Genomic DNA, 67981 nt, shown 5'->3' with positions numbered 1-67981 from the left:
GCTTCTACTGCGGCGGCCGCCTTATGCTATCCGGCCACGGCGGCGTCTTCGCCCTCACGCTGCTGCTCATCCTCACCACCACCGTCCTCTTCTTCGTCTTCGAGTGAGTTCGGCGGCGTCCCCGCCCCCTGAGGCGCCCCATACCCTCCGATCCCCTTTGCCGCCTGCCGCTCACCCCACCTTCCCCAGCCCTTGATGGACACTCCAGCCCCTCTGGTCCCCTGCTGGGCACCCCGTCCTCTCCCACCTCCTGGGCCCTCCACCTTTCCCAGCACCTGCCAGGCACCCTCCCTTCCCAGCTTCTCCTTGGCGCCTTTCAGAATCTGCCCTCAGGCCTCTCCAGTCTCCTTGCTTATCTCCCACCTGTCCTTTCTGGTCCCCTCCCAGACTCGCCATCCTTCCGTGACAATTGGGATCACCATCTAAGCGGGTCCCCTCCATCCCTGCCAGCCATCCCATCCCCTCTGGCCCCTCCCTAGCACCCCCATCCTTCCCTGGCACCCTGCCTTTGCCAACCTCTGCCAGGATCACTGCCCTCCCATGTCCCTCCAAGACCCCTATCCTCTCTGCCCTCTCAGAATCTGCCCCAGGCCTCCCCAGCTCCTTAGATAGATTCCCCTCTCCTCACCTATCCCCTGGACCATCTCTTGTTCCCAGCTTCTTTCTGACTCCTTGAGGCATCTTTTCTTTATATCCTTTCCAGACAACTTCTGAATTTCTTCCTTGTCCTTTGGCTATATACCACCTCAGATTTCCCGGCCATCTTCCCTGTTCCCTCCAGGGCCCCTCTAGGGTCCCCTAGTCATCTCTCTACTCTCAGACCCTCCCCCCTTGCTTTCCCTTCAGTCTTTCTTACCCTAGGCCTTCAAATATCTTTGGGCCTCTCAGACCTCCCCTTTTCTCTCCAGCACCTTCCTTAGTTTCTCCAGAGCTTCCTGTCCTTCCCTCCTCCTCCTCTGGTCCCCCCAGACATGTCCCAGGCCCCTGCCCCCCACCTCCTGACCTCCTGGCTTTCTTTCCCTTCCCAACACTCCAGAGTACCTTCTGGCCTGTTCCACGGCAGGGACAGTTGCAGTGCCTTGTTATTTTTCAAGAGTCGAGAGGATTTTCGTGTGACAGGTCATATTTGCCCCCATGGCTTTTTGACCTCTTCGTATCCCCAGTGACTCAGGATTGGCCCACACAGCGGTCACCATTTCATGGATGGAGGAAGGGATGCCTGTCACTTTACCAGGGTCACATATTTGTATCAGAAGGTTTCCACTCTACCATTGATCTCTAGCTTGAGCCACCTGCTTCCTGATTCCTTTCACACACACTCACACATACACACAAACGCACCCCTACCCATGCTGCATGAGCCCCACCTTTCCCTCCTGGTTCTACCCATCCTTTGTGGTCTTACTCAATTTTACAGGTGGTTCAGAACTCCATCTCTGCAGCCAGCAGAGCTGGTTCACGTCTCAGCTCCACCACGCACCAAGTGTGTGACTTCGGGGCAGCCACTTCACTACTCAGAACCCCAGTTTCCTCATCTATAAAATGCGGTGTATAATAGTACCCCCTCCCCAAGTTGTCACGAGGGTGGCAGGAATCCATGCACATAAGCTTTTAGCTGGTGATAAGCATTGAAAGCTGGCTGCTGCTGTTACTTGTCATCACCAAAAAGTCCTTCCCAAGGGCCTCGATAAGGCTTCCACCAAGACACTGGCCCCCAGGTACCCCTTCCAGCTGCCAGATCATGTATCTGCAACCTTGGGTTTCCCCTTGAAGCAAGGTGAGGGCTTCCTACCAATTAGCTTCTCCCTTTCACCCTTTCCTTTCTGACTCAGGGTGGATAAAAAGTTCCAGAATAATTAACAAGCAGAAACTCTGGGGAGCCTCCAGCCTCCAGCATGGCCCTTGGGCTAAGTTTCAGATTCACCCCGCTGGGCCGGCCCACGTGGGTGTTTTGGAAGTTCCTTTTCCAGCATCCCTCAGGCTCCACCAGATCCTCCCAGCCAGGGATGCAGCTGAGGCAGGAGGAAGTGGTGCTTGGCAGGGCCGGCCCCTGTGACCCTGCAGTGTGGGATTTGGTCAATTCAGAACCTCTGGGCTGAGGGGATATCTTCACTGGTGACAGATTTGTCCCCAGAGAGGGAGGAAGCGAGGACTTCTGGGTTCCAGGAAGAGCTTGTGAATCATCTCGTCTTTGTTGCTGCTTCTCCTCACTTGGGCTGGTGGTGTTGGCAGGAGGGTTTGGGTTTGGGCTGAGAGCTCGCCTGGGCCTGGACTGGGGTGGAACCTCAGGAGGGACCTGGCGTATGGGAACGCTGTTGGCGAGGGCCTGGAGGGCGAGAGGTGCTCACTCTCTCCCAAGGCTCTGGGGAGAGGTAAACGTGGCTCTAGGGCCTTTCTTGCTGTGAATGATTTTCTCTAATGTGTGATTTGGTGCTTTCTTGCACAGGCCTCCCAGCTTCTGCCCTGCTTCCCATCCCCACACAGCAGCCAGAGTGCTGCTCAGATCTGAATATTCCCTGCCTCTCTGGGTAAGAGCCAGAGCCCTCGTGGTGACTTCCTCTCTGTCCCCATCTCCTCCCACTGCCCCCTGTGCATTCCCTCCCAGGCACATCGGCCTCCTTGCATACTCCGACCTCAGGGCCTTTGCATGGTTTGGAATATCCTTCCTTTAGATAGCTTCCTGGCCCACTCCCTCACTTTCTCCTGTCCTTCCCTGACCATGCCTGTAATATAGGAAACTGGCCCCCTCCCTCCTGTCCCCTCTGCCCTGACTTATTCTCCAAAACACTCGCCACTATCTGACATACTACACTTATGCTTCTGGTTAGCTTCTTGCCTGTCTCTCTCCATGAGAACAGGTATTTATTCTCACTGTTGTATTCACAGTGCCTAGAACAGGGCCTGGTATGTAGTAGGCACTCAATACAGTAAATACATTGCAATACAATATAGCAAATACGTTTATTTGTTGAATGAAATGGACAGAGCATTTGCTGGGGGCTTGGAGACCCCAATCCTGCCATCGCCTGGCTGGGTGACCTGGGATCTGGCTGTGGGCTTTGGAGTCCCGTCTGTAAAGCCAGGGGCCAGGACTTGGTGTTCCTGAGGGCTCTGCAAATCTTCTCCATCTCCCAAGAAGTCTGGTTGTACATGAACTGGTTGAGTTGTCATGTGGGTGACACAGAGGGTGCAGCACAGTTTGAGGCTCAGACCTGGGGACCACTGAGATGTTTGGAGCAGAACGTGGCCCACTTGGAGCCCTTGGTTTTGGCAGTCTCTGCTCCTCAAGGGAAGGGCCTCTCTGGAGGCCAGAGCCTCCAACAATGGAGGCTCCAGAAACAGCATGTAGATGCCCACGGGTTTGCTCCTGTGACTGTGCCAGCTCCTGGGACGTTGGCTGATTCAGGCCTCCCAGCGGTCAGTCATCCCCAAATAGCAGTTCCTCACCCCATCAGGTGCCACTCTGGCTCTGGGAGGGAAGGCCACATAGGATGGTGGTTAATAGTATGGGCGGGCCTCAACATCAGACCCGTGCACAGGCTGTTGGAGCCCACTAGGGTCAGGGGGCCTGATAGAACTGACTCCGGATGCCAGCCCTTGGGTGACAGTGGCAGTGGCTGGACCATGCTCTTCCCCCTACACCCTTTACCTGGCTGACCCTACTCATTCAGGTTCTAGCTTAGGAAGTCTCTCCTTCATCCAGTCTTTCCTAACTGTTCTACTACTTTCCCCTTCCCCATTATAACATGCCAAGCCCTGCGTGGCAGTTCTCTGTTTACATGTCTGTTTTCCTCACTGGGCCATAAGCCTCATTGAGGGAGCAGGGGGCCTCTTGTCTTATTCACTGCCGTTATCCCTGCTGCTTGTTGAAGTCATTGCCTTTAACACAGAGAAGACCTCAGTAAATATTTGTGGAGAGACCGAATAAATGAGTGCACACTGTCCTGGATTATTCATCTCAAGTGACAATCCAGTTCATTGGTAGTGGCTGCCTGAAGCTCTGTGTTTAGAAGGAATCTGAGGCTGCAGCCAAGTGCAGGGGTTGAGTGCTGGGATCTGTTGATCACATCTGCCAGGGGCTCAGGGAGAAAGTACAAGGATCAATTAGTGATGTCTGCTCTAGGCACGGACGGGTGCGGGGCTGCACTCATCCAGGGACCATACATCTGCCTCTGTTCAGGACCGTGGTGGTGTTTGATGGGATGACAGCGCCTGCCTGGTGCCGTAGCCCTGAGCCCCAGGCAGCCCTTGGAGTGTCTGCTTATCTCTCTCTCCCTCTCTTTTTCTAGCTGTCCCTTCTTGGCCCGCCAGCTGACCCTCGCCATCCCCATCATTGCTGCCATCCTGTTTTTCTTCGTCATGAGCTGCCTGCTACAGACAAGTTTCACCGACCCCGGAATCCTGCCCCGGGCCACCGTCTGTGAGGCAGCGGCCCTGGAGAAACAGATCGGTGAGGCTCCTACTCCAGCTGTGGCTGTGTCTCCCAGCTCCGCATTTCTTGATTTGAGAGGAGGCCTGATTTTCTCTTCCCACACTGTGCTAGGCACTGGGGGTACCGTGGTGAGCAGGGCAAGCTGGAGCCGATGCTAGAGTGGAGGAAGCAGAGGATAAGCACATGAGCAAATAAGCGAGAAACACTACCACGTGAGGGCCGGTGTTGAGAGCCACACGGTACTGGGTGCTCACTGGAGCCCAGGCACTGTGTTCGCCTCTTTATATGCATGATCATATTTAATCCCCCAGTAATCCTGTGAGACAGGTACTGTTGTTATTCTCCTTTTACTGATTAATTAAATTGAGTCTCAGAGAGGTTAAGTAAATGGTCGAAGGTCACACAGTCAGTGGAAGAGCGCGGATGAGACCCCGGGCACTCTGACCAGAGTCCCTGCTCTTAAACACACTTATTCATTCACTCATCAAACATTTATTGAGCCCCTACTATGTGCCAGGCACTTTTCTAGATACAGCAGTGAACAAATCTGACGATAATCCCTGTCTTCTTGGAGCTGACATTCCGGTGGGAGGGGAAAGACAGTTAACAATTAAATATCTAGTCTGTGACACAGAGAAGAGGGAAGCTGGGGGAAGGAGGGTGAGAGCTGGGGGAGGGTGTACAATTTTAAATAGGGGGAAAACAGGGGGGTGGGGAAGGCCTTGTGAAGGAGGTGACATCCGAGCAAAGACACAAAGACCTGCAGAGATGAGGAGTTGAGCTGCGTGGGTGTCTGGGGGAGAGCACGGTGGTGTGGGGAGTGGGCTGGTCCAGATGAGTCGGTCAGGGGGAGCCCTTTGGAGAAGGTGGCACTTGAGATGAGCCAGTAATGTGCGTTCTGGACGTAGTAAAAGCAAAAGCCGGGAGTGGCGACCGGACTGATGTGTTTGAGAAGCGGCAGGAAGGGCAGCGTGGCCAGGAGGGACCTGTGTTCCCAGCACCCAGGTGGCCCTTGGTGCCTCCCTGAGTGCTGAGTGGGTGTCCTGGGTGGCTGGGCGCCACGGCCACGGCCTTAATCTCAGCTTGCTCCACCTCAGCTCCTTCCTGCTGAGAAGTGACGTGGGGATTCGCACACCTCAGGGGTTTCCGGTCTGTGGTTGGCTCCTTCCCCTAACAGGGTGGCTTTCAAACAGACTTAAATAAATACCCAGCTGCCTCTGAAGAGCCCTGGCAGCCTGTGAGTGGCAGAGCCCTGCTGCATCCGTCCTGGAAGTCATTCCACCGATGGTCTGGAGCAGCTCAGGAGGGCGGGCGGGAGAGGAGAGGATGTTCTCCCACGCTTGTCTGTTCTTTGTCTCTCTCCTCTGCCCTGGCCTGTCTTCAGCCACGCCCTCGGTTGTCGTCTTCCTCTGCCTGCATCCAGCTTCCTTCCCCCTCACACCCCTGGGCCACTCGCCACCCAGCCTCCTGGTCTCTGCTGCTTCAGTTTCCTGCGGTCTGACCCAGCGGCCGGCCGCTGGCAGCAGGGGAGGCTCGGGGCAGCCCTGTTTCTCCTCTCTCCAGGTCGGGGCTAATCGTGAGGCAGGATTATTGTCCAGCTCAGCCCAGGCTCAGAGGTCTGGCTGCCTGGAGTCCTCTGGCCTCCTGTGAGCTGTTTGGGTCATACTGACAACAGTAATCCCCTGTGTTTGGGGAGAGCTTGACTGTGCTGGGTGCTCCCCGGCCATTATCCCCACAGATCCTCGCAACAGCCCGGCTGTGCTGGTGCAGAAACTGAGGGAGGGGATCCCATGGCCGGGATCGGGGGCGCAGAGACAGAGCCTCGACCCCCAAGCTGTATGCGTTCTCTTCTGAGATGGCGGCAGGGAGACATCCCAGTCTTCCGTGGCCACACGCTCTTTTTTCTGAGGTCTCAGTTCAATTGACTGGGAAGCCTCTGTGACCCCAGGTGGGCTACACCTTCGTGACACCTTCCCAGAGCACCTTGTCCTTCCACCATGACCCTGGGCTGCATGGTGGTCATTACAGAATTGTCAGGCAAACCCAGCGGACTTTCCTGGGTGGTAAGTGTCTTGTTCACCTTGTCCGCCACGTGGAGGGCTCAGCGATGTTGGCTGAATGGACCGGCCTCTACAGAGGCGCTCCTTGCTGTCCCCTGGTGACTGGTGGAGAGACAGTTGGAATTTCTCCTAACCAGGCTTTATAGGTTTCCTCGTTTATGTGTTAATTCTGTATGCCGACTCCTGACTGCAGGGAGAGGAGGCAGGGAGGTTGGAGGGGAGGGGATATGAATCTGATGTGAACCCTCCCTCTGGTGGTTTCCAGCTTAGCCCAGTCCAAGGTGGAAGGCCTGACTGGCCGCCACAGGTTAGAGGAGGCTTGGGAAGAGGATTGAAGAAACCAGGGTGTCTTCTGCCTGGAGGTCATGTGGAGGCTTCCTGGAGAGGTGCCCGGAGCCAAACCATAAAGTTTGGGTGGAGTTCAAGCACAGGAAGGTGTGTGAAGGGAGCCCCCCATGCAAATGGAACAGGAAGAGGGGAGGACAGAGTGGGAAGGAGGGGGGCAGGCGTGGGCGCTGAGCAGCCCATGTTGGCTGGACGCAGGAGTGCTTCAGAGAATCTGGAGGGTGCGTAGAGTCAGTCTTGAGGGCCCCTGAGTGTCAGGGTCAGAAACGTCCCTTTGAGAACAGTTCCCAAGCCTGGAAAATGGCATCTTTGGGGTCTTTGAATCTAAACTTGAACTGGAGGCTTCTAATCAGGGTGAAGCATACCTTCTTAAAAAGGAGTAAAGTCACCGAGTGTTTTCGAGAAGGTCGGGGGCCGGCTCTGAGGTGGGTGGTGCTGTCCATATAAACGTGTGCTGGTTACTGGGGCCCGGGCCCGTGCAGACAGTGTGACCTTCTCATTTTGGCCCCACAGGCCAGCAGCTCCAGCCCCATGGGATCTGGTTCTAGGGCTCCCACCGTGCGAGGACCGTCCCAGCTGGGGTGGCCAGCGCTTCACAGTTTGCCCAGAACTGTCCCTGTTTTAGCACTGAAAGCCTCATATCTTGGGGAACCCCAGAGTTGCAGGCAGAAGGGCTGGTTGGCTACCCTGGCCTGAGCTCCTGACTTGTCAGCTGGTGAGCCGTGCAGCTAGACTCCCCCGTGGGCTCTGGGCAGTTGGAAAAGAGGTAGGAGGAGGCGGCAACATTGCCCCCAAGAAGCTCCTGGTCTGATGGGAAGTCATAGGAACACCTGAATCTTGAGTGACAGACACTCACCTAGCCACGGTTACAGCTCACACGACAGACACAGAAGCCGCCTCTCCCTCCGTCACCACACAGCAGGTCACAAACTGCGTCCTGTCTGCCCCCAGAATGTCTCCCCTCTGCTCCTTCTGAAGCCCACTGCCCCGGGCAGACACACCTCATTTTCTGCCTGGATTGGCTCGGGACTCTGCTGACCAGGCCCTGTCCTCTCTCCCTTCGGTCATAGTTGTCTCTCCAAGGTCCAGATGTGACCTGGCCCTCCCTGGCTCAGAATTTGGGTGACACCCTACTACCCTCAGCAGCGTTTCCTGAGGATCGGCCATTGGAGTACAGCCTCGGTGATTTTTGCGCTTCTGCGTCTCCCCTTGTACCCTCCTTTCTTTAGTATTTTCCTTTACATGGCTTGCTTTTAAACGATTTTTACAAGGAAAATTTGTATCAGCCCTGTTAGCAGAAGCCACTTGCTCTAAATAGAAGATAATCATAAGAACAAAAGCATGACAATGTTACAGAATTCTTGGTGGTTACATCGCCTGTGGAAAGCAGTCACCTTGAGGCCTGTAAGGGTCACAGGTATTCGGTGTTAAAAGTTGACACTTTCCCCTGGATGGAGTCGAGACTCGAAAGAGAATTGAAAAGGGAGTGACTTTCTCATCATGTGATTCAGTGCTGCTTAGTGTCATGGCCAGGAAACAACCCATTTCCCACCCTCCTGAAAGCTCATCCTTGGAGGCGCACTCACCTGCAGGATGAAGGAGGCTCCGGCCCACCTTTCCCTCGTCGTCTCACTCCACTCCCCGGTGCCCACCTTTCCCTCGTCGTCTCACTCCACTCCCTGGTGCCCACCCTTCCCTCATCATCTCACTCCACTCCCCGGTGCCCCAGCCACACTGCATGCGGATGCCTTGACCCACGGGGCCCCCTCTGCTACCATGCCCCGCCCCGGCCCCCATGAGCCCAAGGTCTCAGTCTCTCCCACCCAGCTGCAGCGCTGCTTCATCTCGTTGCTTTCTTGAATGCTGCCTCTTGCCCGCTCCCGACATATTCCACTCTGTCTTCTCAAGGTGGGTTGAGTACAGACACCGGTAACACCATTCATTGACCAGCTGTGGGTTACACCTTTACATCTCTCATTGGCGTCATCATCTTACAGGGTTGACGCTGTTATTACCCAGTGAAGAAACTGAGGCTCAGAGAGGTGGAGCAACTTCCTCAAAATCACAAGCTAACAAGTGGCCAGGCCGAGTTTCTCAATGAGATCACACTGGCCCCAGAGTCACCACACTTGACTCACCGTGCCTCCTGTGCTGACTCTGTAACTATCCACCTCTCCTGCTCACTCTGCCCCCAGGCCGAGCTCTTCCTGTACCCCCAGGCCTGCCAGGAAGCCTGTGTGCGGCAGGGGCTCCATAAACCTCCCGAATGAACAGAAATGGTCTGGTGGGGGTCACAGTGACCCGGTATTCACAGCCTGGCCACTGAGGCTGACCTCAAGCCTGGAAGCTGGGCAACTGCAGCCCTGCAGCTGATTCCTCCACAGGTGGGAACAACAGAAGGGCAGGTAGAGGTCCCCGGCCTCCCCTCACTAACGCCTCCTCGCTAGCTCATGGCCAGCCGCAGGGGCCTCCCCGCCAGCCCTGGGTTTCAGTCACAGTCCCAGCCATTCGGGGCCTGGCTGCGCCTCTTCGGGGCTGGAGTTGGGGTGAAGATACCCAAAGCAGGTCCCCTGGTCAAGAGGAAGGCGTGGGAGATTCATTTCCTTCTCCCAGCCATTCAGCGAGAAGGAGCCTCCCCTCCTTACCACGTCCCTGGGGGCTCTAGTTTCCCACCTGGAGGTGCTTTTTACTTCTTGGGGAAGAGCCTGAACCAGAAAGAGCTCTGGAGGGCAGGGAGAGCATCTCTTATTACCACTCCTTCATTCGTTTCTTCAAGGAGTATTTTCTGAACTGAGTAACCAAGCAACCGCACTCGACTCATTTCTGTGTACTTACCCACTACTTCCCTCACCCGCCACCCCGGGCCTTGTACAATATCTTGACGTCACAGATGCTAGTGTCTGAAAGAATGGACAAATGAATGCCCTGGAGGACAAGGGTTCTAATTTCAACCCCACCTTGTACTGTTGGAGTGAAGTCTGTAAAACGCGGGCACATGTCCCGTCGTTGCCCAGCCCAGGGCGTTTTTTGTCCGAGTGAGATGGGGAATGTCAGTGCACTTTGAAAATGGTTTTTCTCTACTGAAACTTAAGAGGCTTGAGACTTGTGGTCAGGAATGGCAAGTGGTCTTGCTCTGGGCACTAACAAGCTACCACTGGTAATGGCTGCTGGGAGGAGCGGGTTGAGGAGGGTTCTGAGGCCGAGTCCAGGGCAGTTATTGGTCAGCACTGTCTGGCCTGAGAAAAAGCAGTGGGACACCTGCTTGTCTTCCCCTACCCCGTGCGGGGCTCAGCCCTGAAGCAGCATCGCTGCACAGCCTGCTTTGACCCATCTCATCCGGGGCCCTGCAGTTGGTGACGTTGCTGAGTCTGGCTGGCACCCTTGCACTGGGCCCTTTTTCCTCTTCTTTACCTCCAGCTCCTGGCAGCCCGAGGAAGCTGGGTGTGCAGAGCCTCACTTCCTCTTTCTCAGGGTTCTAGAGAGGAGGAGGCCTGGCTGCCAGGGGCCAGAACATACCGGTAGGAGTTCTCTCCCTGCCTTGGGGGAGAGGCATGGGCACCCCTCTGCCCTGGGAGGGCCTCTGGGAATCCAGTGAGGGTTCCAGTAACTTTTCTCTTAGTCCGGAAGAGGGTCTGTGGCTGTCCTTTGCTCACAGATGAGTTGTGTTCTCAAGTCTCTTCTACAGATCAGTTGTTGGAATATAGTGTTTCGTAGAGACAACAATAATAATAATGGCTAATATTTATTAAGCTCTTGCCGGATACTAGGCACTTTGCTAAACCCACTTGATGAATTCTTGCCTGACCCTCCTAACAGCACTAGGAGGTAGATTTGATTATGTCCCATTTTATTTGCTTAGCAGATGAGGGCACAGAGAAGTTATCCGACTTGACACACATCACACAGCTAGTAAGTGACTGGGCCAAGATTCGCACCCAAGTGTCTGTCTGGCTCCAAAGCCTGTATCCAAGCCGGGAGACCACAGTGGGCAGGGGCAGGCACTGGGACCTAGGGCCCGAGGGGCAGGATTAGGGGTTGGGTTTGGGGTAGCATCAACAGCTTTGGGAAGAGCTGGGGAGTTCTGCACACTGGGGTGTCACAGCCTGAGCCGTTTGTCAGGACTAAGGCTCCTGTGAACCCAGCACTGTGCCTTGCAGCCTCTCACTCAGCCCTCACCACAGCTCTGTGAGAGTGAGATGGTCTTGTCTCCATTTTATGGATGAGGAAACTGAGGCTCAGAGAGGTGAAGAGACTTCCTGAATTAGCAAGTGGGTAGCAAAACCAGGATTCGAACCCAGTGTTTCAGACTCCAGAGCCTGTGCCTTGCTGCCCCTCATGAAAACATCTACTAGTAAGTACTCACCAAGTGTCAGTTCCCTTATGTGTACTATTTCTTTTCTTTTTTTCTTGTTCAATTAAGTTCCACTTTTTAAAAAAATCATTTATTTATTTTTGGCTGCGTTGGGTCTTCCTTGCTGCGTGTGGGCTTTCTCTAGTTGCAGCGAGCAGGGGCTACTCTTCGTTGCGGTGCACAGGCTTCTCATTGCGGTGGCTTCTGTTGTTGCGGAGCACAGGCTGTAGGCACGCGGACTTCAGTAGTTGTGGCTTGTGGGCTCAGTAGTTGTAGCTCACAGGCTCTAGAGTGCAGCCTCAGTAGTTGTGGCGCAACGGCTTAGTTGCTCCGCGGCGTGTGGGATCTTCCTGGACCAGGGCTCAAACCCATGTCCCCTTCATTGGCAGGCGGATTCTTAACAGCGCCACCAGGGAAGTCTCAAGAGTCAGGATTCGAACTCCAGGCCTGCCTGTATCTCTCCTCTTTGCCTGCTGCCTCGTAGTTGATAGGCCCAGGACTGCCTGTTTATCCCACTGTCCTTGCCCTCAAGCAGTGTAGGGTCTAGTTGGAGAGACAGTGTACACACACAGCAGTCCTGTCCCAGCTCGGCATGGAGCAGAGAGTGTGTTCTGTGCTGTGTGTGAGGTCCGACAGCCCCGAGGCTCCTGTGGTCAGGGAGGCTGCTGACAAGGCCCGGTGAGTCCTGGTGTGCAGAGAGAAGGGAGGCTGGGCTCAGGAACAGGGGCAGGAAGCTGGGGCAGAGTAGTGGGAGAAAAGCTGGGAATGGAGGTTGAGCCCAACTGTGGAGGGTCCTAACATCAGGACAAGAAGTTTGCCTTTATCCTGTTTTTTAGGGGAGGCCAGTGAAGGGTTTCTGAGCTGGGAAGTGACTCACGAGGGGTTATTTAGAGGAATGTGACAGTGTGTACAAGGCGGGTGGAAAGGCAGAGGGTCTGGGAGCAGGTAGTCTTCTGGGGAAGCTGTTTGGTGATACGGGCCTGGCCTGTGTTAGGGTGTTGGGAGTGGAGAGAGTGACAGGTGATGAAGGAAAAATCTTACCAGACCTAGCAACTGGCCAGGCATGGATGAGGGAGAAGGAAGGGTCTGCGAGGAGCCTTCAAACTGGGTTCCCCTGCCTCTGCCACTTACTGGCTGCGTGACCTCGGACAAATCCCCTGACCTCTCTGGCCCTCTTTTCTCATTTGTAAACTGAAGGAGTTAGAACAGAGGCAGTCAGTGAAGGGACATTTGTCAGCTATCTGCTGTGTGCCAGGGGCTGTGTTATATGCTCTTTGAGGTTCCTTTCGGCCCTTGGGTTGTGCCATCCGCAGAAATAAGGAACTAGACAGGGAAAAATAACACTCATGACACTTCAAAATTTACAAGAAGACCTCAAGCCCAAGCCTTGGGAGCTTGGGTTCACGTCCTGATTCTGCCACTGTGTGGCCTTGAACAAGTCACTAGCCTCACTGAAAAGGCTCCTTAACTGTAACCTGGAGATGATGACGATCACTTTACCTCCTGGGGTGTTATCAGGACTGAAGAGGAGACTCTACGCCACATGCCAGCATACAGTGGCACGCAGTGACCTGTTCCCTTTCCCTTCTTCCTCTCAGTAGTTCTGTGAGCTGGCAGTAACAGTGCATACTTCCTAAGCATTTGCTTTGTGCCACTTCACACGTATTAACTCATTTAACCCTCGCAGCATCTTTATGAGGTGAGTACTCTTCTTATCCCCACTTCGGTGATCGAGGAAACAGGCACAGAGAGGTTAAATGATTTGCCTTGTCACACATCTAGCAAATGGCATCATCAAGAGAAACCCAGCTGGTAAAAGGTAGAGCTAGGACTCGTGTCCCATTCTACCTGCTACACACATTTTACAGATGAGAAAACTGAGGCTCAGAAAAGTTCATTGGACTGCAACCTCGCACACAGTCAGTGGCAAAACCAGGTTTCAGAGTCTGTCCATTGGCCTCAAACCCCCTGCCTTGACCGTGCTGCCATTGCTAAGGAAGAGATGCTTAGATGCTTAGTTCCATTTTAAACGTGCTGCCGTCGAAGTGGTGGTGAAACAGCCTAGCAAAAGTCTCTGGGAGCTGATAGGACGTGAGACAGAATCCGCTTCACTGATGCATGCCAAGCGCCTAGAATAGTGCCTGGCACACGCTAGGCACTCAGTAAGTAATCGTCGGGGGCAAGTGGCCAAACTGGAGATGTTATCTGGGACTCAATCCAGTGGAAATGATGTCTGGGAACATAGCCGAGGGCTGGGGATCCCAGGCAGCCCTGTGTGACTCTCGGGATTCTGTCTGCGGAGAAGCCACTGTTCTGGGGAACGCTGGTCTTCCGTGGCCTGGGGGACCAAGAGGCTCTGTGGGTAGAACTGTGGGTTTTGCATATGGCAGATCTAAGTTCAGCTTCCTGCTCTGCCGGCCTACCCACCTTGTGACGTCGGACAAGTTACTTTCTTTTTCCTTTTTCTCAGATTTTTACTGAAGTATAACAGGCTTGCTAAAAGTGTACAACTCGTAAGTGTTCTGTTTGTTGAGGGTTCACGGTTGGAACACACACGTAATTAGCACCCAGATCAAGAAACAGTGGTGTCCCAGGAGCCCCCCTTGTGCCCCTTTCCGGCCTCTGTCAGCCCCCGCCCCCAAGGATAACCACGATCCTGACTTTTAACACCATAGATTACTTTTATCTGTTTGTGAACATTTTGTGCTCTTACGTCTATGGGTATTTTTCACTTTACACAACGTTTGTGAGATTCATTCATATTGCCGTGTGTAATTAAGGATCATTCATTCTCATTGCTGTATAGAATGCCATTGTATGAATATACTGCAATTTCTTTTTTTTTTAATCCATTCTACTATTGATGGGTGTTTGGGTAGTTCCAGATTTTGGCTATTTTGAGAATTGTTTTTGGAACAGTCTTGTACTTGTCTTTGGTGCACGTCAGTTCATGCGCATTTCTGCTGGGAAAACACCTACGAGTGGGATTGCTGGGTTGCGTGTGCTGAGCTTTGGTAGTTAGTGCAAAACAGTTGTCCAGAGTGGTCATATGAGATTTCTAGCTGCTTTACATTTCTGCCAACACTTGAGAGATGTGTGTGTGTGTGTGTGTGGTTTTTTGTTTCTTTTTTTCAATTTTAGCCATTCTGGTGCATATGTGCTGGTAATATATTGTGGTTTTAATTTCCATTTCCCCGATGACTTAACAAGTATGAGCACTTTTTCATGTGTCTGTTAGCCATTTGACCACCTTCTTTTATGAAATGCCTCTTTGAATCTTTTGTCCACGTTCGAATTCAGTTGTCTGACTTTTTCTTACTGACTCATAGGAATTCTTTACATATTCTGGATACGCATCCTTTGTCCTTTGTCAGATAAATGTACTGCAAATACAACTCTGAAGGTCATCTTTTCATTCTCTTGATGATCTCTTTAGATGAACAGAAGTTCTTAATTTTGATAAAATGCTGTTTATCATACTGCTCTTTTATGAGTAGTCCCTTTGTGTCTTGTTGAAGAAATCTTTGTCTACTCCAGAGTCATGAGGTTGCTCTATTTTTCTTTTTCTTTTTTTTTAATCCAGAACGTTCGTATTGCGAGCTGCAGTCCATCTGGAATTGAATTTGTATTTAGTGGGAGGCAGGGGCACAGATATGTTTTTTTCCCCCCATTTGTGTATCCAGTGGACCCCACACTGTTTACTGGGAGGAGACCATCTTCCTTCCTTTTTTTTTAAAGTAAATTTATTTATTTATTTATTTATTTATTTATGGCTGCTCTGGGTCTTTGTTGCTGCGCGCGGGCTTTTCTCTAGTTGTGGCGAGTGGGGGCTACTCTTCATTGCGGTGCGTGGGCTTCTCATTGCGGTGTCTTCTCTTGTTGGCGGAGCGTGGGCTCTAGACACGCGGGCTTCAGTAGTTGTGGCACGTGGGCTTCAGTAGTTGTGGCTCGCGGGCTCTAGAGCGCAGGCTCAGTAGTTGTGGCGCACGGGCTTAGTTGCTCCGCGGCATGTGGGATCTTCCTGGACCAGGGCTCGAACCCGTGTCCCCTGCATTGGCAGGCGGATTCTCAACCACTGCACCACCAGGGAAGCCCCCATCCTCCCTCTTGGCACTGCAATGTTACCTTTGTCGTGAACCACACGAACATGTACATGTTCCTATCTGGAGTCTCTGTTCTGTTCCATTGGTCAGCGTTTCTACCCTTGTACCCAAACCAGGATGTCTTACGTGCTAAGGCTTTATCATAAGTGTTGATGTCCTGTGGTATAAGACCTTTAGCTTTGTTCTTCAAGAGTGCCTTGGCTATTCTTGGCCCTTTGATTGCCATGTGAATTTTAGAATGAGTTTGTCAATTTCCACACACCAAAAATATCCTGACTGGGATTCTGTTGAATCTACAGATTAATTTAGGGAGAATAAATCCTTTTTTAATATTGAGTCTCTGCCAATCCATGAATATCATATAGCTCTGTATTTCTTTTTTCTCTTAAAATTTTTATTATGAAAAATTTCTAACATTCAGAAAAGTTGGAAGAATTAATACAACAAATTCCTATACATTCACTGTCTAGATTAGTTATTTGTGTGATACACACACCCACACACCCACACACATAATTCTTATTAAGCCATTTCATAATAAATTATATACATCATAGACACCTAACCCATCAATACTTCAATATGTATCTCCAAGATTTAAGGATAGCCTCCTCATAATGACAATTCCATTATCACATCTAGGAAAATTAATAGTTCCCAAATTTCTAATCTATAGTCATTTGTCCCCCATCACCCTCCAAATCTCTTTTGTTGCTGTGTTTTGTTTTTGGAAACAGGATCCAGTCTAGGACCAAGCATTGTATTGGTTTATATCTCTTAAATCTCTTTTAATTTAGAACCATCTCCCTTCTCCTTTTGTAAGTGACATCGACTTAAAAAAATTTTTTTTTAATTGAACTATAGTTGATGTACAGTATTGACATTGACTTCTGTTAGAGAGCAGGCCAGTGGTCTCGTAGATGTCCCCCATTCTGGATCTGATTGTTTCTTCATAGCTTTACTCTCACTGTGTCCTCTGTCCCTCTGTCTCCTGAACCTCCTGGAAACCAGAACTTAGATCCAGGCTTGTTTAGATGCAGATAAACCTCACGAAGGCTCCCCTGGTCTCCCTTTCTGGTAGCCCTCCTTAGAGTGGCACGCGAGCAGGTGTGTGAAGCTTCAGCGCGGCGCTTGGCGCATAGCAAGTTTCGGTAGGTGGCAGCAGCTCTTGAGATTTGTCCCCCACTTAGGGATTTTGCCCTAATGTTTGTTCCCCAGAAACAGCTTCCCTAAAGCTTCTCTTGTCCCGGCCAGGCAGCACTGGCTTCCCCCCGTGCTGCGGCTCCCGGCTCTGGGCTTGGCCATCCCCCATCTGTCTCTTGTCCCCGTCTCAGACAACACAGGCAGTTCCACGTACCGGCCACCCCCTCGGACCCGGGAGGTGATGATCAATGGGCAGGTGGTGAAGCTGAAGTACTGCTTCACCTGCAAGATGTTTCGGCCGCCCCGGACCTCACACTGCAGTGTCTGCGACAACTGTGTGGGTAAGTGGGAGCCCTGAGAGGGATGGAGCCTTGCAGACAGGGGAGTCGCTCGTGGGGGCCGGGGGGTATCTGAAGTATCCAGGGCTGGGCAAGAAGTCTGGTTCACCCAGATTTGCTGTGACTGAGGAGGGGCTATGGAGCGGGGGCTCTGAATGTGACCAGTGGTACCTTGGCTTCAGCGAAGGATTAGTGGATTCCTTCCCCCAGCTCTGAAGTGTGGGGCAGACACAGAGATGCCCTGAACCCTTCTTCCAGGCCTTGGCCTGGTCCTCAGTAGGTCCAGGTTCCAAGGAGCCAGAGACTAGAGCAATGACATTCTAGATATGTGGCCCAGGGCCAGCTATACCGAAAGACTTTGACCTGATTCCCAGAATTTAGAGGGACAAGAATCTGGGAACAGAGGAGTTTAAGCTGGTGGGGTGGAGAGGACATAGCCAGGCTTGGAAGCTAAGCTCCTGACCCACAACTGCAGTGGTTGCTGGGGAGCCAGAGGCTGTTTTGTCCCCTTTCCCTGCTCTCCAGAGGTCTGGCAGCTCTGATGGGGACCCAGGGTGCGCCCCTGGGAGGGTGTTGTAAGGGAAAGGCTATGCAGAGGACCCAGGCGAGCTGAGCCACGTTGACTGTGCCCGGTCCCCAGGGCGGAGAGCTCATCACGCTAGCTCAGTACTCCCTGAGCGAGAGAACAGTGGGGAACACCCAGACAGCAGGAAGTGAAGTGGGTGACTCAGTGGGCGTCATTCATCCCTGAGAATCTGTCCCACCCCCCCCCACACCGTGAAGGGCCCTGGCCTGGGTGTGAGGCCTGCGACAGGCTTGTGACCCACATTCCCACAGGGGACTTTCCTCACTGGTCTGGGTGTGACCCCACCCCCAGGGACATAGTACTGGTGTGAGCTCAGCCCTCTGACTAGGCCTCCGATGCCGGTTCTCCACAAGTTACGTCGCGGCCCAGCCCCTCATTGGTCCTCTATTCTAGAGCAAGGGACAGGGGTCATTGGTTGTTGGCATGGGGCTGGGATCGGAGGCCAGGTGACAGGTACTTTTTGTGGCTCTTCTTTGTGCCAGACACTGCCAGACCCTGGGATGCAGCTCAGGCCCTCTCATGGGGCTCACAATCGAATAGGGGTTACAGGCCAGCCCACCAATTGTAAATAAATATATAAACACACGTGGGCAAAGTGCAGCAAAGGATAAATGCCGTAGCAACAAGGCAGATAACAGGGGCCTCACCTTGTCTGGGGTTGGGGGAGACTTTCTCAAGGAAGTGGCCTTGCAGCTGAGACAAGAAGGAAGAATTACGGGAACTGGCAGGTGAAGGACCAGAGGCCGGGAGTGTTGAGGAACCGAGAGTCACGTGCGGAGAGAGCGAAGGGGTGGAGATGCGAGGGGCCTCTAACACCCCTGCTGGTTGTAGGCCAGGGTGGCCCTAACCCATCTCCCTGGCCCTTCCAGAACGGTTTGACCATCACTGCCCCTGGGTGGGCAACTGTGTGGGGAAACGGAACTACCGCTTCTTCTATGCGTTCATTCTTTCCCTCTCATTCCTGACGGCCTTCATCTTCGCCTGCGTGGTCACCCACCTGACGCTGCGTGAGTTGGGGATGATGGTGGGAGTGCGGGCAGGGGCAAGCGGGCGGCCCGGGCCAGCAAGCTTGGCCAGGTCAAGGGACTGTGGTCACTCTCCCTTGAGCCGTGCCCTCTCCTGTCTCTTCCTCCCCAGGCTCTCAGGGAAGCAACTTCCTCTCCACTCTGAAGGAGACACCAGCGAGATATCCTTTGTTGGCAAGGGGGAGCCCTGGTGGGACCCGAGGCCCCTTCACTGGGGCGGGTCCCCGCACCTCATCCTGTAAACAGGGGAACGGACTAGAGCTGATGTTCACGCTCTAGAATACAGTCTACTAGCTGCTTCTGTTCAGCCCCAGGCTGGAGCTGATTCTGAATGGGCTGTTGTGGAGCTGGGATGGCCGAGAGCTCTCAGGGCCACAGTCCCTGTCCTTCCTTAGGACACCAAGCTCCCTGGACCATGCCGTGTCCGCAGTTCTGGTGTTTGGAATCCTCAGTTCCCTCTACCATCCATCACCCTGGGCTCGTCCTGCCCTTGGGGTGCTCCCAAACCCTGCTTGGGGCCCAGGAGGTGATCTGAGATCACGGAAAGCTTACAAAGTTAGATCCTTTCTGGGGAAGTGGCTCCACGGAAGGATGGGTGAGAGAGGCTGGCGAGGCCAGCTCCCAGGCACAGGGAGGCTCCCGGCCCCAGCGTCCGTGTGCCTCCTTGACTGCGCTGCTCACCGTGCTGGAGTTGGTGATCTGCTTCTTCTCCATCTGGTCCATCCTGGGCCTCTCAGGGTTTCACACTTACCTCGTCGCCTCCAACCTGACAACTAATGAAGACGTGAGTAAGGCTGGAGCAACACCTCATCCCTGGGCCCAATCCCAGGATGGAGGCAGGGCTAAGGGAGCCTGGAGCAGCCGCAGTGCAGCCCTGCCTTTCAGACTGCCAGGGAAATGCGGGTGGAGACGTGAGGTGACCTGACGTCTCCTTCCAGTGTTCAGGGCTGGGCCCCGGGAGACCCTGTGCAGGCTTCCGAGGCCCCCTCGGTGCTGGCTCCCGGGGTCCCGAGGTTGCTTTCTCCCCAGCCCCGCTGGAGCAACGCTCACACCATAACCGTCATTCCATTTGGCCAGCTCATTACCATTTCCAGAGTTCTTTCAGTTTCTGTCATCTCTTTGGGTCCTTTTGCCAGCTCTGAAGCAGAAGGAACGAGGATGCTTTTTCTTCATATGATGGCTGAGTGACTTGCCCCAGTCGCCCAGCTGGAAAGGGACAGAGCCAGGGTTGCACTCACAAGCTCGCCGTGCCCACCGCACTGCCCTTGTAGACAGCAGCGATGTGCCTGTTCTCAGGATGTCCTGGGGCTCTCTGAGGCATCCTTGTTGAGGGGGCCGGCCAGGACAGAAATGTGAAGCTCCATCTACCTCCTGACCTGCTGCCTTGTAGATCTCTACCAACAAGCATTGTTTGAGCACCCACTGTGTGCCCAGCCCTGGGCCAGACCTGACCGCCCACCCCCCTGCCCCACCATCCTTCCAAACAACAAAAAAGCAAATGAGAGCATCTGTTCCAGGGCCACCATCTGATACTGCTCAGAGGCCCATTGACCAACAGAAAATACATTTCTTGACCTCAGCCTGTCTTTCGGGGAAACGAAACTTAACATGCCCAATAGGGTATCACATGCTGGGTGATTGGTACAGAGCAGAAATGATGTCAGCCAGCTTCTCCCAAGGTGATTTCCTGGGGGCTGTTTCTGCAGGATCATACTAGGGGTTAAGCAAAAAGGGATGTCATGGCCAAATAAGTTTGGAAAACTCTAGGTTAAACTCAAGCCAGTATCCTTTACTGCTAATCTCCTTAAGGCCTTTGATAGCCGGCTTCACAGAGCTAGAGATGGGCAAGATTTCATCTAACAGTGTTACCAGAGAGTTCCCTATTTTTCAAATGAGGACTGAGACTCAGAAGTGGTGATCTGTCCAGGGTCATGCAGCAAGTCTGTGGCAGAGCCAGAGTTCACGGCCAGGTCAGCCTGAGCCCTGTGCCCTTGCACTGTCCTCCCTCTTGGGTGGCTGGACAGAGAAGGAAGGATGCACCCACAAAGTCTCCTTTGGAGGCTTCTCTTTGGCTCTGCTCTGTCTTCTGTCTTGGTTAGCGCCTCCTCTTCTGGGTGCCCCCCAACATCCAGCAGTCCCCCACATCCTCACTGAATGGCCTGGGTTAAGGGCATGTTCCCTGCAATAGACTAGCCAGAATTGGTTTCAGAATTTGCTGATCTTCCCCAGCCTCTAGAACAGGTGAAATGAAGGGAGGTACCTGACCCAGAGCTCCTTCCTGCTTGCAGATCAAAGGCTCGTGGTCCAACAAGAGGAGCGGTGAGGCCTCTGTCAATCCCTACAGCCATAAAAGTGTTATCACTAACTGCTGTGCTGTGCTCTGCGGCCCCCTACCTCCCAGGTAAGCCAGGGGGCACAGGGGAAAGGTCATAGGGCCTGGCCTGGCCAGGCCAGTGGGGGGTGGCCCTGTGAGTCTATTCCTCTGAAAGAGGTTCTGGAATCAGCAGACCTCTCCCCACACCACAGATGCCCTCTGTCCACCATCCCCTGCTGGGTGCACTCAGGACACTTGTCACATAAAGGAATTCTGTAGAGAGTTTTAACTTGTAATCCCGTGCGATCATTGTAGAAAAAAATGAAGTACAAAATACTAACAAGAGTGTTGTATATCACATGTAATCCTACTCCCCAGGGATAACCACAATTAATGTATTGTCCATGCTAGAGTGAGGCTGCCTTTCTGGTGCTGAAGGCTGGACTGGGTGGGGCCTCCGTCTTCCTCCCGGCAGAGGAGAGCCCTGGTGGCTCAGCCCTGCTGGGAAGCGCCCCCTCTGTCTTGACACCAGGGGGCGCTAGATGTCCAGCTCCGGAGTTAAATTGGGCACTGTGGGGGCGGGGGAGGGAGGCTGGTAAGACTTCCCAACACCATCCCCACCTTCTCCTGCTCAATATCCAATATGCTTCTCTCCGATCCTGCCCCCGGGAAAGGACAGTAGGAATTGCACCATCTCCCAATGCCCTTTCATCCTTGCTCTTCCCCTTACCTGCAGCCTGGGAGCCCGACAGAACGCTGGACAGTTTGAATTAATAGTGGATAAAATCTGTGGCCAAAAGCCAAGTGTCCAGAGTACAGAGAGGGCCCTTCCAGAAGGGAAGGGTCTTGAGCCGCCAACTGGAGAGCAGCTCCCCTTTCCTCAGCCTTTCTAGGGCTGGGTCTTTCCTCGGCTGGGAGAAGGACCCTGCCATCCAGCCCCCGGCCTGGAGCTCTGGTGTCAGGCAGGGCCTCATGTGTCCCCCCACCTTGTATTTTGAAAGCCTGATTGACCGGAGGGGATTTGTGCAGTCTGACACCGTGTTGCCCTCGCCCATCAGAAGTGACGAGCCAGCCTGCAGAGCCAAGCCTGATGCCAGCATGGTAGGAGGCCACCCCTGAGCCGGGCTCAGTACTTGCCACCTGCTGGCCTGTATGCCCCTCCGCACTCACCTGCCGCCCTCCACACCTGCCAGGACCCTCCCCATTTCACCCGAAGGGAAGCAGAGCCGCCAAAGACTTTTTAAGTCTTTTCATATTTATTTCCCACCCTGCGTGGCTTTCCCCACACTGTGCCATGGCTGTACCCTCTGCTCCCTAAACCAGGTTCCCATGGTCTTGGGTGCCAAATTCCCCCAGCTGATCAGTGGCAGGAGTGACAGGAGAGAGAGGCCAGGGCGCCTGAGGCCGCCCAGGGGACCACGCCAAGCCTCTGCCGTGCCTCTGAGCCGTGCCCCGTGCGAGTGAGGGTGCGGACTGAGTGTGATGCCTCCGAGGTGGGAGAGCTGCTGGGCCCTGCTGGGCCGGGGTCCAAGGGGTGAAGCAGGACGGAGGAGCAATCGGCTCTGGACAGCAGGCTGTCGGAGAGGATGCTTCTGTGGTCTGCTTTGGTCTGTGGTCTCCTTCATTCTTTTTGTGATAGCCATTGTTCTTTCTTCCATTTTTGTTTTTGTATGGAGTTGGCCAGTAGACTAGAGCTGGGGCTCCAGGTAGAGAGGGCAGAGCTGGGGATGGCAGGGGTAGCCTGTGTCAGAGGAAGCCAAACCGGAGCCAGGCACCCGAGACCTCAGCTCCTGCATGATTCCTGGGCAGCACACTAGGAAGCGGGGGCCTGGCCCTCTCTCTGCCCACGGACGGTTCTCCAGGGGCCCAGCCTGGCCCCTCACCTTCCTCCCAAGTCAGGTCTGGGGATGGGCAGCTTATACTCGTGCTGGCAATACTTGAAATGGGTTTATTATTAATGCTGGGTATTTTGCACAATTTTATAGACCTCTTTTCTACATAGCCTTTTTTAAATGGAAGAAGAAAAATGAAGTCAGCCACATTGCTATCTGTGTAGTGCCAGGTTAAGGGTTATCAGAAGGCAACTTGGTTTTAATAAGTTTATTACAAGAGACCTTCTGGCCGTGAGTGAGTGAGTGTGTGTGTGTATGTGTGTGTGCGCTCGCGTGCCCGTGTATGAATGTGGTTGGCTCCCACTTCCCCACACCCCCTGGGCTGCCTCACTCGCCACTGTCCCCCTTGGGTGTCAGCTGGTGGTGGCAACAGCGGGAGCAGCCTGAACCATGGGCACAGGGAGTGTGTGCATTGGTCACAGGAGACCCCTGGGCTCCTGCGGCAGTTCAGCCTCATCTTCCTATCTTCCCCTCCTCCAAGGACTTCAGACAAACAGTGGCTGGGACTCAGCGCCCAGCCCCCAGGTCAGGCTTCCAGCTGGGACCTGCCCAGACAGGCTGGGGCCTGGTCAGGTGGATGGGGTAATGGCTGTGGGGAGTGGCTGCCAGCCTGCATGCCACACTCCTTCCTCCAAGGTCTGAGTATGGGACCCAGTGCCAGGGGCTAGAGTATGGGGAGTCGGCCAACTGGAGGCCTCCCTCCAGAGAAAAGGAAGGAACAGGGTGGGCCGAGAGACGAGTGAAGGTTGGCCTAAATCTGGGTCAGAAACTTAGAGGATGTCCCTCCTCTCCTGGGAGTTTTAGTTTCTTGTCAAAATAGATAGGAAATTGTCCCTCTGTCTCCTTCCTTGGCCCTTTAAGTGGGCTGAAGCCCTTGGAAAGTGACATAGGAAGTCGTCGCATCTTGTCCTTCCTTGCTGCAGAGGCTAGTGGGTCACAGGCAGCTGAGAGGTGGCAGCTGCAAGGGGTTCCCTCTGGGAGAAGCAGCTTCGCCCCAGCCTCAGGACCCTGGGCCATGCTGCCGTGGCAGTGGGGGTGGGGAGGAAGCTGGCTAGAGGAGGGGACTCCTACCTGCCTTTTATTTAAGCCAGTATTCTTTGTTCCTGCTTGTAATAAAATTTTTGTTTTTAAGAATTGATTTGCTTTGGTTTGGTTTTTGTTTGCTCTTTCTTTGCTGAGGCCCCAACTGGCAGCTCTCTGTTCTTCCAGCCAAACTTGGTCTTTCCTGGGGAGACAGAAAGAAGGCAGGCAGCCCAGTGACCTAGCTAACATTCTCCTCCCCTGGCTGGAGTCTGTCTGCTGGAGGCTGAGCAGAGGGGGCTGCAGCTAGGCCCCCGCAGGCGTGTAAGAAAAGGCCATCCTGTCTCTTCTTTGTCGCCTCTACCTTCCCCTGCCTTGGGGGCTTGGAGACCCCTGAGTTCTTCCTCCTTGCTGTCTTTCCATGCTGACCCCCAGGGACTGCTCAGCTAAGAAAATGTTTATAAGGCAGTGGATTCCAGTTTGAGAGCCAGAGCCTCCCTGGCCCCCGCCCCCGCCTGGGCAGCAGGGCCCGGCCAGACAGCTCCTAACGCTGGCCCACCTCTGGTATCTCCCCCAGGACACCTGTCAGGATTTTGCCATCTCCTGCACAGCCTGAGGGGAGCTAACAGGCCTCTTTGCAGAGGGTTGGCTGGTAAGACTGTATCTCCCTGTCAGCCAGCACCGCCTGCTCCCCTCACACACTGTTTCCTCCTCATCGCATGCCTCGCCATCCCCACGGAGCCCGTTCATCTGTCTGGTGTGTGGTGTGGTGTGTGTGCTGGCCGTGGTGGGGCCCCCAGGACTCCCCCCTAAGCAGAAGGGCCGGGGTGTTGGGGCAGGTCTAGAAGCCCAGCCCCACTCTGGACTGAGGAAGTGGCTTCGCACAGAGCAGCTCCCCAGCTGGAGCAGGAGGTGAAGAGCGAGGTCGGGGAGAGGATGCGCACCTGCTCCGAGGTGCTGGGGCCCCTTCGGGTGGTGTCCTGGTGTGCAGGGCCCTTGATCACTAACACTGTGTCCTGGCTTTCTGTCCCTGCTGAGCTTTCTCTCACCTGCCCTTTTTCTCTCCTGCTTTGTTGCCTGCTGCCCGAGCCTTGGCCCTTCTGTGGGGAAGAGGCAGGTGCTGTGGCACCCCTGTGGGCCTCCTCTCTCCTCCCGTCTCGCTAACCCTCTCTCTTCTCCCTCTTTGCTCTCCTGCCCTGGATCTCCAGTTTGTGCGGGGGCTTAAGGACCTCCTGAAGACCACTGCTCTCTGCCTCTCCAGGAGCGGCCTGGGGGGAGCCAGGCACCCGGCACCTCCACCTGCCTAACCCGGGCCACCGTCTGTGCCTACAGGGTCTGCCCCCAAGCCTGCCCCACACGTGTTCTCACTAGGGCCCCCCATAGGAGGCAGGGGCTGGCCTCTCTGCCCCCGCCCCCCTCCACGCGGCCAGTGTAGAAAGCCATAAAGCTGCTGTCGGCACGATGACATAATACTATGCTGAAACTCGCCCTCCCCTCCTCCGCTCTCCTTCCCCTTCCCCGGAACTGTAAGGAGTCAGGACTCTAGGAATCTTGCCTTAGAGCCTGCCCAGCCCCAGAATCAGGCACAGCTCTAGTCGAGCCGAGCAGGTTTCTTCAAGGAGCCGTCTGGGGTGCTGACAGATGCTGCTGAACAAGTTCGGTGACTGTCCCAAGCACAGCTGGTCTGACGCTGTTCCCACGGCGCCACCCCCACCCCCCCCACCCCCCCCACCCCGAGCAGGTAGGACGCCAGGAGAATGCTTGTACCCTTTGCTCCAGGCACTGAGGGACTGAGCTGGCTCTGGCAACCCCGTGCTCTCCAGAGGAACTAAAGGAAACCAGGCCGGGCCTAGGAAGTCTGCTGAGCCCATGGGCGTGCGGTGGGTGCTGCTTGTCTGCTGTCCTGTACCTTTTTTAACCAAAATAAAGATTTCCCTCTTCTTGCCATACCGTTGGCTGTCTGGTACCACCTCTGCTTTGGGGTCCAGGGCTGGGGCCTGTGATGGACCTGCAGAACACCTGGCTCACCCTCATTGCCAGCCTTGTCAGCTGGTCAGTGCTGTCCTGGGGATTTAAAAAAGAGGCACAGCGAGCCAGAAGTGACACAGGCAGAGTGGCTAGTGTCATCGTCACCCTGCCCCTCTTGAACTCCTGGTCTCAGTTCCAGAGACCTTAGCTGACCTCTGAACTCGGAAAGGTCCCAGCCTAGGCTGGGACAGAGGGTTTAACTCCAGTCAGGGACCGTCACACCCCTGAACTGAGCCCAGCCCAGGGTAACAATGGAACCTTCCCTTTCCCCAGCTGCTGCCCCACATCGAGATACACACACAGTGTTCTAAGAGCTAAAAAATAATTACGGTGGCCATTTAGCAAGGGCTTGCCCATTCTCTTCCCTAAACCTATGAAGAAGGCAATGACAGCCTTTTTACAGGTGAGGGAACAGAGGCTCAAGAAAGGCACGGAAATTTCCCAGGGTCTCCCAGCTGATGAATCCAGGATTTGAACCTGATCTCTGCCCCAACCTCTGACCCTTCTGCACCACCCAAGGAATGAATTTGGCTGCTGTGGGAGGAGGGGATCTCAGGGAGAAACCCTAAAATTAGAGAATGTCATTCAGAGCCAACAGGGGGCTTAGTGATGATCTGTGTTGGCCTCCTTGTACTGATGGGGAAACTGAGGCCAAAAGGCAGGAAGGGACCTGCTCAAAGCCTTATAATGGATGCAGTTCCACACCCGGACCTTATTCCATTCTCTTTCCAGTAATTCCACACTGTGTCCTCGACTGGAATGGCCTAGGAGACGTAGGGTACGCTAAACAGCAGCACCTTGAGGAAGAAAAGACTCAGAGAGCTGAGTCACTTAAAAGTAATCTCTCTCCCAAAGGCAACCAACTAGTACCGTGAGCTCTTAGCTGAATAACTGAACCCTTGTTCACAGCTAACCAAGGGAGAAGGTGCCAGTTTCTCCAGTCACCTGTTTAATTTGATCATTCCAAGACTGAAAAAATTTCCTAGGAAGTTCTTTCTGAAATCTAACCAGAATCCCTCCTGCTACAATCAGAGCCCTAGCCTTTTTCTCAATGGAGGTAGCTATCTTCTCTATGCCACAACCCTTCAAAGGCTGTTATTACTGGCTAAGACGGATTGGTTGTCTGTGAGACCAGAGGCTTTGATCCTGCTGGTAGGATGGATGCTATATGGGAGGGTGGGGAGGTAGCAGGCAGGATGAGGAAAGCCCCTTTGGGCTGCAGCCCCCGCTTCTGTCCTGCTGACTCAGGTGGCTGACAGTGGAACTCCGTGCCCTGCCAGGGCCTGCTGCCTCCTGCCTGCCTGGGCTCCTGGACTTGGGAAAGGGAGGCCTGGAGGCAAAGGGAGGTGCCTGAGACAGGAACTGAGTCAGGACCGACAGGCCAGAGCAGGCAGGAGGTGTTAGGTAGCCTGGCCTGCTCATCACTGTGCTGAGGGCATAGAGCTTGTGGTGTGAACCATCAGGTCTCCTGGCTTGAGTGGTAGGAAGAGCATGCTTCCTCCCTTGCGACAGAAGCATCTCCAAAATTCCTAGGCCTATCAGGCCCTGCCCTCCAGGTTTCTAGTGTTCTGGGATCTCCTGCTTTCCCCCAGGACTTGGGAAAGCCTGAGCTGGATGACTAATACGAAGGAAGGTCCTTGAGGGCCCAGCGCCTGCGCAGGCCAGAGGAATGTCTGGGCTGGAGAGCGAGGAGGCAGTGCTGAGCGAGTGCATCTGACCATTCATTCGTCTTCTCTGCAGCTGGGCAGGGTCTGGCCTTCGGCTGAGGCCTGGTTTGAGGTCCTTCCTTATTTCATAGAAACCAGCTCCATATTAGTGCTTTGAGTGTGTATGTTTATAATAATAAACATTATTATCATGTGGATTTTTTTTCACACAATGTTAATAGTTACCATCCACTCTACTAAGTGCTTTCCTCACAACAAGCCCCGTTTTATACTTAGGAGAACTAAGGCTCACAGAGGTTGTCACTTAGACAAAGCCACAGCAGCTTGTGAGAACTGAACCCAGGCAGTCTGATTCCAAAGATACTAGGCTATTCTGTCTGTCATAGAAAAATAATACACATTCACCATTGGTAACCTGAAGATACTAGGAAAATCAAAAGAAAAAAAACCCCACTTAGACTCCTACTACCTTAAGATATACTCTGTAAATTGGTACTTCAGTGTATTTTGTTTCTAGCGTTTTCCGTGTCAGTGATCTAAGCAAAGCCTTCGGGATGGCAAGCCTAAAATCCCTTCTGCTTCCTTGGCAGATCTCATCTTTGGGCCTCAGAGTTCTGGCCTCAGAGTCCCTCCAGGAGGGGAGGGTGGGTATTCAGACACCAAGAGGAACTGGGGACGGACAGGCCTGTGAAATAGTCCTGGTTCAAGGATTAAACTGGTTGGGGCCCAGAGAGAGGAGCCCCACCCCTGAGTCCCATCTGAGCTTTGGCTAGGGGTGGAGCAGATAAGCAGGAACACACCCTCATAGGTGCAATGCCAACACCTTTAGGTGAAATTCTTGGCTGACACAAAGATAGCACCTCAGTGAACAGGGACAGAAGATTGGCAACAGAGCAGTCTCCATCTCTGAGGCCTCTGCCAGGGGTCAGGGGTGGGGCCATGGTCAACGGGAAGGGGCAGGGAAACTTCTGAGAGGCAGGCTGGGGAAGGCAGCACTCAGCTAGGACTGCTGCCCCGTAAAACAAAATGGCCTGTGTATGGGCTTCCCTGGTGGTGCAGTGGTTGAGAATCTGCCTGCTAATGCAGGGGACACGGGTTCGAGCCCTGGTCTGGGAAGATCCCACATGCCGCGGAGCAACTAGGCCCGTGAGCCACAACTACTGAGCCTGCGTGTCTGGAGCCTGTGCTCCACAACAAGAGAGGCCGCGATAGTGAGAGGCCCATGCACCACGATGAAGAGTGGCCCCCGCTTGCCACAACTAGAGAAAGCCCTCGCACAGAAATGAAGACCCAACACAGCCAAAAATAAATAAATAAATAAATAAAATAAAAAATAGAATAAATAAAAAGCCAAGCATTTAAAGCCCTTTAAAAAAAAAAATGGCCTGTGTGACAGCCACCTCCTTTTTTTCGGTCCTGTCTCTCTCCCCGGTTACTAGCACCCCACCCTGGGGAAGCAAACTGGGCAGAGTACCCAGGTGGCCTGCTTCCCAGCCTCTGACAGAAGGCGGGCTGAGTCAGGCACCAAAGTGGGATAGTCAGTGAGCTGGGTCCCCACCCTCTGTGAGCCCCACTGATGCATGATGGCAGGTGGCTTGGAGGGGCGAGGTGACCTGGTGTGGAGAGCCAGAGGGTAAGTGCTCAGACAAGTGGCAACAGGCCACAAACTTGAAAGGGAAAATTGTGCTGTGATGGGGAATGTCTCCAAAAACCTACTGGGTGACTGATTACAAAGACTGGGCTGGGGCGTCAGAAGCCGATCGTTAAACACCTCATTAAGTGGCACCCTGAATGCTGCTGCTTGTGCATTTTGGGAGCTCAGAGGGGACAGGACCCTGAGGGGGAGTGAGGAGTGGGGGATGGAACTATTTCAGGTAGACTCTGGAAGAAGCCTGCATCTTACTTCTAAATACAGCCTGGAGCTCACAAGTCAGAAGCCTTGATGGGAGAGAAGCCAAAGCTGTGTGACCCTGAGCAAATCTCATCCCTCTCTGAGCCTTAGTAGTCCCATCTCTGCAGTGGGAGTAGTAGTCACAGTCCTGCCCATTTTGCAGAGACACAGCAGATACTATAGATCATGGGTATGAAGGTGCTTGGGAAACTACAGCCCTACCTAAACAATGAGTTATCTCACCTGAACCAATGGGGGAAATGTACCTGGCAGGATCAGGAACCCCATCCTCCTGCACCTGGCTTCATGGGCTCTGCCTAGGCCCACAGCGGTCAGGTAGCTGAAGCCATCCTCAGCCCCTGGAAGGACACGGTGAAGGAGGATCTGATTCGAGAAACTGGGGCAGCTACCTCATGTGGCAATGTAATGGAAACCCTGAACAAGAGGGGGCAGCCTGGAGGCTGGAGAGGTGTCGATGCAGGTGTGGCCAACGCCCAGATTTCTCCTGCTGACTGTCCCAATGACTCACACCACATCCCAGCCCTTTCACCTTTAAGGAAGAGCCGGAAAGGGTGTGGTGGGGAAGAGGAGAGGAGGCAGGTCTGGGGCCCCAGTCCCGCCCTCTGCCCCTCCCCACCCTGCTGTGGGCCTGGCCTTCCAGCCAAAAGGCAGGCCGGGAGCAGAAGAGGCACAGAACCCGGCATCTGTTCCGAGGCAGCCAGTTAGCCTGCCGCCTGTCTGTCCCCAGAGCCATGGAGAGAGCCAGCCTGATCCAGAAGTCCAAGTTGGCCGAGCAGGCTGAACGCTATGAGGACATGGCAGCCTTCATGAAGAGCGCCGTGGAAAAGGGTGAGGAGCTAACCTGCGAAGAGCGCAACCTGCTCTCAGTGGCCTACAAGAATGTGGTGGGTGGCCAGCGGGCCGCGTGGAGAGTCCTGACCAGTATCGAGCAGAAGGGCAACGAGGAGGGCTCAGAAGAGAAGGGCCCTGAGGTGCGAGAGTACCGGGAGAAGGTGGAGACAGAGCTCCGGGGCGTATGCAACACGGTGTTGGGCTTGCTGGCCAGCCATCTCATCAAGGAGGCCGGTGACGCCGAAAGTCGGGTCTTCTACCTGAAAATGAAGGGCGACTACTACCGGTACCTGGCTGAGGTGGCCACCGGTGATGACAAGAAGCGCATCATTGACTCAGCCCGCTCAGCCTACCAGGATGCCATGGACATCAGCAAGAAGGAGATGCCGCCCACCAACCCCATCCGCTTGGGCCTGGCCCTGAACTTTTCCGTCTTCCACTATGAGATCGCCAACAGCCCCGAGGCGGCCATCTCGCTGGCCAAGACCACCTTCGACGAAGCCATGGCTGACCTGCACACCCTCAGCGAGGACTCCTACAAAGACAGCACCCTCATCATGCAGCTGCTGCGGGACAACCTGACGCTGTGGACGGCCGACAACGCCGGGGAAGAGGGGTGCGAGGCTCCCGAGGAGCCCCAGAGCTGAGCCGTGCCCGCTGCCCTCCCTGCCCTGCCCGCTCGTCCCCCACTCCTGGCAGAGAGGACTTGTACGGGGTGGGAGGCCCAACCCTTCTCCCCAAATGCTCTGCCGCAGCTCAGAAAGGCTCCACAGAGCGGAACCAGCAGAGCTGAGGCCGCCTGGAGCCAGAGGATTCCATGCTTCCTGCAGCTTTCAGGTGCTCCTGGCCACTGGTCATTCCACCCAGCCCTGCTCTCTGCACCTCCGCCGCCCCCCGACCCCACCCCTGAACCTGGCCACTTCCTCCCCACCCCGCCCCCCTCCTGCCCCTGCTGCCTCTGGATCTTAGGAATTGAGGAGTATCCCACCTTTGTGGCTGAGAACTCAGTTGTGTGGCAGAGGCTGGAGATGAGACAGAGAGAGAGAGAGAGAGAGTGTGTGCATGCAGCGAGCAAGACCAAGGAAGCGAGCGAAAGCATGTCTGCTGGGTGTGACCATGTTTCCTCTCAATAAAGTTCCCCTGTGACACTCCTCCTGTCTTTTCCAGTTATTGCAGAGGGACGAGACAGGGTTTGGTGTATGAGTTACAGAGACCCTCCCATGGGGATGGCTCAGTGACCCGCAGACAAGACTCTGGAGCCAGTGACTCCAGGAGAGAGGCTGGGGGTCCAGCTCTCTCCATCAGGGTCTAGTCTGGTCCCCCGAAACTGGTCCTCCCGAGAGGGTCAGGTGAGTGCAAAGACGGCTTGGAGGCTTCTCTGCAGGGGCCGCGGGGCGGGAGGCTTAAGAGCTCAGGTCTGAGTGGACAGGAAACCAGTGCAGTCTCAGGTGTGAGGTCCGAGGACAGCGCCGGAGGGGTACGCTGCAGTGAGCGGCTCTGGGCGCCTGAGATCTGAAAGCGGGAAAGAGTCATTATATCTGAGCGGAGGGGAGTACGGCCTGGGGCAGGGGTATGACGCCGCCTTTTTAAAGGTCTGGCCCAGGTCTGAGAAGACCGCCCTCCAGCTTTCGGAGATGGGGACAAAAATGAAACGGGCTGACGACGAGGAGACTCGAGTGGGAAGGGCCGCGAGGAGCGCGTCCTGCCTTGGTCGGCGGAGCCCTACGCCTCCACGCCTCCCCCGGCCCGCCCCCCCCCACCCCGGCTCCCAGCTGCAACACGCCTACGTATGCGGCCTCCCAGCGCGGCCAGGCCTTCACAACCCGAGGCTGGAGGCGGGCCCGAGGCCGATGTCATCCAATCACGGGAGGGAGACACTCAGGGTACCGCCCCAGGGGCCCGACTGACCAATAGGAGAATGAGCGGCGGACTGCGCGCATTGCGTCTTCCCTCCGCCCATCCGGCCCCGCAGGCGCCGAGACGGGCTGCGCCACTGAGGGGCCCCCGCCCCCCGCCAGGTGCCAGAGGCGACGCTCTCCGGGTTTCGCTCGGACGAGTTGCCACCCGCCCTACCCGAGAGCTCGGCATCCTCAGAGCAGCGGGACAGGGCGGGGTCGTGCGGAAAAGTAGTCCCTGCCCGCTGAGTCATTTGATCTACCGGCGGTGCCTGAGCCTGGCCGGGCAGGCAGGGTCGGCTAGGAAAAGGCCCGCAAGGTGTCCCCATCACACTCCGGAGCCCAGGCAGCACTGAACTGGTAACCAGGAGGCTTGGAAGTGTCCCTGACTGGCTTGGAAAAGCCATTATACCTCCCTGGGCCTCAGTTTCCCCTTCTGTATCATAAGGGGCTAGGACTAAAGGCTTTATAACGAAAAAATGTGAAGTTAAAACTGCCTGGGTTTGACTCCCAGCCTGCCTTGGCCAAGGCTTTTCACCATGCTTACCTTCTGTCCTCATTTGTGAACTGGGGATTAAAAAATAGTACCTTCCTCTTAAAGTTGCTGTGAAGTTTGAGCAAATACATGCATGTAAAGTAGCCCATAGTACATATTCAATACATGCTACGCATTATTAATCCTTCCAGCATCAATAGTCTAGGATTTATCCAGCATTTCTGTGCCAAAAGCAGGATAATCAGGCCCAGTACTGAGGCACAGCTTTACTGCCAAATATGACCTACATGATCACTGGGCCTCCTGAGAATACTGGCCTGACATCAAGTGGTCACTCCTCCACCTGACAGTATTGGGGAAACTCAGTCCAGCCTCATCAGGTTCCCCAGAGTCCAAGTTTGGTCACACCCATGGGACTCAAAGGGCTCTTATCAGAGCTACTAATTCTACAGGGGAAGCTGGCAGGACCACTCTGATGCTTTCTGGGTCCCTCGTTTTCACCTCTCTTTTCCCAGAACGGTGTTGGGTTTTAAGGTTCCAAACCAGTCAGAGACTCTGGGAGAGGGCAAGTGACTTACCCTCAGCTCTGGAAGTGACCTGGTTTCTCTTACTGGACAGGTCTGGTGACTTCCTCTTAATGGGTAGGTCCTGAGAAAGGAAATTCTTTCTTTTCTCTCAGCATTTGACTTTTGCCTACTTCCTCTACACCGCTCATGGTTGCCCTCTATGGGGAAAGAAATGAGCTACCCTAAGGTAGCATGTTGGTGTTGACAGATTTTAAAAGCAGATGCTATGGATTGGAATATCACCAAATCAGACAGCTAGCTGTGAGCTGGCTTAGGCACCAGCTTCTGAACTGGGTCCCAGACTTTTCTATCTAAAGCTTTCTTAATGTTACCCAGGGTGGGGTCTCAGTGAGCATTTCTTGTCATCTTTTCCTGGCCTAAATTTGACATTTAAAATTTTTCAGTCCTACGCAACATTGTAAATCAACTATACTTAAATAAAATTAAAAAAAAATTTTTTTTTCAGTCCAACTGCTAATGTATATGGAGTTTCTCTTGGGGTGATGAAATGTTCTGGATTTAAATAGTGGTGATAGTCGCACAACTTTGTGAATATATGAAAAAACACTGAACTGTAAACTCTATAATGAATTTTATGATATGTGAATTATATCTCAATTAAAAAAAATCAGTCCCAGAGGGCAAAGTTGGTAAGATTGACAAGTTCTGCTGGAAATTTCGTGGTGGCCACTCTTTCCAGTTGTCCTCTCCACTTGAGCACTTTCTTTTTTTTTTTTTTTTTTTCTGGTACGCGGGCCTCTCACCGTTGCGGCCCCTCCCGCACAGGCTCAGCGGCCATGGCTCACGGGCCCAGCTGCTCCATGGCATGTGGGATCCTCCCAGACCAGGGCACGAACCCGTGTCCCCTGCATCGGCAGGTGGACTCTCAACCACTGCGCCACCAGGGAAGCCCCAAGCACTTTCTTGTAAACTTTTCCAAATTTCAAAGCCATCTTCAGGTCAAAACACGACTAGCCACCATCCCTTTCCCTTTAACACATACAGAGCTTTGGGTACACTATCTCTTCCGCCAAATTCTTTCACTTATATAAATACATTTATTCAGTCATGATTTCATACCTACTTAATTCTACCTCTAGGTTTGCAACTATGTCCTGGGTTTATTTTTTATCTCCCCAGAGAGCTCCCTAAAAATGGTAACTTTGTCCCATTATTCCTCCTTCTTCCCACAGCATCTCCAGCACGCTTTTGTGTGCAGGAAGGAGCTCAAAACTTAGTTTTAAAACTGTCCCTCCAAATGCCTGGAAACCAGGTTAGTGCCAGGTCCTCTACTGTGGAAAATGGACATATAGCTAGTTCTGGGATAAAGCAAAGCTTTCTACATAGAAATCGGGCTCACAAAGAGTCAAGTAACCACAGTCCCATCCTTTCTGCACTGCCAGGTTATCCCCTAGGAAACAGAGGCCCAGGGCTTACAAAGATTTTCCTCTCCCAAGAATTTGAGTTGTGTGGGGAAAGTTTGCAACCTAAAATTCTCTAAAGAAGGTATCTACTCTTCTCTCTTATATGCAGTTACTTCAGAGAGCAAAGTCCAAATTGGCTCTGTAGATCCACAGAAGTAGGTGATGGAAAGCAAGGCATTGGGGTTAAGGTTCCTTCTCAGAACTAACCGGGCACCCTAGGCCAAGGCATTGGGGTCAGGCAGGCCACTGTGTCTCCTTCCAGAAAGGCAGAAAGGCACGATATTCCTACACACCCACACCCACACCCACACCCACACCCACACAAAATGTCCAAGTGTCCAGTGCCTTTTTGGGAAAACCTGATTTCAGATGCTTGCAACAAGATTGCTCTTCTGACCAAAAGTGCCCCCCTCCTGCTTCTTCCTAAAGAACAGAACACAGTAATAAGAGCACGTGGCATGACTGCTATGTGCCAGGCAGTTTCATACCTTATTCCTCACAGCAACACATATTATCATCTTTGTTTTGCTATGAAGAGACTAAGGCTCAGAGCCCCTTTGACACCTGGGCTTCTGGGGCTATGGGAAGTTGGCTCCCTGGCTGGACATGGAGGACACAGTGGGTTGGAAATGAGGCATATGGCTCTCCCCTACCCTCAGCAAGCCTGATGCCACTGAGGTCTGTGTAATCTGAGACTCTTCCTTCCAAAGGGGACAGGAAGAGGAGGTGAGCAGCCCAGACGAGGCTGGGTAAGGGCTCAACAACCAGGGACAAGAGAGAGGAAAAGGGGGAGGAGGGGAGCTACTCGGCTTGATAGAGAATTTCCCTCCAGGATTTTGAGGTAGTTGGGCCTCCCAGCTTCTTTCAAAAACGGGGTGGGCCTTAGTAGTGTTGGGAAGTCACTCCCCTGCCTCTCTCAGGAGCCTTGAGAAAGGACAGAGAATCTCTCAGATCCTAACGGGATCCTCATCTTCCCACAGACCCTAATGGGATCAGGCTTCCTATTCTCAGCCAGCTGTGGGTGAGCGTTTTGCTACTTCAGAAACAGCTGAGGGCAGACTGTCTGTGCTTCAGCTCTGTGGGCTTTAGGGTGTCACCCTCACTCCTAAGCCTCTTTGTCTGGGCTGGAAGCCTTTCCAATTAGCTGTGGTCACTGATAGGTTCCAAACACCATCTTCCAGTTGTTGGAAGTCCCCAATTCAGAGCCAAGATATGCATAGTATAGCCCAGTGTCAGTGGTTAGCAGAGCAGACCAAGAAGGTCCCTTGGAAAGCATTCAGGGATGGTTTCCTCCCTCCGGAAGTTCACGATTGCCAAGTGAGGTCGGGGGTGAGAAGAGCACTTCCAGACAGTGCCTGTGAGTTGTAAAGTGGCACTTTTCTGGGAGGCATTTTGGCAATATGAATCCAGAACCTAGAAAACATCAGCTATTTTATTTCTAGGACTTTATCATAAGTTAAAGGTCAGAGAGTCAGAGTGGCATGGACATATATACACGACCAAACGTAAAATAGATAGCTAGGGGGAAGCAGCCGCATAGCACAGGGAGGTGAGCTCGGTGCTTTGTGACCACCTAGAGGGGTGGGATAGGGCGGGTGGGAGGGAGACGCAAGAGGGAGGAGATATGGGAACATATGTATATGTATAACTGATTCACTTTGTTATAAAGCAGAAACTAACGCACCATTGTAAAGCAATTATACTCCAATAAAGATGTTAAAAAAAAAAAGTCAGAGAGTCAGACAAAGATGTTAATCACAGCACTATTTACAATAGCAAAAAAATTGCTAACAATTTAAAGGCTAAGCATGGGAGTCTGGATAAACAATGTTATAGCCATACTCCAGAATATTATCCGGTAGACATTAAAAAGGTCCTTATAGTTTTAGTTACATGAAATAATGTTAACTGAAAAAAGCAGGTTACAAAGCATTAACAATATATCCCATGTATATAAATGCTATAGCTATCCCTCTGAACGCATAGAAAAATAAGACTTGAAATAAAAAACACAAAATATACATTTGAATAGAAAATTTATTATAAATATTTAAAAATTATTTATCTGTGGTGGGATCATGGGTGACTTATTTTCATTTTCCAAGCTTTTCACTTTTCTATCAGGAAAAAAAGAAATCTTAAGGACAGTCGTCATATGCTGACAAATCGAGGATGGTCTTTCTCTTACCCTACACACTTCATGCTGAACAGACCTCACCTGGAACCCAGACACCTCTGCTTTTCTGCACTGTGCTATCCCCTCCCAATCATGACAGGGGGGATAGAAAATCACGTTGCTATCAGTGGGAAGTGGACAGAGCTCCATTTACTAGAGGAGAAAACACCCTTGTTGTCACACCAAGGCCTGAAAATAAAGTTTGGAATTTGTCCATCCTTCTTCACTTGATGACTGCAGAGAATGCATGCTCAGGGTGCTTGCATATGAGGCCATAAAGTTCTAAATGATGCTTCCTTCCAGCTGGTGTGCTTTGGTGATAGCTGGGGCCTCCAGGATGGGGTAAGCATCAAAACCCATGACCACAGCTACTGGTATTACTTTCAAAAACACAGCACCCACCCTCATGCCCTAACTGATGAGGGATCTGTCCAGCAGCCTGGGTGTCATTATTCCTGGGCTCCAGGCCCCATAGGTGACTCACAGCCAGCCCCAGTCAGTGCCTCCTGGCCTCAGTTTCCCTGGCTTGCACTGTTGACACTCCCCACCGTGTACAGTGTCAATAGGGATGAGGTGCTTTGAACTCCTTAGATGAGAGTCGGGGGAAGGAGCACCCAGTTATCATCCCCTGTCCCGCCAGGCGTGGGAGCGGGGGTCGGCTGCTTTCACACTGTTCCAGCCCGAGGGGCCTCCTCACAGCCCCTAACTCTTCTGCCTTCTGCTCTGGTGACCAAATGTGAGAAGCAAAGCCCAGTCACCCCCATCTCAATGCTGCTTCAGAACAGTTTTCCTAAATTGAATTCTCCAACTGTCCGAACCACCAGTCATCTATCTTCCCCCTGATTTATGATTCAGTTAATACCCTACAGGTGTCTAAATTCTTTCTCCTGATTGGTTATAAACCCTGTGGGAGGAGGGCCCTGACTTTTCACCATTAAGTATTCAGCAAAGTGAGCTATGAGAGAGACAGGCTGACTGAAGTTCAAACTCCTCATCTTTCTGTTTCCTCACAGTAAAGTGGGGCTTAGTACTATTCCCCATCTTGTCTATGTCCCTAGGAGCTGCTGTGAAAGCCACATGAGGAGTGTGTGTGTGGAAGCTCTTTGTGAAATGCTAAGCCCTTCCCATGTATTAACAGCACTGAGTGTCTGCAAATAAGACTACTGGCACGACAGCCATCTGTCCCCTTCTGCCTCCAGGCTACAGCCGGGAAAAAAAAAAAATTAAAATTAAAAAATAAGCCTGGGATGCTACCTACTGGTTGAAAATGTGAATTGCATCCAACCAGTTGCAAGAAGAGCAAAGGAAGCAAACACCAGTATTTCCAACTTCAAGCCGGCTTGACTTTCCCCACAGCCCTCATGATACGATTATATACTGATATTTTCCTTTAAGCAACTCATTTTGTATAAATAATTTCATTTTAAAGTCAACTTTTAATCACTAATATAAATGGAAAACTAGTTAACACTTAACCTCAAAAAACAATAAAACCATGACATAAAGACAATGAAAATAAAACGTTACAAGATCTGCTAGGAAGTGTTGTCTGTGAGACCTCAAGTTTGAGGTTCACTGTTAAAACTAAGGATTAACCAAAGAGCATAACTGAGGACTGAGAGTCAACCCTCTAGTATGATCCCGTGCTTTGGGGGAAACACTGCCCTGTAGTATGAAGAAATAGGACTCTTCTGAGGAAAGGGGACATTCCGATATTCCCAACTCACTCGGCCTGGATGATTGAAGGAAGTTTGGAAGCCACAAAATGTAGAAGATAAACTCTTGCATTGTAGCACATTCCATCACAGCCCGAGTGGGACCAGTGCTGAATCCCTGGTGGCAGCGCCCAGAGTTCATGAGGCTGTGACTGGTGCTCTGCTTGGCTACATGTGTGGCTTTTGGCCAGAAGTCCTCTGCAAGGCTGAGTATGCCCTCGCCAGTCTCCCAGCTCTGGCTGGGAGGGCTGCCCTTGGATCTGCAGGCCACTGAGCTGTCCGCTGCTCACTGGGAGCTGCCACTCTCCCCAGCGCTGGGTCGTGTGTCTTGTTCTCCAGAGCTCAGCTTGTTGCTATAGCTGCATGGCCTCCTGCTCCACTGACTGCTCTGAGGGCGCCAGGTACTTCTCCTGCAGGCCCAGGGTGCTGATGGAGGGCTCATCAAGGCTGATAGCATAGGCAAGGATGGAGAACTGGTCTGGGTAGGATCTGACCTCTGTGATGTGTGCCCTCTAGCTGCGTCTGGAGGTTCCTCCCATCCCACTCCCTTCCTCATAATTAGAGCTTCAGGCAACAGGGAAATATTGGGTCTGAGAAGTCCCTCCAAGTAACCAGACCCAAATGCTCCTCTATTTGCCTCTTGCCCACACTGCAGAGAAGCAGAGAAGCAGAGAGCACTAACCCTCCAGCTCTGTGTTGTGGCACGTGCTCTGGAGCCAGGCTGTGGGGTTAAACCCTGATTTTGCCACTTGTTTTTCTCATCTGTAATACAGAGCTGTGAGGAACTCTGTCAAATGAGACAATGAATATAAAGCGCCAGCATGGCAACTGGCACATGGCAGGTGCTCAGCAAATGACTTCTCTGCTTCAGCTAGAGGAGGGAACTCAGGAAGCTCAAAGAAAACAACAACTTTCTGCTTGGGCTATAGGGTGCCTTCTAGCTCTCTCTGGAATAGCAGGAAAGTGGGGCAGGAAGGACATCAATCAGAGTCACACAGGAAAAGACCATGACACTGCCCATGGAGCTGTGTGAGGCTGGCCGACCTGAGGCCTGGGTCTGGGGTCTGACTATGGCTAGATTGGCCACCATGGCTCTTATACTAGAGGACTCCGGCGTCAGAACTTGAGATTCTACAACCAGGGAGACTGAAGTTCCAATACATCCCATGGCCCCCTCAAACACAGCACAGCTGCCAGTTCCCATCCCTGCCACCCACGTGACAAACCTGCCCTCTCCTCTTCCTTTTCTTGCCTCAGTGACTACAACCACCCCCTACCACTGACTAAACCAGAAACCTGGGAGTCTAACTTCTGCTTCACCTCCTTCTATCCCATAACCACCTGGTCACGAGCTCTAGCTATCTGTCTCCTTCACATTTTTCCAGTCCACACCCTTTTTGCTATTGTCACTACTAATGTTGCATCCCATCTCACCTGGAGACTGTAAAGACTCTCCTGCTCCCAATCACATCCCTTAAATGCATTTTCCACACTTGGAGGTGCTTTTCAAGAATGTACATCTGATTGCGTCATGCTCCGCTCAACAATAGTATGCTGGTTCCCACTGGCCACCCACGGCCTAAGTCCACACTCCTCCATCGCCTACCTCCCCTTCCCACTGCATCTCCCTTTCCCCTTCACACTCAAGACGCCAGGCAAACCGAATCCCTTGCATCTCTCCGAAGTGACCAGTGCTCTCTCATATCTGGGCCTCTGTATTTGTTGCTCCTTCCGATCAACAGCCTCCCTTGTCCTCAGGTACAAACAACCCTGAAGCCTTCCAAGGGACCAGTTACCAGGGAGCCCACTGGTCAACATGAAATCAGTCATCTGCAAGGGCAGCCATGGCCATTCCTGAGCCCCTGGCCTCCCGCTCTTGGCTGTGGCGGAGGCTAGCGAGCAAGGATACGAGGAGAAGTGGAAGTCAGCTCCCACCGCGGCAGACATCACAGCCTCCAGGCTCCGCTGCTCCTGGACCCCAAAGCAGTAGCCATTGGCTTTATCCACAGCCTGCAGGACCCGCTGGAAACTCTCCTTGTCCTGGGCAGGGAGGAGAGAAACAGCTCTGAGTGAAATAGGGGTATGTGGAATTGAGGTTGTACCAAACCGACTGCAGTCTCCAAACACCCCCCTTGATCTTGCCTCATGAAGCCTCTGTCCATGCAGCTCCCTTGGCCTGGAGTACTTCTACATGTGCCCAGAGGCCCGGCTACACCTCATCTTTCCTGACTACCAACCCACCCAAATTAGAACAGATAAGCCCCTCTACGCACACCCGCAGTCCCCTGGGTTTATCCCCACTGTAGCTATGATCCTTACCATCTTACTATTAGCAAGTTATTAACTCATCTGCCTCTCCTACTTGACTGTGCACCCCTTGAGGTCGGGAACTTGTTTGTCCAGGCATCCCCAGTGGCTGGCGCAGAACCTATCTAACAGTAGGCACCCGATAAATATGCATGTAACTTATTTGTTCGTCCACATAAAAGTGGTAAGAATGGTCCCTACATCACATCATGGGAAAGAGAGATCAAAATAATGCATGTACAGTCCTCAGCACAATGCCTAGCACAGAAAGTCTTCAATAAGTGTAACTGTATGATTCATATTATAGGTTTCACCTCCTCGTTTTAGTGGAGAAAAGTGTGGCATTAAACAGAGAAGAGACAAGCTCCCTTAAGTTCACCCCCAGCAGAAAGGAATCTAACACGCACCTTTGTCTCCCAGGTTACCTTTGCAGGGTGCAAGGTGAGAGGCACAAGGGTTGGGTACTACTTTGCAAAGTCAACAGGCAGTTGCCCATCTTGAAGGAGGCTGAAAGACTTGTCCCTGGCCTTGGTCAAGTCCCTTGCTAATGACTTTCTGAACTCATCCTTTTTCACACTGAGGAGGGAACATGTGTAGAGAGAACCCAGCAAAACAACAGGGGGGCTTCCCTGGTGGCACAGTGGTTAAGAATCTGCCTGCCAATGCAGGGGACACGGGTTCAATCCCTGGTCCGGGAAGATCCCACATGCCGTGGAGCAACTAAGCCCGTGCGCCACAACTACTGAGCCTGCGCTCTAGAGCCCGTGAGCCACAACTACTGAAGGCCGTGTGCCACAACTACTGAATCCCACATGCCTAGAGCTCGTGCTCCACAACGAAGAGTAGCCCGCAACTAAAGAATGCCCGTGTGCAGCAGCGAAGAGCCAACACAGCCAAAAACAAATAAATTAAAAAACAAAAAAACAGAACAGATAGGGCCAAAATTTGGTCTACCCTCTTTACTGGAATCCTGCCCACCACTGGTCTCGAAACCAAGGAGACTGAATGATTGTTGGACCCAGGACAAAGACCATTGTTTGAGGCCTCAAAGCCTCCTGGACACGTAGCCTGGTGTGCTCCCAGGCACTGCAGAGCCAATAGCCAAGGGACGAGGCCTCTTAGTGCCCAGTACAGGCACACCTCGGAGATACTGTGGGTTGGGTTCCAGAGCACCAAGGTAAAGCACATTTCATGATAAAGTGAGTCACACGGATTTTTTGGTCTCCCAGTGCATATAAAAGTCATGTTTACACTATACTGTAGTCTATTAAGCATATAGTCAATAGCATTATGCCCAAAAAAACAATGTATGTACCTTAATTTAAAAGTACTTTATTGCTGGGACTTCCCTGGTGGCACAGTGGTTAAGAATCCGCCTGCCAATGCAGGGGACATGGGTTCGAGCCCTGGTCCAGCAAGATCCCACATGCTGTGGAGCAACTAAACCCATGTGCCACAACTACTGAGCCTGCACTCTAGAGCCTGCGAGCCACAACTACTGAGCTTGTGAGCCACAACTACTGAGCCGGGGCGCCTAGAGCCCATGCTCCGCAACAAGAGAAGCCACTGCAGTGAGAATCCCGCGCACCGCAACGAAGAGTACCTCCCGCTTGCCACAGCCAGAGAAAGCCCACGCGCAAAAAAAAGGACTTTATTGCTAAAAAATGCTGACCATCATCTGAGCCTTCGGTGAGTCGTAATCTTTTCGCTGGTTGAGGGTCTTGCCTCCGTGGTGATAGCTGCTGACTGATCAGGGTGGTGTTGCTGTGGTAATGTCTTAAAATAAGACAACAATGAAGTTTGCTGCATCAACTGACTCTTCCTTTCACGAACGATGTCTCTGTAGCATGCGATGCTGTTTGATAGCAGTTTACCCACAGTAGAACTTCTTTCAAAATTGGAGTCAATCCTCTCAAATCCTGCTGCTACTATTTCAACTAAGTTTACATAATATTCTAAATCCTTTGCTGCCATTTCAACATCCTTCACAGCATCTTCACCAGGAGTAGATTCCATCTCAAGAAACCACTTTCTTTGCTCATTCATAAGAAGCAACTCCTTATCCAAAAAGTTGTATTATGAGACTGCAGCAATTCAGTGTCTTTAGGCTTCACTTCTAATTCTAGTTCTCTTGCTATTTCCACCACATCTGCAGTTACTTCCTCCACTGAAGTCTTGAAGTCCTCAAAGTCATCCACGAGGGTTGGACGCAACTTCTTCCAAACTCCTGTTAATACTGATATTTTGACCCCTTCCCAAGAATCACGAATGTTCTTAATGGCATCTAGAATGGTGAATCCTTTCCAGAAGGTTTTCAATTTACTTCACCCAGATCCATGAGAGGAATCACTATCTATGGCAGCTACAGCCTTAAGAAATGTATTTCTTAAATACTAAGACTTGAAAGTCAAAATGACTCCTTGATCCACGGGCTGCAGAATGGGTGTTGTGTTAGCAGGCATGAAAACAACATCTCTATCACAGCTCTTAGATGACCAGGTGCATTGTCAATGAGCAGTAATATTTTGAAAAGAATCTTTTTTTCTGAGCAGCAGGTCTCAATAGTGGGCTTAAAATATTTAGTAAACTATGTTGTAAACAGATGTACTGTCATCCAGGCTTTGTTGTTCCATTTATAGAGCACAGGCAGAGTAAATTTCACAGAATTCTTAAGGGCCCTAGGATTTTCGGAATCGTAAATGAGCACTGGCTTCAACTTAAAGTCACCAGATGCATTAGCCCCTAAAAAGAGAGTCAGCCTATCCTTTGAAGCCTTGAAGCCAGGCACTGACTTCTCTCTAGCTATGAAAGTCCTAGATGGCATCTTTTTCCAGTATAAGGCTGTTTTGTCTACATTGAGAATCTGTTGTTTACTACAGCCACCTTTTTTTTTTGGCCACACCGGCCACTTGTGGGATCTTAGTGCCCCAACCAGGGATTGAACCCCAGGCCCTCAGCAGTGAGCGCAGAGTCCTAACCACTGGACCGCCAGGGAGTTCCCAGTGTAGCCACCTTCATTAATGATCTTAGCTAGATCTTCTGGATAATTTGCTGCAGCTTCTACACCAGCACTTGCTGCTTCACCTTGCACTTTTATGCTATGGGGATGGCTTCTTTTCTTAAACCTCATGAACCAACCTCTGCTAGCTTCAAACTTTTCTTCTGCAGCTTCCTCATGTCTTTCAGCCTTCATAGAACTGAAGAGAGTTATGGCCTTGCTCTGAATTAGGCTTTGGCTTAAAGAAATGCTGTGGCTGGTTTGATGTATCCAGACCACTAAAACTTTCTCCATATCAGCAATAAGGCTGTTTTGCTTTCTTATCATTCCTGTGTTCACTGGAGTAGCACTTTTCATTTCCTTCAAGAACTCTTCCTTTGCATTCACACCTTGGTTAACTGTTTGGCACAAGAGGCCTAGCTTTTGGCCTATCTTGGCTTTTCAACATGCCTTCCTCACTAAGCTTAATCATTTCTAGCTTTTAAAGTGAGAGGCATGGGACTTCCCTGGCGGTCCAGTGGTTAAGACTCTGCTTCCATTGCATGGGGCATGGGTTCGACCCCTGGTTGGGGAACTAAAATCCAGCATGCTGCATGGCCAAAAAAAAAAAAAACAAAAACAGTGAGAGATGTGAAGCTCTTCCTTTCACATGAACACTTAGAGTCCGTTGTAGGTTTAATTGGTCTAATTTCCACATTGTTGTGTTTTAGGGAGTGTTAGGGAATAAGGAGGCTGGTGGAGAGGGAGAGATGGGGGAACAGCCAGTCAGTGGAGCAGTCAAAACACACACATTTGTGGATTAAGTTCACCTTCTTTTTTTTTTCGGCCACGCCATGTGGCTTGCGGGATCTTAGTTCCCTAACCAGGAATCAAACCTGTGTCCTCAAAACAAAGAAAAAAAACCTGTGCCCTCAGCAGTGAAAGCACAGAGTCCTGCCCACTGGACCGTCAGGGAATTCCCAAGTTCGCCGTCTTATATGGGTGCAGTCGATGGTGCCCCAGACAATTATAATAGTAACATCAAAGATCACTGATCATAGATCATCATAACAAATATAATAATAATGAAGAAGTTTGAAATATTGTGAAAATTATCAAAATGTAACACAGAGACATAAAGTGAGCAAATGCTGTTGGAACATGTACTTGGTTCAATGCAGGGTTGCCACAAGCCTATAACTGGTTAAAAAAAAAAAAAAAAAAAAAAAAGCAGTATCTGTGAAGCATGATAAAGCAAAGTACAATAAAATGAGGTGTGTTTGTACCTGGATGTTGAGAGGGATGAAGGAGACCAGGCTGTAGTCTTCGATGAGCTGCACCAGTTTCTCATTGAGCTGACGGTAGTGGCGGAAGAAAGGATCAGAAGCCAGGTGGTCAAGCAGGTAGGAGAGGTCCAGGACCTCTGTGTAGTAGTCCAGGTTGAAGGCTAAGAAGAGAAACTGGTTAGCACAGGGAACGACAGTCAATATCCTATGATAAACCATAATGGAAAAGAATATAAAAAAAGAATGTATATATATGTATAACTGAGTCACTCTGCTGTACAGCAGAACTTAATACAACATTGTATATCAACTATACTTTAATTAGAAAGAAAATAAAAAGAAGAGAAACTGGTGTTCAGGAGCAACTGGCATCAGGCTAAAGACTTGAGGACAGGGACCATTATTTTTTTCCTTCTTCCTTTGCCTTCATTCACTCACTCACTCACTCACTCATTCATTCATTCATTCAACAAACATTTGCTGAGGCAGTGAAATGAACTTATTAAGAAGAAAATACTTGATTTCACTTGTTGGCTCTGCCATTTACTAGCTCTATGGGCAGTTACCCACCTCATGGGGCTACTGTGAGGATTAAGGGCTATAAACCCCAGTGTCTGGTTCAGAGAAGTGCTTGATCAGTGGTAGTAAGGTAGAACATGTACCAATAATAGTGCTTGGTCCCTGCCTCAAAAAGCTCATAGCCAGGCAGAGCTCCCAGGACCTGGCACACTATCTAGTGCTCTATCTAGCAGGATGGCCTCTTAGGAAAATCACTTTCCCTTTCCAGGTCAGTTCCTTCTTAGTGTAAAATGAGAAGATTAGACTAGATGACTCAGAGGTCCCTGACTCAGTTCTATGAATACAAACTTTGCACTAAGAGAAGGAAAGTGGGCCTCTGCACTGTCCACTTCTGCCTGGAAGACTCAAGCAGCTGGGCTACTCAGTAGGTCTGTTCCAAAGTGAGCCGAGGGAATCAGGCTATTGGGATTGACTGACTCACTCCCTGATCTCTGCTTCCTGTGTTCTTATCAGCTCTAATTAGAAACCGACACCCCTGTGCCTGCAAGGAAGGAAGTGCTGGGCATTCCAACAAACTTCTCGGATTGCCTGACAGGTACGTTTCTCACTGAGAATGCAGAAACTGCAGCCAGGTACACTTGGTTTAAATTTTATCTCAGTTAAAAGGCTAGCTGAGTGACTGACCTTGGGCTATTCATGTAATGTCTCTGGGCCTCAATTGCCTGATCTGGTTTGTACCTCAGTCTCTTGTGAGGATGACTGGCAAGAGTCAGAGCTAGAAATGTAGAGGACCAGCATGTAGCCATCTGGGCTGCAGGCTGTGAAGGGGGAGACAGGCTTGGGAAGACACAAATCTGGACATAGATAAAATGGGGCTTTTTTATCCCCATCCTTCCATGTCCCAACTGGCAGCCAGTCACCCTCCCTGGACAAGGCCCTGACACTTCACTCTCCCTACAACCTCCCTCCTGCTCACTGCTGGTCATTTCAGCTATTCTTCTCTAGGTTCCTTTGTGGCTGAAGATGCTATTTAGGGAACTAATGCCCCAGTCAGCAGGGCACTAATTTTGCAGGAAAAAAATGTTGGCCATAGACCCCTAGGCAACGTCCCCGCCTCATGCCAGCCTACTTCTCTCTCAGTCTTTCCCACCTTGACAAATGGCACCTTTATCTGTCCACTGGTTCAGTCAGAAACCTGAGAGTCATCCTTAATTCCTCTGTCTCCACATCCAATCCACCAGCAAATCCTATTTCTTGAGTAAGTTTTGAATCTATCTACTTCTCTCCATTCCCACTACCACTGCCTGGGCTGCTGCAAACACCTCCTACAGGACCTCTGTTTTCATTCTTGCCCCTTTCAATTCACAAAGTAGCCAGAAGGGCCTTTTTAGTTCATGGTGTTCCCTTGCTTCATATTCATCAATGGCTTTCCTCTGTGTTTCAGCAGTACAGGTTCTAGCCTCTGCCCACCTCTCTGACCTCGTTTCCTACCACCCTTCCCCTGGGCACTATCTCAGCTACCCTGGGCTCCCTTCACTCCCCACCCCCTTTTCCTTGAACACAAAAAGCTCTTTCCCGGGACTTCCCTGGTGGCGCAGTGGTTAAGAATCCGCCTGCCAATGCAGGGGGCGTGGGTTCGATCCCTGGTCCGGGAAGATCCCACATGCCGCAGAGCAACTAAGCCCGTGCGCCACAACTACTGAGCCTGTGCTCTAGAGCCGCGAGCCACAACTACTGAGCCCGCATGCTGCAACTACTGAAACCCGCGTGCCTAGAGCTTGTGCTCTGCAACAACAGAAGCCACCGCAATGAGGAGCCCGCGCACCGCAACAAAGAATAGCCTCTGCTCGCCGCAACTAGAGAAAGCCCGTGCGCAGCAAAGAAGACCCAACGCAGCCAAAAAAATAATTAAAAAAAAAATATTGTGGTTCAGGTGAAATGGCAAAGAACAACAACAACAACCCACCAACAAACAACAAACAAAACTCTTTCCTTAAGGATTAGGGAAATAGGGACCCCTATTGGTCCCTCTGCCTAGGAACAGTTCTGCCTTGGCTGGCTCCTTCTCACTATTCTGGTCTCAGCTCAGATGGTACTGTTCACTCCCCTCACTCCCAACCACTCACTATCCCATCACTTTCTTCTAATTCCTTCATAATACATATCATCATCTGTAGCTCTCTTGTCCCCAAAACCCAGAACAGTATCTGGCACACAGTGCCACAAAATAAATACGCAGGGGTCAGACCTGACTGTGGCTACTATCATCAGGCCATGCATGGTCCCTGGAAGCAGCTTCCTTCAGCTGAGATCTCTGCTTCACTCCAGCCCAGCCGCTGCCCTACTTTTTGCCTGTCAGAACAGGATCTCTTACCCAGCTTCCCATAGTGTTCAATGAGGTCCATCTTGGAGAGGAGATTGACATGGGGCAGCTCCACATGCAGCATGGTGGCCAGGGAGGTACACAGTACCGAAATGAACTTGGCAGGGTCTGTGCAATAGTGAGAATCCACCAGGTGGACAGCAGTCAGCTGGGAGGGAAGGAAGAGACAGGGTGAGACTGGCCTGGGGAGGCAGGGAACATTAGGGCCTATGTCTCCCCCATCAGACTGGGGACTTCTGAGGGCAAAGGGAAAGTCTTCCCATTAGTTTTTTCCTGCTTCTGTTTCATTCTAATAGTCATAGTCATTTCCTTATTCCAGGAGATGTGGGGCATCTTTTCCTACAAGATGCCTTGCACTGAGCCTCCCAGTGGGCAACTGGTTCAATTCACACTGCACCTGACTCTATTCTTTCACTTTCTTTTGCCCACAAGTCACAACAACAATTACCATACCACTTTCCACATAACTACTTCCATACTCCCAATAATCCCAAATTGGGTACTGACACATCCATTTTACAGATGAGAAAACTGAGGTTGAGAGATAAACTGACTTGCCCAGGACCACACAGAGAGTCAGTGGCAGAGCCAGGATTCAAACTCACATCTGTTTTACTCCAAAGCGTCTCGGCCCCTACCTCGCTGTGGGACATGGGGGCGTGGCATCTGTTCTCCTCCCTGTCTCAGTTCCTCCATCTGCAAAATGGGCCTGCCCGTCCCCAGACGCACCCTGAGGTCCCACTGCGCCATCTGGGAGAAGATGCTGCGCAGGGCTCCGTGGTGCGTGCAGAGCTCCACCTGGCCAGGGCAGTCGAAGAGGAAGTAGTGGCCGCGGAGGGGGTCGAGCTTGGCACGCAACCAGTCCAGGTTGGCCTCCAGGTACTCCATGCAGTACAGCAGGCCGCCGTTGGGCCCCAGCTGCAGCGCGTCCATCACGTCGCCCAGCCCCACCAGCTCGCCCACGTCCACGGCGCACTCGTACGGCAGCCCCTCATTGGCCGGGTCCAGGTTCACCACCGCCACACGCCGGCCCAGCGCGCGCAGGAACTCACTCATGCCCAGGCAGTACGTGGTCTTCCCCGAGCCCGGAGGGCCAATAACCGCCTGCCCAAAGGCCGTGGTCGGAGCGGCCCCCGCCATGGGCAGCCGGCACACGGCCCCGTGCGGAGCAGGTAAGCTCGGCAGGGAAGCAGGGCGGGAGCCAAGCCGAAGACGAGAGCCGAGGGCAACGGGATCCCCGACGTGCACTTCGTCGGGGGCCGGCGGTGATGCCCGGGGGTCGCCTAAGGAGGAAGAGCAGGGACCCGCGCGATGTGAGACGACCAAATGGCCCGGTACTGACGGGACCAGCACCCGACTTCCGGACGACGTCGGAAACAGCAGGGGCGGGAGAGGAAGTCCCGCCCATACGGCGACGACACAGCTTGGCGCCGAAGGGCGCGGTGACGTCGGTTCGTGGGGCGGACGTGGGGGCCTGGGGGAGAGGGCGGTTACCTTTCTGGGGATTTCTCCACCTTCCTCCCGGCCGAATTAGAAGAGAAAGAGAAATTCGGTAGTAAAGTTTTTTATTCTCTCGTCAGGTCGCAGACCCGGGACACCTGCAGCGGACTCTCCGATGCCCGGTCCCAGCCAGTTAAGGGTAGAGGCGATGGAGGGCCCGCCCCAAGAGCGTCTCTTCCAACCACAAATCCTCTCCTCTTCCATGTCCCTTTTCCCCTCTTTCTGGGCTTCATGCTGAACCCACTCCCACCCTCCCCTTGCCCCCAGGAAGGTTGTGACGATAACCTCAGTCAATCCAGTTTTCACGGTGCTGGGGGAGGCAACAGGAGCAAGCCCAAACAGGGACTAGAGTTAGGAGACCACCGAGGACAAGTCATTAAGCGCTATCATCAAAAGGGAGGATAGGGGGCTTTTTATAAAAATGCCTCTGAGGTAGACAGGCAGAAGGCAAGTTCTGAACAAGCCGCGCAGACTGCTGCTCCCATAGTTCTTTCTGCTTCCGTGGGAGACAGGGCCAGGCAGAGGGCTGTCACTGTGCAATTATGAGTGATCCTGATTAAGGAAGCCCTTGAACTTGCCACTCACGCTCTGAGGGGCTGTCCGAGGCACAGCTGGAACCCCTCACAAAAGCCATATCTGTGCGAAACTTCATGCTGGTGGGTGGCTGGCGGCGGAGCAGCGAATCCCCCTGGTCCTGGGGTAGGGGCTCATCGTAGATGGTGGAGATGAGCCCTAAGCCAGTTCCACGGGGCCTCTTTGGTTGCACAAATGGCTGGAGCTTCTCTCCATGGTACCTGGATCAAAAAGAGCTCTCAGTGAGAGGGCTGCTATCTCACAGCAGTAAAGGGTTTGAGAAAGAACAGGGTAGAAGCTACTTCATATGTGGTTTGTCCCAAAGACTGAGCATTTAAATCTGGATCTTTGCTCTCCAGCCCCCTTATCCATCCATTGATAGTGCCAGCAACCAGAGGCCTCACATACTGCTTTCATTTTAAATGGTACACGAAATTTAGAACAACTGTCACCACTCTGTGACTTAGTCACTTTCTAATAGCAATCATCAAGTCCAAACTCCTCAGACTTGGGGGAATGACTCCCCCAGGAGATTAATGATCGTGTCAAGCCTGAGGACTCAGTCTTGAAAACGTTAGCGCCAAACATACTTTTTCCTTCTAATTCTGTTTTGAAGTTCATTCCCTAGGCGTCTCTAGCACCCAATCCAAAACCAGAGGGAAGAGGGTACAGCTGAAAGGCTCACTTGGGCTCCCAGGGAAGTCCCTCACCCATACTCACCCCAATCCACGCTTGCATCTGGGGTGCTGGCCGTCACTATCCAGGGCCTCGGGCACCCCTGAGCACCCGCTGCCCAGGCCCTGGCCCTCGGCCCAGCCCTGCCGCTCCATCACCTTCCGCCCAATGCCCTGCAGAGGGAAGGGAGAAGACTTGAGATGGGGCTCCTGTGGGGGCGGGGAAGGGAATGAGGGTAAAGAAGGAAAAGAGAGGGGTCGGCGGGCTGGCACAGTGCTCACCTTGGTGTGGCGCTCGAAGGTGCCCACCTGGTGTCCAATCACGGAGCCGGCCTCCTGGCCATCACGGAGTCTCTGTTCCAGACGAATTTGGACAGAGTCTCGGGCATCCTTGTCTCCACCATCTGAGGAAGTAGAGCCCAATTTGTGGAAGGGTCTCTCTCAGCAGAAGGGGGGTAAAATCAGGTTTCTAGGCCCTCACAAGATTTAAATATTCATTTTTATGGTGTGTTATTACTGTATTATTATTTCTCCCATTAGACTGGGAGCTCACCAAGAATAAGAACCACAGCTGTCTCATCTTACAGATGAGGAAACTGAAGTACAGAAAAGTCATAAAGCCAAAAAATGAGAGAGAGAATTAGGACCCAGGTCTTCCCTTCCCACCCCCCAACCACCCTAGGTCATTTCTGACTCCAGGATCTAAATTCTTAACCAGAGCCCGAACTCCTGACCCTCCCACTCTACTAGGGTCTGCCCATCAGAACCAGAGCTCCCTGAGGGCTATCACCACATGTCCTTCCTGCACAAAGAAAGGAAAAAGGCTCTGCCCACAACCAGCACTTAATGCACTCAACTAAAGATGTTTTAAGAGAGGAACCTCTTAGCGGGCTACCCCAAGGGAACTGGTGCCCTGTCTCAGCCTCTGCTAAGCAGGTCTGGTAAAGTGTCACTGCAAGGCCAGGGCACCATTCCACCTCCCAGTACTGCAACCTCTGGCCCAGTACCTGCATCGTAGTACACACTCATATCCACATCCCAGTCATCGGCTGTCTGTTCATCAAAGTCTGCAGATAGAAAAGCATCAAGCAGAGTGAGCCAAGGACTCTCAGTTCTGTCAAGAGTTAAATTAAATTAGACTTCCTAGAACTTGGGGCTTTTGATTTTATCTTCAAATCTCTCCTCTGAAGGGGGGTCATTCAGAATTTGTAGGAGGGCATTTTCTCTCCACTCCACTGATCCCTCACCCCTAGAAAGGATGGCTGGTCTCTCATATACGACCAGCGTAAGCCTCTTCCCTAGCCCTTTAGTTGGGCTCACTGCCAGGGAACCCACCGTGTGGATCACAGCGCCCTGAGCGAACGCAGCAGGGATCACCCCTGCCCTTGCCCGGGTGCCAGTGTTACCTCCTTCCTCTTCCTGCCAGAATTGGGCATCAGTGTAGAACACCAGGCCTGAGCCGCCCTTCTCCCACTTGAGCTCGATCTCCTCCTCAAAGAGCTGCTCAGTGGTCCGCTCCTGCCCGGTCACGTCCTCATGCAGCGCTTCGTGCCGCTCCCACTCCTCACCCCGCTCATCGTCCTGGGAGAAGGTGGGGAGAGGTGATCTGCCTGTCCAGCTTCCTGACCTCAGGCCCACGAGGAGGGCAGCTCAGTGCACAGGAGGTCCCATAGATGGGACCTCGGCTCCTTTCCTCCAAATTTCTCTGAGAAGCAGCACTTTCTGGCCGATAAGCCGTGACCAAAACATCTCTCCATGCCCTGTTTCTCAACATACTTGGCCCCTTCCGCCACAAGCCTGACTCACTCTTATCCCTGTGCTTTTGGCCATGTTGTTCTCCCTGCCCAAATATCTGCCCTCCTCTTCCACCACCACCTCCTCTTCACTTGGTTAAATCCTCCTCATTCCTCAAGTTCTGTAGCTCACATGAGGTCCCCCACCACTCTCACTGGTCTCTGAATTTCTCACTGCTAATCAATACACCCTGTTTATGCCTTTCTACATTATGTCACAAAGAAAGAAGGGACAGGAACTAAACTTATCGTCTACTGTGTCAGGCCCTTCACATACCTTAGCTCCTTTAATCACCCCAACAACGCTGTGAGGTTAGTACCATTATTCCCATTCTACAGGTGATGAAACCTCGATTTAGAGGAGTAAAGTGATTTGCCTAAGAGAGGGGCAGAGCCAGCGTTCAAACCCATACCATACCACATCCCCTTTCCAGATGCTGGTTCTCTCTCTTCAGGGAGCTTGAAGGCTCTTTGTGGGAAGGAAATGAGTCTTAAAATGTCTTTGGAATCCTGTGCTAGCCCCTGTGTTTACAACTGCTTGACTGGACTTGTGGAATGACAGAATGACTCCTGGCTTGAAATCTTGGGGACTCCTGCCCCAGTTAAACTCCAGGAGGTCTCAGGAATCACTGCTACAGAGCAGGGGCTGGAGAAAAGGCAGGACAGTACCACACACTAAGGATGTGGTCCAGATGTGTTAGCAGCTCTGAGCTGGGAATTTTGAAGACACAGGTCAATTACTTCTTACCCAGAGTATGCATTTAAAAAGTTTCCCAATAAATCACACCTCTCCCGATTGTATGGATGAACAAACAAGTTTGGAGAAAGACGTAGAAGAAACGTCTATTTCATTGATAAAGTTAGAGTGGAGGCTAGTGTTCAATCCACAGACTCAAGGTCAGAAAATAGAGGCGACTTCTCAACCACATAATGAAAGCACACAGAAGTTAGACAAGCAGCGAAGGGGACTGGGTTCACAGCCCAGCTGTGCCTCTGCTTCCTTAGGTGATCTTATCTCTTGGTCAGTGGATTTCATCAATGAAAGGGACCCTCCTTACATTTCTTCTGAAGGAATGAAAAGAAGACCCCTTTGAGAATCTTTTGATAAAAGCTCTGGCCCCTCTCCCAAAGAAACATATACCTGCACGTGCAAATGCAGTTTTACGTTCAAGGTCAGGGAGTTCAAAGTCTTTGGAAGCCTCCTGAGGACCCCAGGTTTAGAACTCTGGTAATACACAATTGAAGAGCGGTGCTGTTAACGCCTTGGCCTCTCTAAGCTGCCAGCAAGGACAAGGTGGCTCCCTGTACTCACGTCATCTGAGTGTGACTCTTCTTCCTCTTCCTCTTCTTCCTCTGGCTCTTCACAGGGGTTGGCTGGTACGTCTGCCAAGCAGGTTCCCTGGGGTATCTCCTCACCCTCGGCTGTGTACACAAGCTCTGCCTGCTCCACAGTCTCTGAGTCCTCATACTTGAAGGGCACATTGCCGTAGCGCCGGGAGGAACCTGTCTTGGGGAACTGGAGATGCAGCTGGGTGATGATCCGAGGGGGTAGACGGCAGGCCCGGATCAACTCCAAAAAGACCCGCAGGGGAGTCCCCACATTCCCGTTGGGCATCAGCACCGGTGGGTTCAGCTCTGGCAGTTGCCTCAGGTCGGCCAGCGTGAAGGCTTCACTCTCAGCCTTCCGACTCTGCAGTTCCTTCCGGGTCTTGAAGGGAAAGGAGTCCAAACCTTGGAAAGCAGGGAGAAGAATAGCTCTTGAAACCTAGAAGTCTCCAGCAACACTTGAGTCAGAAACTGTTCAAGGTTTAAATCCTTTAGCCTAATGCTGTTTCTCCCTTTCAAACTTTTCCAGAGTCCCTTCCTCTGTTCCCTGACCAGAACCACCTAGTAATCTCATGCCATTTCTCATCACCTAGGCTAAGCTCATAAGTTTCTTCCAGATCTGATTCCTGATGACCTTTTGATTTTCAACTGCCACCAACCCTCACCCCCTGCACACCGTCACACCATGTGTTCCAATCACATCAAACAATTTAACATGCCCTGAGAGTTTCATGGGCTTTCACATATCTGTGTCTTTGCAAATGCCATTTACTTTGAACACCATTCTTTCCCACCAACTCCTGTTTATCTTTCAAGATCCAGATGCAAAGCCACATTTCCTAATCCTTCTAGGAAATGGGTTTCTCCCTCCCCTGTCATCTCACAGCAGTTGGTGTTAAAGAGCACAGGCTCTGGAGCAAAACGCCCAGTTAGTACTGTGACTCTGTCACCTTGTAATATAACATAACTTCCGTATTCTTCAGTTTCCTCACTTATAAAATGGGTAACAATAGCTCCTACCTTATAGGATTGTTGTGAAGAGTCAATAAGAAAACGAAAAGACTTCGAACCGTGCCCAGTAAGTGCACAGGAAGTGCTCAGTAAACGTTAACAATTAGAATGGCATCTCTGTGACACTTACCTTTTTACAAATCTGTCTTCCTCTCTGGATTCTGAGCACAGACTGTGTCCAACTGTGCTCTGCATACCAGCTAGAGTCACACTACGTCTAGCAATACAGGCTAGATTTGTTGAATGAATAAATTAGAGGGCCCTGCACTGTGCTTCCTGTTTCCCTATCAAAGTGATTTCCCATGAAAATGGGAGCTGTCCAGAGAAAAGAGTTTGTCTCTTCATTTGCATCTTGCCAACAGAGGACTGGGTGGAGAGCAACAAAGACAATATCTGATTTCCTTTTTCCCCTTCTATGTCAGTGCAAAAGAGGATAGACTTAATAAATAGACTTAATAAATGGGAAAGATCATCTGAATAGGCCTCTTTTTTTTTTCCCCCCGAGTTTTTCTAACGTGAGAGTTGAGCCTGAAACTTTGTCCAGAAATGATATAAACTCCTAAAGAGCCCTAACGAGAGACCTGACTTATCCTCAACAATCCTCAGGGACGGTGCCTCTGTTCCAGTGCCTCTAGTAGTCCCAGTCTATTCTCTCTCCTACTCGTACCTGATGCCTCAGTAGGTAGCCGAAGTCTGCGGATGAAACAACGACCAGGTAAGCAAGTCCCCTGAGAATCCAGCCACCGGCGGCCCGAGTACATACGGAGAAACCTCTGGGCTTGAGTTGGCCCCCGTACCGAGATGACGCAGCAGCAGGTGCGGGTCTGGGCAGGAGCAGAGTCCTGAGTGGAGAGAGTGCGGGCATCGTTGAGTGAAGTCTGGGCGAGACCCTGGCGGATAGGAGTTAGGGTAGAGTCGGGAGCAGCCTGGGGAGGGGCCCGCTCAGGCCGATGCCGGTAGTGGAAACAGAGGAAGCCACAGCCGCTCTGTTCCCGGAACTGGCTAAAGTAGCTCCGTAGCTGGGCTGAGCGCAACTCCGACGGGATACCGCTCACTATTAAGTAAACTGCCGCCTCCTCCGCCGCACTGGACGCCGCCATCTTGGGTGTCACATGATCGGCTGGAACCAACACTTGCGAGAATATTGCGAGGGGCGTTGAGGTGCTGCAATAAATACTGCGTAACCGGTGATTAGTTCGCCGGGATTGAGGACGTGGAACCAAGAGCTGGGAAAGCACAGAAGGAAGTCGCTAGGTCCCTTTCCCACAGACAGAAGCCGGTGATGATGGGTAAAACTGACCTGAGAAGTGGGGTTACGGCTCTGTTTCATAAGACGCTAGTGAGGATCAAATCAGAAGCCTGAGGGAGAGGCAGTGTTTAAGATTTTTAGCTGTTGGATATCTCCCAAACCTAATCGCAGTTCTTTATCAGTTTAGGGCCTTTTCAGTCGTAAATCCATTTATGCTACCAAAACATATTGGTGAACTCTCACAAAATCAGTAAGATAATCCAATTGAAAAGTGGGCCGAAGACCCTTCACAGAAGAGAAACACATGCAGTTAACAATGAAAGATGGTCAGTCTCAATCATCAAGGGAATGTAATGAGACCCACTTCATAGCCACCTGGTTGGCAAAAAATTTTAAATCCTCAAATCCTCTTTTAAACCCTGACGATATAGAGCAACTGGAGCTCCCATACGCTGTTGGAAGTGTGAACTGGTACCACCACTTTGGAAAACAATTTGGCATTACCCTGTAAAAGTGAAACTACACATACCTTTTGACCCAGCCATTCCACTTACAGTTATATATTTTAAAGAAATTCTTGCGTATGTTTATCAGGAGATGTACCGACAAGGTTGAACCTCGCTCAAGCCCTGTGATCCTGGAAAAGTTAAGAAACCCCTCCCACCCTTTTGTGTTCTGGAACACAACTTACTGCAAAGAGACACCCTTCTTTATATTACTTAGATAAAACTCATGGGTGCCCCCTTGTTTACCTATGGCAAGGCTAGACACAGACTCCAAGTTTAAATTCTTTGCCTCATAAACGCTTAGATGAACTGCTTTTCCCCACAGAACAACGAAAACAAAATGCTTGTTAACTAAACTTTGGTTAAGCTTCTCTCCTTCCTCCAGGTCCATGAACTTTGCACTGTGTCCCCCTCCCCCAGCTTGAGCTGTACACAACCCCTCCTTAACAGCCCCTCCTGAGAATAGGCTGGGTTCAGGGTAAAACATTCTCTGATCTATTGTGCCATAAGCCATTCCTGGTCATCCCACGTCCTCACACCCAGTTCTTTCTAGCCTTATTTACTCCTCCCTGTGAAAGAAAACCTCTTTGCCTAACCCTTGAGACACGTGTAGGTCTATGGTTAGAGCTTCTCTCTTTGCAATAGCTTCCTTCTCCCTATTTCAGTAGTTCCTTTCCTTCCTTGCAATAATCACTTCAAATAAAGTCCCTCCTTCCTAAGTCCAGATTTGTTTGTTATTTGACAGTATGTATGAATATTCATAGCTGCAGTGTTTGTAGGAGCAAAAACTGGCATTCAGTACCAATAATTTCAGGTATATGATACTGAGTGAAAATAAGTCAGAAAACAGAATATTCCACTTGTATAAAGTTCAAAAAATACAAATCAATCACATTTTTTAAGGATACACATATAAGTATGCTTTAAGATCATAAAGGGAGTTCCATGGTGGCCTAGTGGTTAGGATTCCGGGCTTTCACTGCCAGGCCGGTTCAATCTGCGATCCCGCAAGCCACGTGGCGCTGCCAAAAAAAAAAAAAAAAAAAAAAGTCAAGGCTTAGAAATTTGATCCTTAGCTAGCAGTGTGACTTGGGGCAAGTTGCTTAACTTCTCTGAACCTAAATTTCCTCATCTGTTGGATAGGAATAATAGTCCCTACCCTTAGAGGACTGTGGTGAGAATTTAATGTCATCACGCATATAAAAGTCCTCAGTAGGGCTTCCCTGGTGGCGCAGTGGTTGAGAGTCCGCCTGCAGATGCAGGGGACGCGGGTTCGTGCCCTGGTCCGGGAAGATCCCACATGCCGCGGAGCAGCTGGGCCCGTGAGCCGTGGCCGCTGAGCCTGCGCGTCCGGTAAATGCCTAGCATACAGTAAACCCTCCTTAGACGTTACCTGTTATTTTCATGAGAATGGGGAGCCACAAATATGAGAGGGCTTTCCCTACTTATTTTATTTTATTTATTTATAAATATTTATTTATTTATTTGGCTGCTCCAGGTCTTAGTTGCGGCACGCGGGATCTTCAGTTGCAGCATGTGAACTCTTAGTTGTGGCATGTGGGAATCTTAATTCCCCAACCAGGGATCGAACCTGCAGTGGAAGCGTGGAGTCTTAGCCACTGGGGAAGTCCCTCCCTACTTATTTTAATTTTTCATCTTTGTACGCCTTTCACATAGTAGGTGTTTAGGGAAAGCTGGTTGGTTGTTGGAGGCCTTGCTGCCTTTGGGAGGGATCAAGAAATGATTAACCCCCAATTCAGTGTAGTCATTACCTTTGGGTGATAGATTTAGAAAGATGTCAAAAGTTGATGGCAATAATGATCTGTGGAACAATGATGAGGGTTCTTGTACTGCTACTCTTTTTTTTTTTTTTTTTTTTTAAACCTGGGCCCGTGGCAGTGAAAGCACTGGGTCCTAACCACTGAATGCCAGGGAATTCTCAGTACTGTTACTCTTTATATATTACATATATTTTATAAATATCTTATTTTACTCAATATTTTTAAAGTTTTTTTAAAACATTAATTTATTTTTGGCTGTGTTGGGTCTTAGTTGCAGCACGCGGGATCTTTCGCTGTGGTGCGCAGGCTTCTCTCTAGTTGTGGCACGAGGGCTCCAGAGTGCATGGGCTCAGTAGTTACGGCACGTGGCCTTAGTTGCCTCGTGGCATGTGGGATCTTAGTTCCCTGCCCAGGGATCAAACCCACGTCTCCTGCATTGGAAGGCAGATTCTTAACCACTGAACCACCAGGGAAGTCCCATATTTTACTCAATATTTTTAAAATCTTAAAAGGGAAAATAATATTTCAAAAAGCAATAAAGCAAGTAATTACATTGTGGTGATCGCAAATATCCACCTATTCAAGAAATAAAAAATAAAAACAGTTCTAATGAGCATCTGGGTAATTGTGAAAAGGGACAACGTTATGTCTGGACTTTAAAATCTGCCGAGGGATGTTTAGATTGGTACACTATTTTAGAAAACTAGCAAGATCTACTCAAGTTGAGCACGTGTTCTATGACTCGGTAATTCCGATTCTTGTTATATAGCACCAGTTCTGCAAACATCCGTGCACCAAAAAAAGGTGTGCAAGAATAATGCTAGCATTATTATTTGATGAACCAAATGTTCCTCAGCAGTATAATGGGTGGATAAATTGTAGTGTAATGGGATACTTTACAACAATGAAAGTGAATGGGTTACTGCTACACAGAGCATAGATTATATCTGGATCTCAGATATAATATCAAGTAAAAGAAGACAAACACAAAAAAGTACATGCTATACAATTCCATTTATATAAAGTTTGAGACAAGCAATCTCATCATGTTGGAAATCAGGGGTTAGTGATACCCTTTGGGCAGGAGGGAGTGGTAATGATGGGGAGGGTTTCTGGAGTGTTGCCAATGCTCTATTTCTTGAGCTGGGTGGTGGTTACAGGGTTGTATTCATGTCGTGATAATTCACCAAGCTATGCAGGTCTGATTTGCATACTTTTATGTATATTATACAGAAAAGGTTTAGTTAAAGCTATCTTTTTAAAAATCTGAAAATTGAAAAATAAGTGTTACGTAGCAAATGATGTGAACTGGGTTTCCCTGGTGGCGCAGTGGTGGAGAGTCCGCCTGCCAATGCAGGGGACACGGGTTCGTGCCCCGGTCCGGGAAGATCCCACATGCCGCGGAGCGGCTGGGTCCGTGAGCCATGGCCGCTGAGCCTGCGCGTCAGGAGCCTGTGCTCCACAACGGGAGAGGCCACAACAGTGAGAGGCCCGTGTACCGCGAAAAAAAAAAAAAAAAGGATGTGAACTGAAATAAAAATGGTGTGCTCTGGAAAAGCTGTCAGATGACCCAAGAAGTTACGCACTTATGACTACACACAGTTGCCATTTGTGGGATGGAATTTCCGAGACTCACAGGATGCTCAGTGTGTAGTAGATTATCAATAAATCATCATTGATGGAATGAATATTCCTGGCACTAACATGGGGATGTGCTGCTGAGTGTGGCTGGGTACTTTCTCCAGGGAAAGTGGGCCACTTCCTTGGGGGAACAAACAGGCCAGATTTCTCATCAAAAACTTAAACTCAAAGGTAACCAAGACTACATTTAAAAAAATTTGTGTGTGTGTGTTGTGTATTTTATTTATCATTATTATTTCTGGCTGTGCTGGGTCTTGGTTGCTGCATGGGGACTTTCTCTAGTTGTGGTGAGTGGGGGCTCCTCTGTGTTGTGGTGCACCAGCTTTTGATTGTGGTGGCTTCTCTTGCTGCAGAGCATGGGCTCTAGGCACATGGGCTTCAGTAGTTGCAGCACGGAGGCTCTGTAGTTGTGGCACACGGGCTTAGTTGCTCCGCAGCATGTGGGATCTTCCCGGACCAGGGATCGAACACCTGTCCCCTGCATTGGCAGGCGGATTCTTTTTTTTTTTTTTTACATCTTTATTGGAGTATAATTGCTTTACAATAGTGTGTTCGTTTCTGCTTTATAACAAAGTGAATCAGTTATACATATACATATGTTCCCATACCTCTTCCCTCTTGCGTCTCCCTCCCTCCCACCCTCCCCATCCCACCCCTCTAGGTGGTCACAAAGCACCGAGCTGATCTCCCTGTGCTATGTGGCTGCTTCCCACTAGCTATCTACCTTACCTTTGGTAGTGTATATATGTCCATGCCTCTCTCTCACTTTGTCACAGCTTACCCTTCCCCCTCCCCATATCCTCAAGTCCGTTCTCTAGTAGGTCTGTGTCTTTATTCGGCAGGCGGATTCTTAACCGCTGCGCCACCAGGGAAGTCCCAAGACTACATTTTCACTCTCATTCTGCCTTACAGTGAGGTGGGGAGAAGGAGTCTAGGTGCTGTTATTTATTCTCCACTTGATCATCTCTGACCGTTAACGACTCAAGATAGCATAGCATTGAAGAGCACAGGCCCTAAATCCAGACCAGCTGAGTTCAAATCCTGACTCCATTACTATTAACTGTGTAACCTTGAGCAAGTTACCTAACTCGGTGCCTCGGTCTCTCCATCTGTGAAATGGAGATAATGATAGTACTTCCAGCATAGAGTTGTAAGACTTAAATAACATAATCCATATAACATGTTTAGAGCATAGCTCTCCATAACTGTTAGCTGGTTATTGTTTAGTAGCTATCCAGAACGACCTGCCAGAAATGGATGGTCCCCTTTGTTAACCCTGATTCCCCAAGACCTTAGCCTTGTTGCCTCCACCAGTTTCACTGGGATTGCCTCTCTCTGCTGCCTTGTTCTGTGACATGGCCCCTGTTCAACTCTCCAGGATCCTCTCTTGCTCTTAGGTCTCCTGGGACCCAGTTGCCCCAGACCACTGGAAGTTAGCAAAACATCCTTGAACTCTGACACCTCTGTGCCTTTGCACCTATCGTTCCCTCTTGCCTGGCAACTCCCTATTCAATCTCTTTAGCTCATAGCAGCTACCACTTGGCTGAAGCATTTTTCCCATCTCCAGGCAGATTTAATTACTACCTCTTCTGAGCCCCTGCTGCCTGTTGGATGTCCCTCTATCACAGTTCAGATCACTCCGTGTTACAGTTACTTGTGTGTCTCTCTGCCATATAGGCAGGATGTTCAATGAAGGCAGAGACTGTATCTTATTTATTCTGTGCTCCTCAGCATCTAGCACAGGATCTGGTACAGTGGACATCAAGAAAGATGTTGAAAATGGCATGAATGGATGGATAGATACCTGGGTGTTGGCTTTTTGCTGGCATCATAAATTCTAGGTTACGTGACTGTACCAAGGGCAGGGTGTGTCAGCGCAGGGCACAGCACCCGTCAACAGCCTGACTGCTTAATAAGCAGTCAACGATATGGCTAACGAAGGTAGAAATAATGATGATAATAAAATGGTACCTGAGGCTGACCCAGAGCCACAGCCACTCTCCTGCTTCCTAGTGCGTCAGCCCTGGCTGGGCCTGAGGACAGGGATCAGGCTGAGAGACAGTCAGTAAACAGTGGCTAAGCTGGCTCCAGACAACCTGATCTTGGCCATGACTCACTCCAGCCTGTGCTGGCCAGAGCCCCGCCTCCACAGTCACACAGGCCTGAGTTCAAATCCCAGCACAGATGGTGATCAGTCCAAACCTTGAATAATTTGCATACCCTGTCTAAGCCTGTTTCTTCCTCTACCCTCTCTGGTTGATGTGACACAGTTCCCACCGTTAAGATACTGATGGTGAAGACAACCTCCCACCTTTGGAAACCCTGCAGTCTCATGGAGAAAGCATTATTGCCCTTATTAAATTGTATTATAGGAGGGGCTTCCCTGATGGCGCAGTGGTTGAGAATCTGCCTGCCAATGCAGGGGACACGGGTTCGAGCCCTGGTCTGGGAAGATCCCACATGCCGCGGAGCAACTGGGCCCGTGAGCCACAACTACTGAGCCTGCCCATCTGGAGCCTGTGCTCCGCCACAAGAGAGGCCGCAACAGTGAGAGGCCTGCACACCGCGATGAAGAGTGGCCTCCGCTCGCTAAAACTAGAGAAAGCCCTCGCACAGAAACGAAGATCCAACACAGCCAAATAAATAAAATAAATTTATTTTTAAAAAATTGTATTATAGGGACTTCCCTGGTGGTCCAGTGGTTAAGACTCCACTCTCCCAATGCAGGGGGGGCCTGGTTTCGATCCCTGGTCAGGAAACTAGATCCCACATGCTGCAATGAAGGGCCCGCATGCGGCAACAAAGATCGTGCGTGCCGCAACTAAGACCAGTGCAGCCAAATAAATAAATAAAAATCTTTTTTAAAACTGTATTATAATTTTCTCTTTAGTTTTGCTAAATTTGTCTTTATGTTCCTCTAGAAGGCTTGGGTAGGGCACAGGGAGTGACTCAAAAGATACAGACAAGAAATAAAAGTGTAGCTCCCCAATCATGTGTAGGGGTAGGGAAGAAATTTGCAAAGGAACAAGGTAGGCTAATAGGGAAGCTATTTGGATGATGGAAACATTAGGTAAATTGAGGGAAAAGGCTGGGGTGGAGAGTGGAGAGGAGCGCTTTCTAATGCCTGCTCAGGGTTAGGGAGGGCGGGTGAGAGACAGGAAGACTCAGTCTGAGGTTCAGAGAGGAGCAACAGTAAACTAATGGGGGCAGTTGGTGAAGGGACATGAAAGATAGAATGACCCCAAATCCCTGAATCTGCAGGATTTGACTCCTATGGGGAGATGAGTCATCTGCTCTTGAAAGCATTGCATTGACTCATGCGTCTGCAAGGTGAGATGGGCCCAAGGGTTGGGAGGGGCAGGGCAGGGACAGGTGTCAGGGACTGAGGTCTGGGTCTGGGGTTCTGGTGGAGGGTGAAGGGGTAGAGGGGTGCAGGGCTTGTTCCTGGGCTTTAGAGGACATCTCTACTTGGGGATATGATTAGGTCCTGGCTGGGGGGGTGTCGCTGAGCAGGACATGGCCTTTCTGAGAGAAGGGTGGATATTGGGGTCGCCGTGGGAAAAGGGAGCGATTGAGGCCCTAAATGCTGGACAGAGCAGTTTGGCCTGTACGTGCAGCTTCTGGGTAGAACCTGAAGTGTATGGACTCAGGTCTCCCTACGCTGGGGCCACTTTTTCTTTTACTGTGAAATACAGAAGGTGGAGAGCATGCTCTGGTGTGTCCCAGCCATGGGTGGAGGGATGTAGGTGTGAACGTCTGGCTTGGGGGCACATCTCCTCTCTGTGAATGTGTTTGCCGTATGTCGCTGAGTGAGTGTACCTGGACTGTGCATTTCTGTGCTGCGTGTGGGCCGATGGAGGGTCTGTTTTGTGGGTCTATGTAAGCGTGTCTGAGTTGTTCAACTTAGTGTGTCTGTGAGAGAGAGTTGTAGGTCTGAGTTGTGTGAGTGTCTTCGTTGTGGGGTCTGGGTGTCTGAGTGGTGAGTGGGTGATTGGGTAAGGGACAGGGGTGCCCTTGCTGCTGGTACTGGGTGCCCATAATGGGTACATGGCCGGTTCAGTTGTGGTGCCTTTCTTTGTGGCTTTAGGGAAAGGTCTGAGTGATGATGACTCCTAGACTGCTGTCCCTGAGTGAATGACCTTTCATTGAGTAATAATTAACTTGGCCCCGCCGTGAGAAGAATCCAAACTGTGGTGGTGAGGGGGGTGGGGCCTGGTTGGGACAGGCCTCATTGCTGGAGAAAGGAGGAGACCTGAAAGGGGGTCCTATAGGCATGTGTGTTGTTATCATTCCCTCCTGCCCACCCTGCAGGTCAGTGACCTTGACCTGAGTGATATTCAAAATATTTAACAAACAGTGAGGCACAGACATTGACTAATCAGAATAGACACAAGCCATGCACTGAATGGAGCAGCCCCGGAAGCCGTGGCTATGCCAAGCGTTGCCCTCTAGCTGCTGGACATGGGGATGGATTCCAGGAGAAGGGCCGGCACAGAGGGGCAGGGGAGCTCCAGGCAGTGGCTATGAGCCAACTGTCATGGAAGTGTGTTTCAGACTTTAACAGCTGGTGTGGCAACTAAGTCTCCGTCTGCTCCGGTTTCCAAGCAGCCTCCAGGCCAGCCCTAATTGCCCTTGCCCCCTTCCATTGGGAGAACTGTGGACTAGACTCCTCTGTCCGCTGAAGGAATGGGGGAAGTGAATGATCCCAAACTGAAGAAGTTCCTGTAACCCGTCTGTTTCAATTTGGAAATGGGCTGCTTCATTTTCCTTATTGGCTATAATTGGCAGTTCTCACTGAGGTGAGAGGGAGGCCGGGGCAGGAGCTGAGGGAGGGGTCAGCAGGGGATTTGAAGACAGGGAGAGACACTCCCTACCCCCTAAGATAAAGGCAAGGACATGAGAGGGTCCTGAACTGACACTGCCCCCTGAACTCAGACCCACGTGAAATAAATCTCACCCCCAGAAATGAAATCATCATCCCACTCTGAAAAATTAAAATTCCAGTTTCCTGAGGTCTGGCTTCTGTGCCACTTATAGTTCCTTCCTCTTGGGCTCCCACTCACAGGGGCAGGGTGGCTCGGGAGGTGAACGGGTCCCTTCCACATGTACAAATTACAGTGTCAGGCTCCAAGTGTATCACACCTTTTATTACAAAACCCAATAACTTAAGTCAGTTCTGTACAAAGTCAATAGGACTCCTGGCCCAATGAGCAGTCGAAACTTCCAACCCCGTCCCAGGAAGGGATAGGAGTCTTGGCCCAGAGGCTCTGGGACCACCAAGGGCTGGCCAGACAGCTGGAGCACTGCGTCCAAACCAAGGAAGGCCAAGATGGGGCTGGGCCGAGCGAGGGCCCCATAGCCCGCCTGGCTGGGCCGGGACCAGCTGCTCATGGGAAGCCTCTGGGAGCACCGGGTCACCCAGGGAACAACCAGGCCGAATCAGTGCTGCCAGCCTCCACCCAGTCTCTGCTTGAGCTGGAGCAGGTCACCTCAGCAAAAGCATGTCTTCGAGGAGGCCAGCGATGTCAACGTCTCCAATGACAGGGTGAAAGAACAGGTCTCCAAGCAGGCTGGGTGGAACGGACTTGAGGGTGGAGGCCGTGAGGAGGACACGAGCCAGGCGGCTTTGGCCTGCTGGGCACCAGGGCTCCAGGACCTCCCACAGGGCCTGGTGCGCCTCCTGCTGCAGGTGCCCGATGTGGGAGGAGGCGTGGAGGCCTGGCACGTCTGCGGGCAGAGAAGGCACAGATGGCTGGTGAGTAGCCTACTCTGACACCACGGGGCAAGACTGGCCCAAGACCGGAGGCCACCGGCTTGGCCTTTGAGGCCCCATTACTATCTCCTTCATTTATTTATTTATCACTTCATTTTTCCATCCTTTATGGAGAGGCAGTATAGAGCAATGGTTAAGACCCAGGCTGCCTGGGTTTGAATCCCACACTGCCACTTATTAACTGTGTGACCTTGGACAAAGTTACTCAATCTCTGTGCCTCGGTTTCCTTATTGGTAAAATTGGGATAAATAATAATACCTATCTCCTAGGCTTGTTATGAGGTTTAAATGAGCTAGCATATGTAAAAGTCTTAGAACTGGACCTAACATATGGTAAGTTAATATGAGTATTCACTATGATTATAATGAATTATAATAATGCATTCTACGAGGGCCTTTGGTGAGGAATTCTCATCTAGATGCTCTCCAGATTACAAAGAACACTTCCTCTATCCATTGCTCTCCCAGCTGAAGTTTATGGGGACTCCTCCCTCTCCTCCCCCACACCCCTTCATCTTTATTCCTCTTCTCTATGTGGTCTTTCTGAACCCAGAGTTTCACCTTCAGAACTTCCCCATGCAGTCCGCTCGTGAAGGCATGACTGAGGCACAGCTGTGTCTGCCCACCCTCCCCTTCCCCACTCCCACCTTCCCTGAGGGTCAGGGCAATTTCTTAGGCAGAGTGGCAAGGACTAGATACTGATATGAATAGACCTGAGTCCCCATTCTTGCTCTGCCCCTACCTGGCTGTGTGGCTTTCACCAAGTCAATTAGCCTCTCTGAGCCTCTTTTGTGAGATGACTATTTGGTGATAATCAGGACCCAAAGTGATCACAGATGTCAAGCCCTTAGAAGGCGCTGTCCCTGGCTGGGCCCTGCCCCCCCTCCAGCCTTGGCCCATCCAGGAATGTCTGGGAGCTCACCAGGGTTGAAGAGGATGGTCCCTTTCAGGTAGGCATATTCTTTGGGGCCCAGCTCCAGACTCCAGAAGGACTCCAGGCAGCACTGAAGCCACTGCACTGCAGCCAGTGAGGGCTGGGGCCGATCCAACACCTGGCCATTGCCTGCACCGCTGGTGGGCTCCTCCAGCAGGATCTTCTTGAGTATGCTGGGAACTGGGAGCTCAGCCACCTCGAAGGTCACAGTGTCTTGGGCCAACCCAAGCAGGAAGAGGGGGCCCCAGCAGCACCGCAGCAGCTGTCGCCGATCCTGGGGGGGCAGCTGGCAGAAGGACGGCAGGTTCCTGAGGAAGGCCAACGTCTTGGCCAGAACATCCAAGGCCTCCCGGCAGGTGCGATGGGGAGTACACAGTCGGACGGGCCGGTGCTGCCTGCACAGGCAGCGGCCACGGGCTGGGGGCACAGAGGGCCAGTCCCTGATGCTGGGGCTCAGAAGTGCATACAGAATGGTTGGGCGGCCTGCAGCACCCTGGCATGGGCAGGTCCCTGGCTGGCTGGAGCTCATGGTTGCGGATCTGTTCCTCCTTCCTCCAGGCTTTCCCGCCCCCTGCTTTGTGCTGTGGGTGCTATTTATATCCACAAATGGGGGAGGGAGGGGGGAACCGCCCAACAACCTTGACTCCAGAAGTCATGTTCATTGAAAAAAAAAAAAAGAAACTCACACTGACCCTGGCAGGACCGGTGGGGAAGTGGCGGGGGAGGGAGGCCTGGAAGCTCCACGTGGCCCTGATATCACTTCAGTCAATGAAGCAGCGGGTGCAGGGCACAGGGTCACCTGCCTGCTGGCCCTGCTGCCCCTTATCAGATGATTCAAGTGGATAAACAGGGTCATTAACACAGGCTGTACCAGGGCACCAAGGCCTCAGGTGCACAATCAGCAGGTGGCCATGGCAGGTGGCCCTATTTGTGCCTGCAGGACTCTCGCTCAGCTAGGAAGCCAGCCCCAGAGCTGGACAAACCTTGAATACATGGCCCAGCCTGGAAGCGCCTTATCGCTCACTTGTTTGCCTAACCTTGGGGCCCTACTCCTGTTGTTGGTGAGGAATAGGCTTCGGGGAAGGGAGCCAGGATCCTGGGGGGCTGGGAGGACTTTGCCCACTGTGCAGTCTAGGAGGCTGCCTTCCTCTTCCTCCAGTTCTGGGGGGCCCTGCACGAATAAGGTCCTTAAGAGCTCTTTCTCCCCAGCCTGGATTCCTGGAGCTCCTGAGGGGCCATATCTGCTGAGAAGCCCTTGCAGAATGACAATGAAATACTGCTGTTTACTGAGCACCTACTATGTGCCAGGCACTTCCCACTCTAATATTCAGAGTTTCCTTATGAGGCACGATTCTTACTTTTTGAGACTCAAAGAGGTAAAGTGACTTGCCCAAGTTCACACCATTAAGAAGAGACAGAGCCCACACCG

General features: G+C 51.6%; 5 protein-coding genes across 7 annotated transcripts in view; 2 read left to right on the top strand and 3 right to left on the bottom strand.

The window, feature by feature from the left end:
- ZDHHC18 (zinc finger DHHC-type palmitoyltransferase 18) overlaps positions 1-23727 on the top strand; it is a 24077-nt gene extending 350 nt beyond the window's left edge. The window contains exons 1-8 of the mRNA XM_004266631.4: positions 1-103; positions 4290-4450; positions 16626-16775; positions 18228-18365; positions 18496-18544; positions 19065-19167; positions 20672-20784; positions 21699-23727. The exon at positions 1-103 is cut by the window's left edge and continues 350 nt beyond it. Of these exons, the coding sequence (XP_004266679.4) occupies positions 1-103; positions 4290-4450; positions 16626-16775; positions 18228-18365; positions 18496-18544; positions 19065-19167; positions 20672-20784; positions 21699-21816 (935 nt within the window). The 3' untranslated portion in view covers positions 21817-23727. The remainder of the gene's footprint in view (positions 104-4289; positions 4451-16625; positions 16776-18227; positions 18366-18495; positions 18545-19064; positions 19168-20671; positions 20785-21698) is intronic.
- Positions 23728-29863: 6136 nt separating this feature from the next.
- Positions 29864-31198, top strand: SFN (stratifin). Its single transcript, XM_004266628.3, has one exon. The coding sequence runs from the start codon at positions 29948-29950 to the stop codon at positions 30692-30694; it is 747 nt and encodes a 248-aa protein (XP_004266676.1). The 5' UTR covers positions 29864-29947; the 3' UTR covers positions 30695-31198.
- A 5249-nt stretch (positions 31199-36447) lies between these two features.
- On the bottom strand, positions 36448-49210 carry GPN2 (GPN-loop GTPase 2). Of its 2 annotated transcripts, none has more exons than XM_004266627.3 (5): positions 48521-49210; positions 47783-47939; positions 44890-45050; positions 40229-40359; positions 36448-38745 (listed from the first exon to the last, which is right to left on the bottom strand). In XM_004266627.3, the coding sequence occupies exons 1-5, from the start codon at positions 48929-48931 to the stop codon at positions 38673-38675; spliced, it is 933 nt and encodes a 310-aa protein (XP_004266675.1). In that variant the 5' UTR covers positions 48932-49210; the 3' UTR covers positions 36448-38672. The 2 variants fall into 2 exon arrangements, with proteins under 2 accessions (XP_004266675.1, XP_033278379.1); XM_033422488.2 differs by having other exon boundaries at positions 48590-49210.
- Positions 49211-49339: 129 nt separating this feature from the next.
- Positions 49340-55901, bottom strand: GPATCH3 (G-patch domain containing 3). 2 transcript variants are annotated; one of them, XM_033422487.2, is made up of 8 exons: positions 55336-55901; positions 53644-54062; positions 53473-53556; positions 51945-52119; positions 51546-51605; positions 50821-50942; positions 50585-50712; positions 49340-50085 (listed from the first exon to the last, which is right to left on the bottom strand). In XM_033422487.2, the coding sequence occupies exons 1-8, from the start codon at positions 55766-55768 to the stop codon at positions 49848-49850; spliced, it is 1659 nt and encodes a 552-aa protein (XP_033278378.1). In that variant the 5' UTR covers positions 55769-55901; the 3' UTR covers positions 49340-49847. The 2 variants fall into 2 exon arrangements, with proteins under 2 accessions (XP_033278378.1, XP_004266674.1); XM_004266626.3 differs by lacking the exon at positions 53473-53556 and having other exon boundaries at positions 55336-55867.
- Positions 55902-64977: 9076 nt separating this feature from the next.
- Positions 64978-67147, bottom strand: NR0B2 (nuclear receptor subfamily 0 group B member 2). Its single transcript, XM_004266625.3, has 2 exons — positions 66541-67147; positions 64978-65572 (listed from the first exon to the last, which is right to left on the bottom strand). The coding sequence occupies exons 1-2, from the start codon at positions 67079-67081 to the stop codon at positions 65331-65333; spliced, it is 783 nt and encodes a 260-aa protein (XP_004266673.1). The 5' UTR covers positions 67082-67147; the 3' UTR covers positions 64978-65330.
- Positions 67148-67981: the final 834 nt, after the last annotated feature.

The sequence above is a fragment of the Orcinus orca genome, chromosome 1 (assembly GCF_937001465.1).
Source record: "Orcinus orca chromosome 1, mOrcOrc1.1, whole genome shotgun sequence".
Taxonomy (NCBI): domain Eukaryota; kingdom Metazoa; phylum Chordata; class Mammalia; order Artiodactyla; family Delphinidae; genus Orcinus; species Orcinus orca.
This window is presented reverse-complemented; position numbering and strand designations above follow the sequence as displayed.

What these genes read in the sequence shown, in the direction of transcription:
- GPATCH3 (XM_033422487.2), bottom strand. Translation starts at nt 55,768, where the DNA reads ATGGCGGCGTCCAGTGCGGCGGAGGAGGCGGCAGTTTACTTAATAGTG. An exon ending in AAGAGTCACACTCAGATGAC is followed by an intron (nt 53,557 to 53,643) that starts GTGAGTACAGGG and finishes GTGTATTACCAG; the next exon opens with AGTTCTAAACCTGGGGTCCT. An exon ending in AACTGCATTTGCACGTGCAG is followed by an intron (nt 52,120 to 53,472) that starts GTATATGTTTCT and finishes ACCTTCTCCCAG; the next exon opens with GACGATGAGCGGGGTGAGGA.
- NR0B2 (XM_004266625.3), bottom strand. Translation starts at nt 67,081, where the DNA reads ATGAGCTCCAGCCAGCCAGGGACCTGCCCATGCCAGGGTGCTGCAGGC. An exon ending in GACCATCCTCTTCAACCCTG is followed by an intron (nt 65,573 to 66,540) that starts GTGAGCTCCCAG and finishes CTCTGCCCGCAG; the next exon opens with ACGTGCCAGGCCTCCACGCC.
- GPN2 (XM_004266627.3), bottom strand. Translation starts at nt 48,931, where the DNA reads ATGGCGGGGGCCGCTCCGACCACGGCCTTTGGGCAGGCGGTTATTGGC. An exon ending in TGAACACTATGGGAAGCTGG is followed by an intron (nt 45,051 to 47,782) that starts GTAAGAGATCCT and finishes TTCTCTTCTTAG; the next exon opens with CCTTCAACCTGGACTACTAC. An exon ending in TCATCCCTCTCAACATCCAG is followed by an intron (nt 40,360 to 44,889) that starts GTACAAACACAC and finishes CTCCCTGCCCAG; the next exon opens with GACAAGGAGAGTTTCCAGCG.
- SFN (XM_004266628.3), top strand. Translation starts at nt 29,948, where the DNA reads ATGGAGAGAGCCAGCCTGATCCAGAAGTCCAAGTTGGCCGAGCAGGCT.